This window comes from Rhipicephalus microplus, unplaced genomic scaffold (assembly GCF_043290135.1).
Source record: "Rhipicephalus microplus isolate Deutch F79 unplaced genomic scaffold, USDA_Rmic scaffold_82, whole genome shotgun sequence".
NCBI lineage: Eukaryota > Metazoa > Arthropoda > Arachnida > Ixodida > Ixodidae > Rhipicephalus > Rhipicephalus microplus.
Window position 1 is genome coordinate 1,067,774 of NW_027464654.1, and position 72,089 is coordinate 1,139,862.

The following is a 72,089-nucleotide window of genomic DNA, read 5'->3' on the forward strand; positions in this document are numbered from 1 at the left end:
ACAATCATCAATAAAACATAAAATTATTTGAATACTGAAATACAAAAACGTATTGAAATGTTTCTCGATACCGAAATACATATACTCAAAAGTATCTCTAATATAGTGTCGCGACACTCATCTATCATGATACTGCCCAACCCTGGACATGAGGGACACCAATCAGATACTCCTTCGGTGCCAACCTTGTGTTATTGCATTTGCCCTCGCCAAAAGCTTGTCCAGTTAGACCTGGTTACAGGGTTGCTATGAACCACTGGCATCTGAAACGGTCTCTAAGCTTGTTGCTTCAGACCAAGATAACGACTTTCGCTGCATTGCTAGAGGATGCGTTGGTGCCAGAGCGGAACAGGCACATCGCGTGTTTCCCTTGGAAAGGGATAGTCAAACTGATAACACTTTACTAACACAACGAGTGCTTGCAACACGCACTCATACGGTGGTCAGGCCGAACAAATCCTAAAGGATACCACGATTGTCCACATTGTAACGGGGCGCTCACCTCTGAGCCACCAAGCAGCAGTTTGATGGAAAACTGCGGCTCGTGCTCTGTGATGCTTCCAAATTCAAAGCTATGCTAGCATCTGGCAAGCCGCCTAACTACGAGTACGACATCTTGCTAACTTGAATGAACGTAACGCACGTAGACAAGCACAAGCACCTGGTATCCTGATTTCTAGTGACTTACGTTGTGGTATTACTGAACTTGTAAATGAAAATAGCCTATATAAATAATATGTAGACTTTTTAACCACCTTTATTCCTCATTAAAGCTATCTGGCTACCATCGCTCGCGCGAAGGTCACTTCACTCGCAGCTACGACCACTTTTTCTGATGAACCATAATGTAATTGAGAGAGAGAGCCCTACTTCATATATAACACTTTAATTCGTTGCGATAGCATTTACAGCTTCGCCCTTGCGGCGAAACTGACTTTTTTCTTAAAAATTCATAGTGGCACTTTGGTGTCCTTTAAAGCGGTGGTGCCGTCGTTGTGACAAAATCCGCCAACTCGACGAAAACCATGTGCGTCCGCACTGCTGTAGCACAATCGTAGCTTCACTATATTTTCCAGTCTCGTCACGCAAACGTGCGAACAGCGAGAAATAGAGGCGTCTTCAACGGTCAAGTTGCCTTCTTGGCGAGGAACGTGAGCGACATCTCAGAAACTCGGTCGACCGTTATTCCGACTCCACTTTCTCATCTCGCGCGCGTCTGGCCACCACAGCTGTAGGCTCTAAGAGCTAGCTTACGGCTTATAGAAGAGACAGCCGGCGCTCCGCATGCGCAGAAATGTTCCCGACTTGTTAGTGTTTGGCCTCCTCGAGTGCAGCAAACAATGGGCGACGGGATGCAGTGCCGTGGAAAGCGAAATGAGCAGCTTCATTCATTCACTCGTGAAGGGAAGGGCACATCCTCTTCTGCCCATCTCTTCACGCCGGACGGGAGGGAGCTCATTGTGCGAAATCTGTGGGGCGATTAGCACTAATTCCCGGTCCTGTGAGACGACGCAGAAGCAAGGTTGAGGAAGAAAGAGAAATGGTAGAGAACAATAGAGGACCGAGCAAAAAGAGAGCAGTCAAAATAAACGAAGAATGAGGACGGCAACAAAAATAAAGGCGATGAACGCTTGTTTTTTTGTTCTTCTCAACCTTCTTCCGCTCTCATCGCAGGCAAGTTCTCGTGCAACGACAAAAAAGAAAAAAAAACGTAGAGGGCAAGCAAACTATAGGGAGTTAACGACGATGGCGATGACGCCATTGTAATTCCCGTGAGTCCTCCCCGGCTTCGCAAGAGTTCGCTAGGATAGAAAGAGGAGAGCAAGAGAAGCTCTAGGCTCTAGCGTACTTTTCCGGTTGCACAAGGCATGTGTGCAGAATGCTTTTTTTTGTCAGGTGGAAGCATAGAATGTGCGAAACTTGCATAAGCAAAAAACAGTTTTTACTTTCCTTCCCACAATCCCTTTCAGTGCATTGTGATGGCAATTCATGAACGCAAGATCTTCTTTTTCTTTTTATTATTGCACCTATTCTCGCTCTAACATGACTTTTGCAACCTCATTCACTATACTACTGTTTTCAAGAAGGTCACATTACTTGCAGACCCTGTGCCCGAATGGGTATTTGTTGAGTGAGGCTTCTTTGTACTTTCTTCTAGTAGGTTACCCCACCTCTCCTGTATTTATTATGTGTCCGAATGCTTTAGTGTCTCGGTAATTACACAGCGGATAGCAATAATTGGCACCATGTACCATTTTCTTAGTTCTCTATTCAAGTCCCTCGCAACGAAATCGCTCTGCTTAACTCTCTGTATTGAAGGAGGCACAATCAAAAGAAAAGCAAGAAGGGGAAGATGGAAGCCTGCGATGAGAAATTTTATAACAGGAGGTAGATGACGGAGCCAATTTTTCTTTGAGGGAACTTGTCTTTCTGAAGGCTGCAACTCAGGTTACAGCTAGCCTTGAAACAAATGCGCTTAGCCCTTCCTCTAGATTCATCTAGGTCTGCATTATCTTCGGGGACACTCCATCGTCGTCAGCGGCTTTACCAGAAATCTTTTCTGGGGAAGGGGGGGGGGACGTTTAGCCAGACTTTATGTTCGTCTATGCGTGCGTGCGTGCGTGCGTGCGCGTGTGTGTGTGCGTGTGTGTGTGTGTGTGTGTGTGCGTGTGTGTGTGTGTGTGTGTGTGTGTGTGTGTGTGTGTGTGTGTGTGTGTGTGTGTGTGTGTGTGTGTGTGTGTGTGTGTGTGTGTGGACACACATGCAAAGCTGAAAAATTTCGGAAGGAAGGATTCGACCCTTCCATCTTACTGGCTATGCACAGGACCACCGTCACAGTCCTAGCAACACGAATGCCTCTGTGAAGCGTAGTTCACAGCTTCCTCTTTCTAAATGAGTCACTTCCGAGCGGACCTCCAAGGGAAAAAATGCACGACAGCACGTGGATGATGACCCGCTTCGCAGCCAGAGGTGCGACCAAAAGGCGCGAATAAAGCCACAGAGACTACATAGCTGCAGAAGACATAGGCCGAGTCAACCAGAGCCTTGATTTTCCGCAACTTGGCCGAGAACGAAGGAGACATTGTAGGGATGGTTGTCTCTTTTATGTACATTAAACCCACATGGTCTGAAAATTCCGGCCACCTGACATACTCTCCAACTGTTGAATGTTTTTGATCCAGTGCTGCAACTCTTCGGCAATGCTCGTCCGAGACCTAGGGCCCGAAGCGCACGCATGCACGCACACACACGCACACACACACACACGCACACACAGACAGAACACACACACGCACACACACACGCACACACACACACGCACACACACAACACACACACACGCGCACACACACGCACACACACACACGCACACACACACACACACGCACACACACACACGCACACACAACAAACACACACGCAGACACACGCACACACACACACACACACACACGCCCACACACACATACACACGCACACGCACACACACACACACAACACACGCGCGCGCGCGACGACGACAAAGAAAGAAAAGAGGCTTGACGCGCACAAGCTCCGCTGTTTTGCCCAAAAGGTCGGCTATTTTCTCTTCCGGCTCTCTGAACTTATTCAGGGCGGCTTTCGAACAACTTGGGATTCCGTTGCACACGGACTCGAGGCTCTCTCAGTGGCCATTTTGCCGCAATTACCAGTCGTATCTTAGGCCGCCGGCTACCGGTTCCAACATGGCTGGCTCGTACCCGCTCGGGTATGTCTGAGCCACAGGCAGTTTTTGTACAGCCTTCAATGGCAGGCGGTCACCCTGGTCGGGGGGATTCTCCTAGATCGGATAGTTCGGCGTTTTCACCGCAAGGCGACAGGGCGCTGCTCGATGTAGATTTGCAGGATGTGCCAGTTACTTCCGTTCCGGCAATCCCTGACATTCCTGACATTCAGTTGCCTGCTGCAGCGGGTATGGCGCAAAATGCAAGGCTGGCTGCGGTAAGTGATCAAATGGCACAAGCTTTTTTTCACCGCGTGGTCGCACATCAGAAACAGATCCACGATATTTTATTGGGTGCCTCATGTAGGGTAAATAATACCCATAGAACTCAGACCATTGGTTTGCTCTGACGAATCGTACACGAGTGTGCTGGTATCCGAGCACTTATAGAAAACCGAGGCGGCTGAATGGACGAACTTCGTCACCAGTTGTCCCTATCGAGACATTCCGCCTCTCTCGGTGCGGTACTCTCGGCTCCTCAGGCTGCCCAGATGGTTGGGATTTTCAGCGGCAGCCGCAAGGAGCACGGCGCGTCCTACCGCGGTCCCACCCGTTTGGCCGGAGACTTGTTCTCACCCTGTACTGCCATCGCATTGGTGGAAAATTGCTGACCAACCCACAACATACACCACCAGGCAAGAGCATGAGCTTATTATGTTTCTAATACCACTCACTCCGTCTGCCAATCCTGCCAATGAGGTCACGAAGATTATTAAGTCAAACATTGATTACATAAAGGAAAACATTGGCGAACTGACTATCAGAAAGACACGTCATGAATTAACAATATTGACTAACGACCATAACTCTACTACTAGGTTAAAGGATGCACTTGAAAAGAACGCACTCACAAGCATGACATTATCAGTCCGCTTTCCCTAAAATAGAAAACCTCGCGTCAGACTCACCGGTGTTGGCTCCGATTTTCCAGCCGTCAACATCATCTATGAGCTAGACATGCGCAACCCGAACCTACATTTAGACCCGACCACATGCTGAGTCACGGTATCGAACAAGAAGCGATCGGGAAACTTCACACATGTGCTTGAAGTGGATCCTTCCACCTGTCGCTCACTGCTTGCTCAGGGACGAGTTCTTCTCGGTTGGACTGCGTGTAGCATGAGTGAGGACTTTCATGTGCCATTGTGCACATACTGTGCGACATATGGCCATACAAGTACGTCTTGTCCTGTCACCGTCGAACCTGACAAAGTGGTGTGTATGAAGTGCACGGGGACACATCTTGGCGAAGCATAGAATGAACGACCCAGGAATTGTTTGCAATGAATGCCAAAAGGTCGCACGACCTATTTCCCGTCCAACTGGACACGAAAGGTGTCCTCTATTACGAGAACGTGTCGCCCGCATCAGGGCCAGAACAGACTGTGGATTGTCTAAGAGGCGTGTACATCTAAGAGGGACGCAGCGGGCTTTATAACGTGCATTGTTATTCACGGTTTCTTACATTAGTGCCGCATCCTTTTCGACTCATTTCTATGGACCACATAGAGGACGCTGCTATTGCTGCTATTCTTCTAATCATGGCTTATTCATACACAAAATTACACCAGATGGCACACACTTACACGTAACTAGACATTCCACAACAGCACACAATATTTCGTTCCTCAAGATATTTGCTGGTGGCGCGGGTCACACTGAAATAAGTGAAAAAAGCTTTTTACAGCTTTTCACATTTTTGTTCAAGGGAAGGCGTCGCACTTTTTATTTAAAATTGATCAGAACTATCATGACTCACAGCAATAACTTAATATTCTTACAGGCTAATCTGGACCATACACGTGATGCTACAAAATTATTGGTAGAATACATGACGGAACAACCTTTCAACTTCGCCTTCCGGTGTGACCCGCAGATCCGCGCCGGCGCTGTTCAAGGCATACCACACACCGTAACAAAGTTCCACGCACCAAACAATCATCGCGTCATGCTTCTAGTATGCAACACTAATTTTGACTTATTCCCATTACACGTAACAGATTAGGTTGTTGCAGCAAAGTGTGAAAGCCGTGACCAAACATTAATACTGATAGCTGTGTATGCCCCGTTGCAATGACCTATTGATCCAGTTCTGGATGAGATGCAATGTGACGTTTCATTAGTCGCAGGTTGTACTGTCATCATAGCGGCAGATTTCAGTTCTAAGCATAGAACGGGAAGTCCGGCTATAAGGATATTTGTGGCTCTCAAGTAGTCCAGTTGGTGACGGTGAATGACTTAGTCATATTGAACAACCCCACCTCCCCTCCAACTTTCACAACTCAGTATGCAGATTCATGGATGGATTTAACTATGGTTTTGCATGACCTCATTCGCGATACTTACCATTGGAAGGAGGAAGCAACAAAAGGGAGAAGGCAGGGAGGTTAACCAGAAAAACATCCGGTTGGCTACCCTACATTGGGGGATTAGGGAAGGGGACAAGAAAGATGAGAAAGAGGGAAGAGAGGAGAAGGGGGGGGGGAGACTGACCGTAATTTCACTGCAGCGTGTATAGCTCTACCGCATGTCAGAGGCGTTCACACAAGCCTGTCTTTCTATAGAAACACAGCAGGGCTTTCACTGACTTGTGAGCTGTCGAAGCATGTGGATGTTGCAGTAATAGCACCTGCACAGAAAGAGGCCTATCCAGTCACAGCATTGCGTTAGGAAGTACTTGTCTATCTGAGGCAAATCGGTTCTCCAAATTCCTACCCTCTCGGACCACAACTACATTGAATTCTCGTTCTCGCAAGCACATACCAGCAGTGCTAAACGGTTAACTAATCTAGGAAGAGCAAAAATCCTTAACAAATTGAAGGATGATACTTGGTCCATAAAGACACTCGGCTGTAACGTAGGGCCACCTGAAGCCTTAAACATGGTTATAGACAAGTTTTATGCCACATACTCCTCTTTAAGCCAACATTGCTCACGATGCATAACATCGCGTAGTAAATTAGGTAATGGTTGGTGGACACCAGAATTGACGATCGAGTGTAAGCGTGTTCGGGCTATGCGACGACGATATCAGCGAACAGCCGACCCCCTCCTTCGAGACATGTATCGCAAATTGTACGTTGACGCATTGTCCACCTACAAGGATAAAATCAGGAAAGCAAAATCATCGTTTGATAACGACATTTGTGACTTTCATACTAATAAATGTTTATATGGTGATGTTTTCAAAACAGCGTTTCCGAAACACCAACAAGTAACTTTTCTTCCTCCTCTGGATTTACCTAACGGCACTCACACAATTTTTGTAATGGAGTCCGCCCGGCTCCCACTCGACACATTGGATGCAGTGGACAGCTGTTCTGAAGACAACACGCACCACACTATCGTGCGTGACATTGTGGCCAGTCCTTACCTGTGGCACACTTCTGACCCCTTTTTTTACAATATCTGAGATAGAGTGTGCGAAGAAACAGGGCAATTCCCACACTGTTCCTGGACACGACGGATTAACCTACCCGTTCATTAAAGGAATATTTGAATACCATCCCAAATTTTTCTATCTTATATTCAATACCGCCTTAAGAATCGGACACTTCCCACAGGCTTGAAGAAGAGGAAAAGTAATATTCATGCCGAAGCCAGGTCATCCGCTCAACTCGTCTAAGGCATATAGACCAATAGTAGTGAACTCTGTCTTCAGTAAAGTATTAAAAAGACTCCTAAATGTTCGTCTGTATTATTTTCTGCACATTAACTATCGTCTTTACAATAATCAATACGGTTTTACGCATAATAAAAGTGCTATTTTGGCACTGTACACATTCCGAAGCAAATTAGCGGCGTACAAGGCATCCAAACTACCTACCATACTCATACTTCTTGATTTTGTATGAGCATTCGATAGCGTTTTGAATCCTGCTGTCTTAAACTTTTTACGCAAGCACAGCTGTCCATAAAACTTGTAATGCCTACTGAAATTCTTTTTATCGAACCACACTGTAAGTTTTTCAACCAACGTCGCACAAGAGACAGTTCATACAACCATTAGCAGCCCGCAGGGATCCTTTATCAGTGCGCTACTGTGGAGCATAGTAATACACAGTTTACTCAATCTTCCCGTGTCACCCAGCGTACACATGCAGGCGTACGCGGACGATACCATCATTGTCATCACAGATACGCCAAGGCTTCGGTTACAAGCAAAGGCTGAGCAAGTCTTGGCTTTAGTATCGGGTTAAGCACGAGAACAAAAAGTTACGGTAAGCGCCGAGAAGTCCCTCTTCGTGTTCTTTAACGACGAACACATGGGTACATCAAAACGCCGCCATTCTATCCGCATGGATGGCGTTTTTCTTCAACACAACAAAGAAATTAAGATTCTAGGCGTAATAATGAACCACTCTTTAAATTTTCGTGCCGCATTGATTGCATTAAAAGAAAAGCTGAAGTGTCCACGTACCGCTTCCTCGCATTCGTTAAATCACACCGTTCACTAAACAGTACACTCATGAGACGTATCTACCATCAAGTGATACTACCCTCTCTCACATATTCATCTCCAGTATGGTGGCCTACGTTCCCATCCAAATTCATTAGGGCGCGAGTTTCATCAGTTCAGCGAACCATCTTAATTTCTTTACCAGGTGAATTTTACACCACACGTACGTCATCCCTACAGGTTCTCTCTAACGTGCCTCCGTTACCACTACAGTTGGACAGACTATTTGCAGAATTTTTCTCATTCATACTCCGGAACGTAACTTGCTATGGTGTAAAAACATTCAAACTGGCTGACATACTATATACATGCAGTCCATGGGCTCATCACCCCAGTAAAAAATATAAGTTTACTTTCACTAAACTCTCACCATCACAACAAGTGGTTATTTTCAGAACAAAAGCCATTCGCGTATACACTGACGGCTCATACTCGTCATACGTGGCGGGAACGGCATATATTGCTTTGACAAAAGATAAAAAAATCATAATTGTCAGGAAATTTCAGATTCGCAACGCTTCAAGCGCATAAGACACGGAATTAATTGCATTCTAAGAAGCACTCCGTTTCGTTTTTTTTACAAATAACTTCAACACGCCAGCCCACATTTACAGACTGTCTAACGCTTCTAATAAAACTTTCAAGTGTCAGTGATAACGACGAAAGAACTTGGAACATCAAGCTGCTTCTTAAGCATATAATCTCGTCAGGCAAAATTATCGAACTGTATTATGTACCTGGCCATATGAGAATTTCGGGAAATGAATTAGCTGACGTAGTAGCTCCATCAGGAGGGAGAGCAGGCTTCGTGGGTTACGCCAAAAATATCAATTCAGTTAATACGGACTCAGTTTCATGAAATCTTGAATTCACATTGGCACACCCATTGGCAGACTGAGGGACCTGAGACAACGCTATCTCATTGGATCACAAGTCCGTACAAAATTCCTCAATGGTTCCCCCCTCCTAAAAGCCTAACACACTTATTGTCTGGTCACGGACACTTCCAATATTATCTTTATCGATTTAATGTAACTGCATCGTACAGGTGTATGTGTGGTGCACCTTGCTTGAGCGAACAGCACTACTTTAATGAACGCCCAAACACGCAACACATTGTGACCCATTTACGTGTGTACCACAGTGATACAACACAACCCGCGCATTATAATGGGCTATTGACAGATAAAAAATCTCGCGCGTATCTACTTCAATTAGTGACTGTCATGCGCAACTCTGTCTCTATGACATCCACATGACACGCATTAGCTACCAACACTTTATCAGGACGTCGCTTCATACTCCGAATCACCTCCCTTACTATCTTAGTCTATGATAACTTTTGCGTGAATGCTCTCGAATATAGTCGCAGTTATGCCAACAAAGGTGGGGGAAAACCTCTGCGACTGATAACCATAGCATCGCTGCTCCATTTTTCCTAAGTACACGAACCATAGCATCCGCATCGTTTGCGCGAGTACCTGTCCCTGGCTCTATTTTTTTTTAAACGTGTCGCAATTTCAAATGACGCCTTGTCAATGTTCCTAGCGGCAAACAGGCTGCTCAAGGTTTCCTGTTGTATCGCTGGTTGGAAAGACAGCCCGACGTGCCTGGCGTCACGGTTCCTGGTGAAAAAATTGGCTCCGACACCAGAGAGGCCACTGCTGACATCCTCGTCAACGTTTAGCCCATCCTCAAGACCACTGGCTCGCATCCCACTTCGTCATTTTGTTTGGACTTTCCCGCATTCAACGGCAACGCATTTTAAATAAACACACACACACACACACACACACACACACACACACACACACACACACACACACACGCGCGCGCGCGCGCGCGCGCGTAAAAGAAACCAGCTGCAGCTTTGAAGAAGACAAGTTGCACACTGTGTTTATAAATTTTCTTATCTTCAAGCTTCTCCTGAACTCCTATCTTATTAGGATTTGTATATTCTTATAAAAGCTGTCTTTTTTTTCGATTTTTCGTGATACCTACAAGTAATCGACAACTGTTTTTGTGCATATATGTATATTTATAGAGATATCATTGTGCGAAAGTCGGCCTAAATATGCCAAAGTGGCAGATGTTCGCCATTTAGCGGCTGTGTAATCGTATAGTCAGAATCGAAAAAGATAATTTAGTAGATTTCATTTCTCGACTATTCGTTCGGGTTCCGTGGGAAACCTGATGGTCGAATATGCGTTGCCTGTTCAGGCACCTTTTTTAAAACATAACAGAGCAGCACAGTAGTTAACGCGTAATCCTTGTATATATATTTTCACACGCGTCTCGTATACTCATTAGCGCAAAATATTACTTTAATGTATATAATATCGCCTCTATAGCGTGTTGCAAGAAAAAACATGGAGAGGGCAGAAGTGAACCCGAGTGAAGCCGTGCCAGTGCCCCATTTTATGACGACTAAGTAATAACAGCGGAAGAACCGTGTACATGGGCGGTTGCCTCGGCGCCCACTCGGAGAGATTTCTTTTGTGAGCGCAGTTTGAGCTATTCACGAGAATATCGCCGGCACAAGAAGGAACCTCTATCACCTCTGGCGGCAGGGAGACGCCGCCAGGGACGCGAGAAGGCGACTACAAAGCAAAAAGAGGCCACTTGTGACAGCCCGAGCGGCGCCACTCGAAAGCCAATGGACTCGGCGGAGGATCTTTCCTCTGCAAAGTTCTCCTTTATCTACGAGGGCTCTTTCGGCGGAAAAATCCCTTAAAGGCGACGCTCTCGAAAATGCTGCCACAGCCTCTAGTTCCTCGCCGCGCCCTTTCTCATAAAAGAAGGATTAGCGCGCGGCTCTCGGATTAATCTAAAAGGCGTGTATCCATCATCCTTCCAAATCACTCTTGCAAAGCCGTCGCAAGCACAAGTGCACCCAAGAGCGGAAAACAGCTCAGCCTTTCAAACCTATAGTTACTTTCTTAACGACATCACGTCTGAAGTGCTCTGCAAAGTTATTCATGCTTTCTAGTGCGCTTTTTACTTTGTGTGTGTGAATGACCTGTCAGGGCTTTAGCAGCCTTTATACTTTGTGTCCTGATTTTACACGTCGTATCTATGTTGGAGCGGATTTAGTTCGCCGTTGCTCCAACATGTTTGCCGATCCTGCAGAGAAGCGCCAAGGGGATTTAGTAGCCCGAAGAATAAAAGCTGCGCAAAGGATTTTGGCCGTGACCCCTCCCTTTTAAATGACCCACAGCTAAGAGCAATCGTTTCCGCAATAAAGTGGCTAAACAAAACGCGTCGTGGGCTGAAAGCGAGGGTAGAAGTAGCATTAAACAAAAAAGTATTTTGATTCATCCAAATGCTGAATGCGTGGCTTGTGTCTCGAAGTCAATAGATGAGTTTTCATTTGCGTTCTTCAGTTTAGATTCATTATTTACTCTAAGGATCGTACAACCGTCACGTAGGCTAATGATATACAACAGAATAACTTGTTCTGTTTTTGCAACCATACGTTGATGGTATGGAAGTGAGATTGTTTCCAGCATTCGCTTAGTTTGGTAATCAGTGTCGAAATCACAGGTCGTGCCACCACAGCTTTCATTCGATAGCAATTCGTCAGTGAGGCATGGCAAGTATGCGTAACATATTACGGAACGACTATGTACCTTGATTACGTCGTTCCGTCTACGCTGAGAAGTTTCAGACATCAGGTTCCATGCAAGGTACGAGAACAAACCTGAATCAGTATTCTAGCTCACAATATGAACTATACTGGCTCGGCAATCTATGACCAGGCAAGGAAACTGTGCTTGAAATCTTTTTTTTTAGTTGTCATATGACTGTTCTTGCGCCGTTTCGTCAGGTAATGTGGTGTGGCTGCGACAAGTAAGAAAAGCCACGCACTAATTCTTACGTTGCACGAATCTGTCAGTCTGGGTAGAATGCTCTCCTGCTTCACTGCTCTCGTGCTCTCGCCCACCATTACGGAGCTCCAGCGGGTAGCACATCTGAAAGCAGTTAATTGACAAACAATTTGGAATGCTTCCATCTTTTACGTACGACCAGAACCTAAATCTACCCACACCAGTCGGCTGTTTGTAAATTGGATACAATTTCAAGAAACTACACGTGAAAGAGGCCAATACTTTTTCTTAAATGGCATATTATTTAAACAGAAGTATTGTGGGCCTCTCTTTCACGTTTGGAACTAAGGTTGCAAAGTGCTTTGAACGGTTTAAAACTTTCGGGTGACGCATTAGGTAACAATATAAACAAGTAATGCAGTGAATGAAAAAGTCGACACAACATTTTTTGCAATACCCTGTCTGAAAGAAAAGCGCAATTTTCAGTGGCACCACAAAAAAAGAACATTCGCGAACAGCTACCCACTACTGTTGATAGACGGCTACCGAAAACGTCTAAGGACAGATGGGAACGTTGAGAAAAGTGTTTTGTTTTAGGACCACAAAGTGGACAGCGTCAGGCCCACTTTTTCTGCATATTTTACTTTCGTGCAGAGGTACTTCTTCCCTCTCCACTTTCTGCCTTTCTGTCCGCCCGGCGATTGAAAGTGCAGGGCCATATCCAATTTGCATTTGAACGAAGACGAAGTGAGCCGGGTGGTAGAGTATTGTAAATTGATTTCTAGCCCCCACGATGCAGACGCAGAAGTGCAGGCGGTTAGGTCTTTTCAAGTGAGACAGCAGGGAGCCCATGGGCGGCGTCGATGGAGAGACTCTACGCAAGGAAAGAGCAAAGCAAAATCGAAGTTGTGCAGCGAGTGCACTTCCATATGAGGAAACGACGGCGCTGTTTGTCGGAGCGAGCAGCGCCACCGTGTGGTGGAGCCAATCTACTCGGGAGTTCGGCCATATGCGCCGATAATGTACGAGGGAGAGTTAGTGCCGAAGAAGCCATTCCGTTCCCCTGAACTCGAGCTGCCTCGTAAAGCCTAGAACGGTGCGTTATCAAATCACGCGCGCAGTTCATGGAAATTCGGCCCGCTGCCGTATAGCTTACATATCGCTGTATTGAGAGACGCTCTTTCAAGGGCTAATTATTAGCAGTTCTGGGGCTAAACTTCCGGAGGTAATTTACCAATTAATTTTGGTGTATAATTAACAACCGTGTTTACAGATAGAAATGTTGGTAAGTTCAGCAAGCTTACGATATTTACCACTGATAATACTTTGCTCATCACTCGACAGAAGGCGTGTACGAAGTTGTGGCGCAGGTACACATATCTGTTCTTACGTTCAAAGTTAAAATAACTCCCAGCAAAAAAAAAAAATAGCTCAGCCGGTGGGTCACCCACTATTATTGGCTGCTGCGGTTGTCTTGTGGCACAGTCTAAACAGCTCTTCTCTATTGTACTTATTTCTCAACGCACGCTTTTTTCTTCGTCTGTTGGTAAACGGACTTTGTCAAATTGTGCTTCTTTTTGGTCCCTTCTTAAAGCTAGTCATATCGGCTGATGATGTCCAAGTCATTGCCACTATGGTCATAATCTGTTGTTATTTCTTCATCGACAACGCGAAAAGGAGGGCAAGCGAAGCTTGGAGTGTGCGTGCCTGGACAATTATTTTAATATCTATCTATCTATCTATCTATCTATCTATCTATCTATCTATCTATCTATCTATCTATCTATCTATCTATCTATCTGTCTATCTGTCTATCCGTCTATCCGTCTATCCGCCTGCCTGCCTGCCTGCCTGCCTGCCTGCCTGCCTGCCTGCCTGCCTGCCTGTCTGTCTGTCTGTCTGTCTGTCTGTCTGTCTGTCTGTCTGTCTGTCTGTCTGTCTGTCTAAACCACCTACGACGTTTTGCCCTCATGGCCACTGCATTAAGTGGATCTATATCGAAATCTGTATGACATCACGTGACTCTATGACGAACATAATTGGCAGGTCATAACAAGCAAAATATTCATAAACAAGGGCTGTGGACTGGAGCCAACGTTTCGACATCTGGACTTGTCTTCTTACACCGCAACTAAACAGAGGGAGAGGGCAGCTATGGGGGCGGGAAGGTTGAGAAGCAGTCGTGTCGAATAGTGTGAGTAAAAAGGAAGAGATGTTCTGCCAATAAAAAACAGGAAAAAAAAAGAAGTGGGAGGGTGGCGAGTTAGATGTTTGGATTTATTAGGGTTGTCAGAGAAATTATCACTCAACAGTAGTAGGTTTTGAAATTTCTAAAAGGACGGCTTAACTCTGATTGGGTTTTGTTGTGTATGTACCGTACCGAATGAATTGAACAGCTCCCTTAGAAATGCTTATACCTGCTGGCTGGAGTGTATTGAAATAGTGAATAAGGATGACGTTGTACATTTTCTGTCTCTTGGGTACCGGAAGTTTACTGAAGTATGTTGAAAGTGCGATCATCAAAGTTGTGACTTGCTGCATGAAAATGCTGTGCCACTGTTTCTCGTAATTTATTTGCCGTGTCCGCACGATGCTCGTTTAATTGAACATCGCACGCAATAGAGTGTGCGTACAGTCACGCAGCGCGTGACATGAGTCTGTACTTGAGTCTGTGACATGAGTCTGACGCTGTCTGTACTTAACATGGCAACTCCCCTGTGTGTTGTCTGAACCAAAATAAGGTTAACTGAACAGGAACAATAAGTAACTCTACTTTAGTTGCGCCTTTTGCGTCGCGACTGCATGAGCATCGTTTGTAGCTTGCACAGGAGATCCAGCACAGCATCTGAAATCTCATCATATGAAAAATGCTGCTGTTTGGTTGTTTTACATCTCTACTAAACTTAGTTTTGTTCGATGTTGCAACATAATGTGATCACTCTTGGCCCACTTCTGCGTGGAGCGAAAATAAATGCGGGCCTGCCAGTTCGAATCAACTGTCGTGGATACCGACCTGTTCAAATTATCGGGAGTTTTCCCCCATAGAAATACACAGGGCTGCGTAAAGAACGGGGCTTCAGTTTAAATTAGGAGTTTAATAACCTGTAAGTTTGAATGAACTGAGTTCGAATTAACGAGCTTTTACTGCATTTGCAGTATAGCTGCCTTACTCTAGACGCTGTGCCATCGTCCTCGTTGTACTAGTAGCCGAAGTTGTAGGCGTTACGGAGGTCAGGTGAAATAAGTTTTAATGAAAATGAACTGAGTTTTATTGGCGAATCGGAGTTCGAATCTGGGCACACGCTATTTCAAGGCAAGTGTCGTAACTACGAGGCTAAGCACCCCCGCACGCAGATTCATGAGTAAACGCGTGCATTTCGATTGAGGCTGCAGAATTTCGACACCACGTGGTCTCCCTCACAAATCTCACACGCTCGCTCGCTTGCAAATAGCTGTGCGACAAGTTTCATGACATCCAACTCGTTGAGTTTTTGTATTTCGTTGCCAAATATTTTCATTATTGACTGAAAGTATGAACGCATAGTTGTAGACCACCTTCAGAAACCACCTAATCAACTGTTGCTTATGCGATGCGTCTCACGTTTGGTTTGTTTTGTTTTCGAGTAGAAAAGTACGTCCGCGAGATATGTGTGCAAGCAGCAATTTGATGAAGCGTTCTTTTTTTTTAGGTGTGAGGCGCCTTGTTGTGTCGATTTGTTGGCGTTTTATGTCGTCACGACGTGAAGTGTAGTCGCGCTTCATAATGAATGGGTAGACGCCACAAGATTGAATAAGCCTCGTTACTCGCCAGCTGTCTACTAAAAATGAAGCCGGCAACAATTAGCCCAACATGATGTTAGTGCACCTCAAACACAATTCGCTGCATGCAATAGGAAACTGAAACAGGGCGTGCAAGACAGAAGAAGCACCACCTTAGGGCATGCCCCATTCGGACGCAGTTTTCTGCTTTCTGATGGAGTTAGCAAAGCGGAATCACCCATTCATACATTCTCCACCCTTCTTTTGAGAGCAGCGCAGTAGCTGTGCGTTATAAGGCAATCTTACGTGTTTTCTTGTTTTTTGTATTTTACTATTCCGCAATCTTTTTTGTGACGTAAAAAAAGGACTTAACTCGAAGTGTAATAATAATTGTTAGCGTTATGGCGATTGGCGTTATATTAACAATATGACTGAGGCCATAGTAGAGGGCTACGCAGATTTGGACCACCTGAAGTTAGTTGACGGGCACCTGCATCAGTGTTAACGGACGTCAGGAGTTTTCACCTCCGTCGAAAATACGGCGGTCGCGGCTGGAATTTCTTCACACGACTTATACGGGTCAGCAATCGAGCACCAAATGTAACCACTAGCCCGCCGTGACCCGTCGCAAGATGTAATGTACAGGACATAATTCACTAAGTGCTTTCTAAAGGTGCTCTACAAGTATGCGTACATACTGAAAGCGCTCGGACAGAAATTAAAAAGCTGGGTAGTTTACTATAAAACTCAATTAACAGACGAGAAAATCTAAAAGAGTGAAAACATAAATAAGCTGCTAATTAAAGCACACGAAAAATTGGCACATCCCTCACACAGTGAGAATCGATGATATGCGAAGCACAAATTAGGAAGGATTATATGTCACTTTAAAATCAGCACAATGTTGGGGGGTGGACGTAAATTATGATGTACATGACTTCCATGTCGTCATTATCATGTTTGGACGTGTCATTTACCTTCGACATCTATTCAGGTCACGTCATACCAAATTTGGTATATGTGAAGCTAGCGAAACGGCCGCGAGCGTGCTATCAGCGTAGCAAGTAGTCATGTTTTACATTGCACGCATATCATGATTATCACGTTTGGACGTATCATTTGCCTTCGTCTATTCACGTCACGTAATACCCATTTAGGTACAAGTCAAGCAAGCGAAATGGCCGTGAGCGCATAATGAATGTGGTATGTTGTCATGTTCTTATACAAGGCACGCAAGTCACGATTATCGTGTTTGCACCAGTCATATAGTTCCGTCATCCTATGACGTCACGTAATACCCATTTTGGTACACGTAAAGCTAGCGAAACAGCCACCAGCGCATAATGAGTGTGGTATGTTGTCATGTTCTTACGTAACACGCATGTCATAATTATCGTGTTTGCACCAGTCATATACTTTCGTCATCCTATGATGTCCCGTAACACCGAATTCGGTATATGTGAAGCAAGCGCAACAATCCGCGAACGCACGATGAGCGTACCACGTAGTCATGTTTTACATGACACGCATGTCATGATTATCAAGTTTGGACGTGCCATACAACTCTGTCATACATTCACCTCTCGTAATTCCAAATTTCGTATAACTGAAGTTAGCGAAACGACCACAAGGGCACTGTGAGCGTGGCGTAATGATTTACGTGACATGCATGTCATGATTTCCACGTTAGGGTCTGTCACTTGAGTTCGCTATGCAATCATGCCATATCATACCACTTTTGCAACATGTCATGTGAACGAAACTACCGCAAGAGCTGCAAGACCATGAAATGTAAATTATGATATTCATAACATACACGATATGATTTTCATGTTATGACTGATCACTGTAAGGTATCGCGTCACAGGTCAGGGGAGCGAGTCTCCTTTGTCACAGAAGGGTGCGCTTCCCAAAGAGCCGATTCTCGGGAGACGATAATCCCGGCGTAAGGACGTCCTTTCTGGTAAGAATATCGTGGTCTGTCACCGCTTTTGACAACCAGCTAGGTGGTTCCCGGCCAGCGAAGTGCCGATTGGCGACGTTTCTGGACTTCTTAGCATGCATTCCGTGCACTGAAAACGTATTGGAAGAGCTGAGTCATTGGAGCCTGTTGGAGTACTTTCGTACTTAGAACATAAGCCAAAATAATGCTACGACATTTTTTAAATTTTATTTTGGCTGTGCAGAGGGCGGAGCGTATTCTAGATCAGCCGCCATTGGCAAATCCAGAGCTTTTATTTACATTAGCGGACAAATTACAAATGATGTGCCTGTTTAGTTTAAAGCGCAAAATAGAATTGGTATTATTAATAACAATACCCATAACAGTAATAACAATACACGTAATAATATAGCCAAAATATGCAGTGGGTGCCAGCTACGTGCAAACTACTTCTACGAGTAGCCCAGCTTCTGGAGCTGATTTTCGTAGGTTCCACAACACTGCACGCGTACGCATACAGTCTGGAAGCGAATTGTAGGGGGTCGCTTAGTTGGAGCTGGCCGGCAACGAATCGATTTTGTGACGAAGAACAAAACGCGAGGCTCGAATAGGCATCGCCGGCCGAAGAATGAGTGTGGCGCACAAATCCTACCCGATTTATACGACAGGCCTGCTCTGCCACGAGCCTTGTTGGCATGGTCGGCTTGTTCTCGGTAAAACGCGAGTTCACCGACCTCTGCCTTTTCATTCTCTAATAAAGCTTCCCCTGTCAAGGGCCTCTTTAATGGCGATGCTGTTTAAGCTGTCAGAATCTTGCGGTCCGTCGCAGAAAACTATCATCATCATGAGCCCACTCCCACTCTCTTTATTCTTTCTACAGTGAAGCTGTTTGAGCTATGGGTAACGTGTGCTCCACCGTGCGAAACGCCTCAGGTGGCTACGTGCCACAGGACTAAGGCCAGCAGCACCTTAGAGTTTCCTATGTATACACTAGAGGGAACTCTGGCGCTAATGTCTATGGTGGTTGCAACGAATGGTGCATCAGCGAACATAGGAATTATCGGTATTATATGAATTTGCCTAGTCTTCGTACTTTACGTTCGTTTTGGCTTCGCATGGCTTGAAGCTGCTTTGCCACGAAACAACAATTTGCAAATGTTCGGTAGTTACGCTTCATGAACTTAGTGTTTTAGGCTTACCACTTGAAAATCGGGGGACGAAGTGGAAAACGGTTTGTTCTTTCCTTCGAAACAAAACCAAAAACAGCAATAAACGAAGCCACAAGTTCGTTCACCGCCCGCAAGAACGAATACTGGAGAAATCGATATCATACCCATAATTCCCGTGGTCCCTGAACAATCGCAGCGCCAGTGTCCCCTCTGGGTAATTTTAAGAAACTCTATGAGCCGCAAAACCATGCACTGCAAGTGCCAGAGTCAAATGTAAATGAACGCGTGAAAGAGAGAGAAAGACATAAAAATAAAGAGGAAAGAATAAAGACTTAACAAAAATAGAAATGCATTGAAAATAGAGAAAGATACAGAGAAAAACAGACACTAAAGATAGGGAGCAATACAGAAAGCAAGACAGATAGAGAAATAAATAGACAAATAGAAACAAAGAAAGAGGGAGAGAGAAGCAGAATGAGATACGAAAAATAGGAACAGCGAGAAATCAAGGCGGAAATAGTAAGAAAGAAGATGAAATAGAAAGAAATCGAAAGGAGAAAATAGGAATAAAAGTAGAAATAAATAGAAATGAAGAAAGAAAGTCTGAAAGAGAGAACAAGAAAGAAATAGAGGAGGAAAGAAAGTGAAAACCGGAGACAATGAAAGAAGGCTGCCCAGCTTTTGCACTTCCTTCAGGCTTTTCACCCCTAGGGCAAAGCTGTTTTACTTTTTTTTTCCGACGACGGTACCAAAATGGCCATCCGACCAAAGTATTATGCAGCATTAACATGTCTCAAAAATTATAAAAAATTGCGTAGCTGGTACTGGAGGTATTATGCTAAAGTGACAGCCATGTGGATGTGTTGGCATGTAGTACTGATTTTTGCTGTTTCGCTACCTCTTGCAATTATAAAGACGACAGTTTGGGGGGGGGATACTTGAACGTAGAAATTTTGGTCTGTCTGTCTGTCTGTCTGTCTGTCTGTCTGTCTGTCTGTCTGTCTGTCTGTCTGTCTGTCTGTCTGTCACGTGGTTCAGCCACTTGCCTAAGGTTTAAGCACTTGCTGAACGCCCAGTCATCTTCAACTCGTGGCGGCGTTCATACTTATGAACATTATCGATCAAAAGGCAATTATTAAGCGTATCAGAGGGCCGAAATCAATACGGAGGTGTTAGGTGAATTTTTATTTTACGATAAAATACATAGTTACGTAGTTCTAAAAACCTTAGTGTTTCTGAGGATGCGCTGAAAATGCAATGCTATGCACAAAAAAAAGACCTCTCCCAATGATACGGTGCCGCCACCCAGCAGCGGCCTTGGGTTCTGCACAAGCTTGTGTTTTCTCATGGCACTGCCAGATGGCGTCTATATCTCACGTGGCGCCTCCTCCAATTTGTTAATACCAGCCATATTTAGCCTACTCCACATGCAGATGGCGCTGTCTAAGGCAAGGCTGCGGATGAGACCAGGACTCATGTATTACGACCATGCTCCGGCATAATTACCAGTGGCCACCTTTCAAAAATATTGATGTGGCTGTACAATATTCGCAGGAAGAACTCGAATTCGTCCATATTACTCTACCACTTATTTTGCACTGTTTAAAAGTTAATTGTTATATTTGATTTATTAGCTGCTGTAAAATTGTTTGTGCACATCTGAAGATACCTTATGCGACAATAAAAGGAACGCCACATGTAGCATGCAGGTGCTCCTGTTTCTAATTTTTCAATAATATTGCGCACATTTCTTGAAACGCCCTGTAAAACCTCTGCACAGAATTCTCCTGCCGAATCCTGTGACATTTTGTGAATAACCGATTGACCCACTGAACAACCGACTAAACAACTACATACACTTTATTTTGTTGTTATTAGAGTGCTAATTTTTTGCTATCGTAGACATATGATGAAATACACGCTGCTGCAAATGGGTTTCGTTTCGATACGGTGGTTAAAATGATAAAAGAGTCTCGGAGGAAAAGTTACCGCGCGATGGAAACTTCCATCGCACAGTAGAATCCATGCGGGAGGCAAGAGTGGAGCTCGCAAGCATTGACGGACTGCCAGACAATTCGAGGTAATGTACCACCAAAACTCAGTTGATTTAGGGTGACAGCAATATACGTAGCCGATATCACAGAGTCATACGTGGTTGAGCACATAGTTCATGAAGACAAAAGATTTGTCAGCCGCCGAAGGAGGCTGTGCAACCGATGTCGCCACCCCATCTATTCTCATGAACAAATACCGTCTCGGTCTTTTTCTATGAGACGTCATTGTTGCTTCCACCAGCTGCCCCTTATGGGCGTAGCCAAACATGGTTGGGGGGGGGGGGGGGGTTCCAAACCTTCCCTAGAAAATTTTCAATTTCGCTTGTGTGTATGTGCACGCATACATAAAACCGCATTAATGAACATAAGTATTTAGGTATGGTTGAACCCCCCTTCCACCGAGAAACATTTTCGACTGCGCTACTGCTGTCGTTACAATCTTTCCTGCAGAACGGGAAGAATACTCCCCAAGCTCGAAGGTTAGAAGTGGAAGGAATTCAATGGCAAGCTGTTATTGTAACTCGCCAAAGCATCCGTTCAACCAAAGTGCACACGTAAACATTGATGAATGAAAAGAAATACGTATTTCCCTTTTGCACCACATTTGAAACTAATAATATGCGAGATGAGACGACCAAATGACCTCGACATGGCAATATGTTTAGTGACCGTAATAATGGCTTGATATCTTAATTTTTGCGACGTAGCGCCGAAATGTGTTAACTCCTACAGCCATACAAGCTGGCCGCTGGCATGTGCCTCACCTGCTATTGGCGAGGCTTACGGCAAACAAATAGCGTCTTCAGGCCCTCGAAGGTGGAATAAATATTGAAGGAGGGGATGGATCTTGGCTGCCATAGAGCGTGTGGATTCATTTCTCATGCTGGGTCACAGGAGATAGTTGCTTTTGCTGCATAGCTCAGCAGCACCTTCGGTATGGCAAAGGTCATTTCTCGATGGCTTCCCTGTGTCGCGACGTTTGGGCACAGTGGAAAGTGCGGAGCTCAAATCGCGGTTTAACGCGGTGACCTCGGTGGCCAAACAAATCGATCACCTCCCGCCGGCCTTCGCTTGCTCTCTCCAGCCCGAATCAGCCCCTGGAAAGTTACTGGCGAAGATGGAGAGCCATTGCAATAAGAGAAGAAAAAAAAAAGAAAAGTGAAATAATAGGTGTCAAACTTTTTTTAACACAAAGAGCGATGAAACAATAATTATTGGTGCGTTTAGAGTCAAGCCATTGTCGACTTCTGGTGACACAATGGGTATGAGGCCAGTTTAGCGTGACGTCTTCAAGCTGACCTAGGCACTTCCCTAATGCGTGGCGTCCGTACTGCTCAGGAACACTTCCATGAAAAGGTTGACGGAGTGGACGCGATAAGGCTTCAGATTCAGTAGCTTTGATTCTAAATGACAATCAAGACGATATGATATTTGTTCGTTTGCTAGTCGAAGGGTCCTCAAAACTAGCGCCATAGCTAATGCGCATTTTCCTTTGTGCTTCAGTATCCACAGCTTGCATTTATACATAACCAAGGGAAACTCCACGGCGCTAAGAATACAAATTTTAATTTCACCTCAAGTCTCTTTTCGGCAATCGTTTAACATCTTTGTTCTTCTTTGTACTATTATTTGGTCTATTCTCTTTAATAAAACAACCCCCTTTGTGCATTCTGGACCAGAGGTAATTATCTACTGCATCGTGAATTGTATGAATGCTTCGTTCTTCAACTACTGCAATATATTTACACTTTTTCTATCTCAAGAAAAGTACTAGCCTCCTGTTGATACCTTCGTAGTCAAACTTGGCTGGAACCACATTACAATATGAGTGGTGTAACGAGCAATCTTAAAAATATAACTCATTAATTTCCCAGTAACTTTATAGTAAAATACTGCCTTTCCGCGTACCTTACGAATTAAAAAAAATATATTCTGATTGTGCTCTATTCCCACAAGCCTTGTTTTATATTCAGGTTTGCAGGGACACGTGCAAGCTTTCTCTTGCTTGTACTGGCGAGATGTTTTGTGTGGCCTTTACAGAACATTGTTAAAGCAATATCATGCGATCTAACACTTCAGAAAGGCAGTACAAAAATTAACAGAGGCAAGAAAGAACGCTGACTTTTAACTGAATTTATTAAAGGTGCTGTTGTCGTTACTTCGGATGACTTCCATTATAGCACGCCGTTTTGTTGGAAACAATGGCTAAAAAAAACGAGATGAAAAAAGTTCTTTTCAGTCCTTGTTCTGACTATGCACGTATTATAATAGTGAATATCAAACAACATGTCCAAACATGCACTTTTTCAAAGGCTTCGGGTTCAGTCATTATTCGCCTCAGAAATAACCAATCACGAACCGAAAAAAACAACACTGACGCGTTGTGGAGAAGTTAATTAGAATGTCAAAGCGTGGACGTGAGAATGTCGCAGGCCTACAATAGAGCCAAAAAAAAAACGAACACTGAGGAGGGGGGAAGCATGCGTAGCTTTGAGAGACGTTTTTTTGGCCATCGCCCTGCATGACTGGTTTCAGTTCAATATACGGCAAGTAAGGAAGAGTGTTTCGGCTACACTAACGTCGTTGGTATTTTGTTGGGCTAACTGTCGCTTCATTCATCTTTATTTGACTGGTAGCGAGTCGTGGGATTTAGCCATTGTGGTGCACACCCATTTCTATGTCTAGCCGTGGCTGCATGACACGCCGTAGCAACAAGAGATACCCACAAGCTTATAGAACACAAGCCTAATACGCAGTGGCCTATAATATCGACACTGCTTGAGAGTGAAGTACAGCGCACCCTACGTAAACCCAGCTATGACTGACTGGATTTTGATGGATTGCAACGAGCGCTGGTGTAGCGTGCTTTTGACCCCGAAATCGTGGTACACGATCGAAGGAATCCGAACCTATACAGCCAGCCGACGAGCCCCATTCCACGAAAAAAGAACTGTATGCGTACATCTTGGTGTGTGTTGTCTCAATATGCGCTGATGTGTAGTCATTGCTTCAACATCACTGTAGCGCGGCAAAGGACATGCAGCGCTGACATGTGATAGTATGTTCGTTTCCTTTTGCAATACGTATTTACGACATACGAGTGACAATTGTAGGTACTGGAACCGATACCCAGCACCTCCACAAGATGTCATGGGTTGTGAAGTGAACGAAGAGAGCAGACTGCAGGTCTAAACTGTTTATTTCGACCGAACTTATGCCCACGTAAACGGAAAGGCAGATTACAGCAAGATACTGGCACTGATAGTGGCGAGGAGAGCGTCGGCCGTCGATCAACTGACGAGGGGCGATGCGTGTCGTTATTTACGCCCTTGCTATCGAATAATCTAGCGTTATCGCTAGCGGTGCCGTAGGTTACAGAATAATCTGTAATGTTCACGCAGTGGCGTAATCTTAAAAAAAAATGATCCACTGCACTCCCGAAGCTTTTCGGACAGTGTAGGCGCGGATTGCGCTGAGAATGACAGACAGAGATAACGGTGCAATAACAAAACTCTACGGGAGGGAATGTGACAGTGTATTAATGAGAACTGACAGACAGTTACGCGTTGCCAGAATTATCTGTCAGTTTATGTGATTTTTTATGGCACGTGTGAATTTTATTGCAAAACAGAAAAAACAAAAGAAAAGATAAACAGGTGCATTAGAGTTCCAATGAATTACTATTTTATATGCGTACACAAATACACAATGGCACAGACGATACAGGAAAAAAAAAAGCAGGCTTACAACTCCCCCCCCCCCCCTCCCCTGGAGAGGCGGAACGTTTGTCGCCTCGTTTGGCAGAGAAGACATGCAGGAAAGGTAGATATAAGTAGAGAAGGAGAGAGAAAGAGAGAGATAAAACAAAGCCTTGGACAACAATAATACACGGGCTCCGATTTCTGATCTTGCGTTTTGCTTGCGTGTTTCAGATTTCTGTTCATAGGAAAGACTTCCATCTCTTTCTTCTCGATTGCTTGTGTATACGTTTACAAGCTGCTTCGTTTCGCACATGCGTGGTACCCTCTTTGTCGCTGTTGAAGCGGTAGAAGTGTCGTCCGCGTTGCTTTTTTACTAACGAAATCGAATAGTGTCGCTCAAAAAAGAAAATGTGTGCAACCTGAAAACACGATTGGGGCACTGCCTGCTTGTTAGCCCGTGGCATCCGAGCATAGAGGAATGCGCACTCGGCGTTTGTCGTTACGCGCAAGTTTTCCTCATCGTTCGAATCTTGGTGAGCCTCGTTTTGCACAAGTTGGGCACTCGTAATTGTGGCGGCCTTCAAGAGGCGAATGTTTCTTGTTTTTTTTTTCACCTAGGTGAATTTTTATTGGTTTAATTCTTTCTCTCGGAGTGTGTGGTGTGCAACGCCACGTTTTTAGCGGCTGTGCAATAGCGTTATCGTCGCGAATGATCAAAAAGGCAACAGTGGCGTGCAAGCTTTCCCTGTGCAGGTCTTTTTAGCCCATTTCATTGGCAGCGTCTTGCAACGCTATATTAGTGAGTCGGATGTCGTTGTGTGGCCCCTCAAAGAACGACTTTCGTATTGGCGTCTTTTTTTTTCTTGTATTTCGAATTTTCTGGGCCGAATAACTCCGGACTGCGTGCCCCTATCGTTGCCGTTCCTCTTGCAGTAATCTTTCCACCTTGCGCTTTAAGCGGTTAAAAAGGCGCGTTTAAACACTATGGAAAGTCTCTTTCGGGGGCACATCTGTTCTTTTTTTTCTTCTTTTTTTACCTGCAGGGGTATGCCTAGTAGGTAAATATTCGGGAGATGCAGATATTATGTACATTTCTCTGGTAAGCAGGAAAAGTCACAATGGTCTTTTCCTCTTTTTTTCTTTTTAATTTTTTTTACTCACTGGTCCTTTCACAGTACCTTTATTGAGGAGACTGATAATTGAAATCGTAGACCCGAGAAGCGCCAAAATGCACTACAGCGTGAGTTCGCATTTCTTTTAAGTTCTTTCGTGGCCACACCCGCTTTCTACAAGTTATCATTTGCCTTGGTACCTGGAATACATGGGTTCGAGGCACATTTTACTGACCCCGGCCCAGTTGAGTGCAGCGTTGAAATAAAGTAGGGTGCTGAGGTACATCAAACAACAGGCTTTAGTCGTAAGGCACCAGATACAGAGCAACACAGCGATCCCTAATTCATCAATTTTCACGTACTCATAAGGTGCGTCAGTAATCGCGTGCTCAATGCTTGCTATAAAACCGACAAAATCACTTTGCGCGCGCAATGCTTGCCTGATTATCAGACTTGTATTCATGTTATAACCTGAACCTGTTATCTAAAGGAGCTGATTGCGTATATGTTCCTAGCTATGTTCTGTGTCTACATAACTGACAAGTGAACTTGCTCGGCCGTTTGTTCAGGACAGCCGCATCTTGTAAGAGAGATCGATGAACACGACAGAAATTCAAGCATGGGAAGAATACTGACGGACTCCCACTTTGGTAAATTTTTGTTGCGTCCACATAGTTTATTGGTTTGGCTACGTTCAGTTGAACCTACATATCGTCAGTCATTCGAATGTATGAATGTAGCGTGAGTGCAGCATTTCAGCAACCTCTATGCTAATGATTAAAGTACATACTTCATTGCAACAGCGCGTACATGGACCTTCTCAGTGCGTTGTTGCCGTAACCGTCATCTCCATGCTGTGCATATGTATCAATGTATAAATAAAAATCAAAAAGAAAAATAAATCAAAATAAGGCAACACCGAAACGTGCCACGAAGATTCAAACTTGCGACCTCTCGCTTCGCAGCCTGCCACGTTCGCGGCCACGTTTCACCAGTGCCGTAGAATGCTAATGACGAGCTCTGTATATGTACAATCTACCGCTGGTGCTATGCAGAACTCTGAGCTTCTTCAGCCTGTACAGTGTATGTCACCTGCGAGATTGCCTGAAGGGCACGCTTTTGAGGAATGCCCGTAGATGTTGTTTCTCTTTGGAAACTGCGCCTGAGACGCGCACTGAAAAGTAGTCTACTTATCCACCGCCCCCGCTTTTTATTTAGCGGCCGTGTGTCTACCCACTTGCGATGTGGAACGCCGGGTAAACAAGGCGTCGAACGACAGCTTGCGAGAGAAGTCAGAAATATCACTCCAGGAGTTTCAGTTTTCAAGAGAAAAAAAAAATCTATGAGCGTTGGGCTACAGTGCGCTGCTTCAACAACCAGCAACAACTGTGGCAGTTGTTAGTTCACGCTCGAATACCTGGGCATTCTTTTAGAGCGTCCATGTTTGCGAGCAGCAAGCTGCAGGTGTCGAGGTGGGGCCACTATAAGTTTGTTGTCATGTGCGTGTTCTTTTTGCGAGTCATTTGCACTTCAGCTGCGTACTGCAATTATCGAGAAGCTTGCCGTCCTTCCCGTTATATTATCCTTTGTTGTTATTCCATTCCCTGCTGCGCTCTTACGGCGAAACTGTCACTTTCTCGCTCGCCCTTGTAGACGGCCTTACTTGCCTGGTGCTTAGAATTACGCGATACGATATTCTTGAGAGAAAAGAACACCTACAAATGTAGGAATTAGAGTGAACCCTTTATTGAATGTTTCGAAAAATGTTTGGTCAGAAATTGGCCCAGTTTTCAACACAAAAGTGTTAGAACCGCTGATAGGACCCCCCAATACTCTATCATCGCATTTTCGTTACGGATATTGCATTGTAAAAAATGCACACTGACAGATGACCAAGAAAAAAAAAATCTCAGGCCTACGTGGAAAACGCAGCGCATGCAATTACAGCGAAATCTGAAAGAGTGGCATCTCTAGAACCACTTGTAAACCAACTTGGAGCTACTAATACAATACGCTTGTAAATGTGCTCACTACACCATAGATTATAAATTTTGACAATTTGGGCAGCACCCACTACGCCATTATTCATGATTCTGGGGAGAAGCAAGGTATACCACTTCGCACCTTCAAGACATTATGTGCACTTAGTTTATCGGCTGGCTGACGACGACGAATAATTTTGGCGTAGCCCTTGTAATAGCTTAAAAGCATCAAATGACCAACTCTTAGGCAATTCTCATTGCGTGACGCTTCGTTGTTACTTTACGCCTCTACAGGATCTTTTTGCAACAGAGTTTCGAGCACTGGCATGACTGTGTGTTAGAACACTATGTTACCACGGAAAAGACCAGGGGTCTAAACGCATCCCGCCCTGGAAATTATTATTATTATTATTATTATTATTATTATTATTATTATTATTATTATTATTATTATTATTATTATTATTATTATTATTATTATTTCAAGCGAGAGCGGGCACAGGCAGTGGTGTTGTGGCGGAGCAAAACTACGACACCGAAAACGGGCCTTGTTGAGACCTCATAACAGCTTTCGCTGTAAAAATAGAAGGAAATGCTCCATCGCCGATAGTCGAACCCACGATCACACGCTGTTCCAACGCACTACCTGACGCATGGCACTGAACTTGTACCATAAAACGCAAGTTTTTTAGCCCACTAACGGCAAGCTTTTCACACTGAGCTCGGTAGCACTTCAGCGTGTTCTGCTGCAGGCTGTGGAGGCACTCCGGCGCTTCTTGCGTTCAACCGGCCCGTCCAAACTACTGTGATTGGAACTCCCTGGATGTGTGCGCTTGTGAACTTTTTATAATTTATTTTATAGATCTCTATCTCTATCCTCTTTCCGACCTTTTTCCCCACCCCCGTACAGGGTAGCAGACCAGTTCTTCTAGGTTAACCTCTCTGTCACTTCCTTTTATTTATTTCTCTCTCTCTCTCTCTCTCGTTAGCACTAAGATGGCGCGAAGGTCGTGGTTTATTGTTCGTCCTACGGCTTTTTTTTATAGGTCGTGTTTTAACAATAATAGTCTTTCAACAATGCTTACGAAGCGACGTCGGCTTCTGGCTCAAGGTTCCTTGATTGTCGTCAAAGAGAGCTAAAATCATTTAATCTTATAGGCTGAAAGGAATCGGCCAAGTCGCAAGTTTTAAAAATTACAAGTCTGCTAAGGCTACCGTGCAACATTCGCAATGAACAATTTACTCATCACTGGAGCGAAGCGAAACCTACAAAACATTTTTCGTCAGATGCACAGCTCTATTACTTGCCTGTAAATTTGACTTGTGCTAAACCACCTGAACAAAGGCGAAAAAAATATGTCTGGCATTGCTGGCGGATGGGATCTTTATTACTGCGGCAAGTCGATGATAATCGATTTTTATCGCAGTGTAATTAATATCTTTGCGTATACCGGGCCACTAAAATCTGGGTCCACGACTTGTGGTGCGTTTATGCTAGTTCAGTTCTTCGGAAATAATTATCGAATCTCATCTGCGTGAACTGTATCTCATCCGCAGGAGAAATGTCCAAGTGCAGTAGTTGCCGTCCAAGCTCTACCTGGTTACTACGACTCAACCCGGCTACCATCGTCACAAATTCTATGATGATAAAGTAGTAAAAAAGTCTTCCGAGTTGTTCGTTCCCTGATTTTTTATAGGTGCAACAGTAAAAAGAATAAGCTGGCCACTGCGCTGACCAATTTTATTTTCCTTAGACTGATACGTGACGCCATTATTTTTCTTATGCTCGCATGAACCGTCGCTTTCTGCATTCCGCACAACATTCCCCCGCTCCATCGTGAACGAAACGAAACGAAACATTGCGTTTGCGTACTCTAAGACAACGGGGACGCAGAACAGCACAACTCGCGCAGACCATACGCTTCTTCTTCTTCTTTCGTCTTCGCAGCATCGGGCCCATGCGAGCAGACGCTTTTCGTTATTTCTCATGAAAATGCATGAATGCGAGGCAGTGCCCGTTTGCCTTCGCTTCGCCTACCTTTTTTCGGTAGCAAGAGACACAAACATTTGAATAAAAAAGCTTTAAATCTGAATGAAAATGAGGAAGATAAATGGATTACAGTACACCAAAGAGCCAAAATAGGGAATAAACATGAGCACAGGCAGAGAGGTGCTACGCATATTTTTGGCCCTTACACATTTTTGTCAGTCCTTTTGTTTTATCACTGTCTCGGCTGCACCTATATGAACTCACTTTGTTTCTGAATTCTCGGTGTCGCTTTTTCTTAAGCTTGCATTGTTGTTTTTTTCTACTCTGCGTACACAGACGTGGGTACTCGCCGCGTTTGCAAGCACCTTCTTGCATTCTATCAAACAGTGTGAGGCCAGCAGATGTTCTGCCGATGTTCGGTACTCTTGCGAAACAGGAAAAAAAAAAAGACGTCGCCGTACGTTTTTCTGAAGACCTTGATGCTAAAATGCTAGAGATTTCAAATACTTGTCATTGAGTGTAGATTAGCAGCGCGTCTAATGTGACCGCTAGTTAGACTCTTCTCAACTAAAGTAGGTCCGAGAAACGAGCTAGTTGGTGCATGCACTCAACCGCGAAGGAACAAAGAGCGAAGGAATGACCCTGTCACAGTTCGCGCTCTAACTTTGTTGATATCCTCAACTAAACACAGCTGTTATACCAACACAAATTCTGGGACTGCGACCGAAAAGTGTGCTTTCAGGATTAAGCAGCTACGCCGCGAAACAGGGCTTCCTGGTGTGATTCTATTGAGCTCAATTGCAATTTCCATAGAGTTCTCGCCATTCAAATATTCTTACGGCCGGCTCGAGAATTCCTTCCGTAAACAACATTCACAGCAGCTGAGTAAAGCTGTCCCGAGATATTTATAATGTCTTGCAAGTAACAAAGACGGCATGACCAATACAAGAATAACTGTGAGTATAATCACGCTACAAGTTCCAAGATAGCGAAACTTCAGGTTCATTTTAAGAATGGAGACTAAACTTCAGTGGTATGAAAGGGTAGAGCCGTAAGGTAACCTAGAAACAATGGTTTATAATGATGCTGTAAAAACAAGGCTCCGCGTGGATTCAAGCCAAACTTTCTTCTTGGCAAGCAAGTGTTCAACCACAAAGCTATCCCTACTTCACACTTTGTCGCAGGAAGAACCTAAACAAGCGTCACGCATGACCACAAAATGCGTCATTTCAGATATTTCGTAGCGTGAGTGTACAGTCGCTCCAGGCGTCACAGAAGACGAAATGCGTAAGAAATGGGTGTTTTAGAACTTCCCTCGCATTACAATGTACTTGTCCATTATTAATCACCATTTACCTACGCAACAACAAAGTGTGTTGGTACGTAGGAAAACATAAGGCCTTAAAACCTCGTACTAGGTGCTTCACCACTGCGCAAAATGTGATGATTTATGGCGTAGTGTGTACATCGCAACTGTACTTACAGTAGGCTTCCTAAGAGAGCTTACAATGACCTATATCAAGACTGCTTCAGCCTATCAGCTGTAACTGTGCTGAGTGGACTGTGCAGTCTCGTTTTCTTTTTTTTTTAGAAACTACTCATAGTACACTTTATGCTTGCTGCGGTGGACAACTGCAGACGCGGAAGCGTGCGTGGAACTCGCGACCTTTGGGTCGTCAGCCGAACCCCGTATTGCTAAACCTCCACGGTGGACTCCTCCCTGATATCGGGACGTTTTAACTGCGTCGTCCCCAAATCACTCTATCAGCTCTCATTAAGTGTCGTGAGACAGCACTTCACCCCTCACAGACGATGACACTATACCTCGCCCCACCTTGCACCGCCAACACAGAGCACCATACGAGAATGCGGGCGCGTTATAAGGCACGTTTGCGGAGCCTCATGCATGTGCTGTAAGTATTGACATAGGCAACATATGAAGAAAAAGAAAGCGTCCGTAGCGTAGTTGGCTGAGCGCCGGGCGCCTATCGTCGCGTACCAAGAGATCGTGTGTTCAATTCTCGGCAGCGGAACTTTTTCTTCTAGTTTATTGCTTTCTCATCTGTTTGCGTGCAGTTTCTTTTTCTTTTTTTCATGGCAAAGAGGAAATTTGCACACTATTCCGGTGCATGCAGTAGTGCAATTTTAGAGGAATCAGAACAAATATCACAAAAGTACTGATGAAATACTGTTCGTGTTATTGTTAACCGGAATGCTTGGCTACAACATTGTTGTGTTTTTTTTTGTTTTAGCAGAGAATTGTTTCGAAAAGCATAATTGGGGCTGTCACACCTGTCCCGTTTATTAGGGAGGCGATCGCCGGGCTAATTCCAAGAGCCGAAGTATCGGCCCCCCGAACCGCACCACGAAAGCGTGGACAATTTAGAAGTGGTCCTTATTGGTGCGCCAGCGGACGCCGGCTGTGGCCCAAAGAACAAGACAGAGCCGAGAGTTGATAAACAAACAAAATTATATTATCAAGAAGAGCAGATCAAAATCAATGCACAAGTATGCACACTCCACAATAGTTGAGTACAATATGTCACCAATCAAACAACGTACTACACAGTACAATTAGACACACTCGAAACAACGGACACAGACAACAATACGCACTACAATGCAGTCGCATGCATTGAACAACCGAGACACTTAAAGACTAAAGTGTCAGAAAACTTATTCAGTCCAAAGTCCTTGGAACAAAAGTCTGAATGATACTCTTCCGAGAATCACTCACTCAAAGTCCAGCGTTGTTGTCGTTCCGCAGCTCTCGAAGTTCTCTTCCAGGAAACCTCCCGTCTTCAATTGGCCACTCTTCCAACTTCAACTTCTTCGCCGGAACACGTCGGCTTCACACTCGCAGCGGTTGCCACGGGTCTTCGCTCGATAGCGGTAAACACACACTCTTGCCTGTAGCTCGAGCCGTCCCTACGGACCACAAACTTCGCCGACTACACGGCGGACTCTCTACGCACTCTGGCGCTCACTTCCGTCCCCTCCTGTTCTGTCACTACGGGCGGAACCTTCGCCGACTCCACGGCGGAATTCCTACGCGCTCTGGCGTTAACTTCCGTCACCTCCTGATTTCTCGTCTCGGCTGCTCGGTTAAATACCTTGCGCGCGACTTTCCAGATGTTTCTCGTCATTTCGTAGGCGCGATACGCAGCGAAGGCTGGGGAGAGGCACGAGACGGTTCGACTGCCCTCTCCCGAGGATGATTCACTCGGTCTGACCCCGCCTCCTTCGTTCTAGAAAAATCGCGGTCTTGCTGGGCCGCCGATGTGGGGTGAGGGGGATCGTCTGCGAAGCCGTGCTTCTGCGGGGAGAGCGCGCGCCCGGGAGCCCTGGATGTTTGATTTCTTTTTTTTTTCTTTTTACCTCGCGGCGTTTCTGCCGCCCGTTGTCGCAAGGATTTGGCGGCGCGCTCTTGTTTAGCGCTCGTTCTGTGACAGGGGCAGTTACTGCGCGACATTTAAGAGACAATTCCCAAGGGACATTTTCAGCTATATGACAACATTTTAGTGAAAGTCCACGTTCTTGATTAGAAATTTCATTTGCGTCAATAAGAGTGTTTTGTAAACGTTAGTGTTCAGTGGACATTCCTTTGAGCTGGTGCACCTGGACTGAGTGCGTCAGTGTTTTACTTGGTGCATTTGTATAGCTTTGTGTTTGTTTTGTATTTCGCGATGACAACTATTGTGCAAGAGAAGAGTAGCAGCAGATGCCACGCATCGCCACCCAGCTCTTCTTATATACATTTAATATTTACTAACGTCATATCCGCGACAAAATACGTCAGTGAAGTCCTGATTTACCCCGGAATAAAACACTTTTATGTTAAAAATAGAAGTAATGCAAAACGATATGCAAGTAATATCGTCGTCCTGCCCACAAAGGCTGCTCTGCGCCTCTTGTTTTCTCGCGTGCCAAGAAAGCTTCCAGTGACGCCGCAAAGCCATGACTTCAAATGACGCAAAACGAGAACGATGAATAGACAGAAAAAAAAGGGCGACGCTTGGTGCGGCAACTCTCCTTGTCAGAAGTGGCACGAGCGCTAATGTAGGTTATTCTAAGCTAGGAATCTAGTCGCGAAAAGGAGACATGCATACTCGCTTGCATAATGAAAGAGGCTAACACCTCGTTGAGTCCAGTGTCTAGCTAGGCTTTGTTTTCGTCATTACAACGAACTTGGCACGCATGTGGGAAATGTCATCTTATATATCCTCGGACCTTAGTCCACTTATCCTGAATCTCATTAAACAATAAAACGAAACGAGGGGCAATCATGGTAATTGTGGTGGCGGTCGTGAAGGTGGATAGTGGTGGTAATGAAGATGGTAATGCAGTTAAGGCCAGCGGGTCAAGTAGAGACACAAGGAGATCAAAATTACCGACGTTGCCTCAAAAGGTTCTCGTAGCGCCCCGTTTCGTGTGTTTCTGCTCGTCGGTGTACCACGTAGCAAAGCGTACAAGACGCGCCAATAAGGGGCAATGGCCCTTATATCTCTGAATGGGAGATCAAGTGAGCATGGTGTGGGCGTGGCTGACCTGCTTTCTCTTCCTATCCCTAGCATTTGGCAATACCCCCATCATAATGCTTTCTTTTTTTTTTCATGCAAGAAATTGAACTTACACTCATATGCCTGGTCGATTGGAAGCCGATCGAGCCATCTAGGCACCGTCCTGCAACTACAGTGTTTGTGGAACTGAGCACGACTTCTACGCACATCGTACGACTCGCCCTCAAGAGCGTCAGCTATTTTAAGCTAACGACTGCTCGAAAGCAACAAAGCGTTAATCCCTAAAAGCAGCACAGGTAGCAAAAGCCCTCTCAAGCATTGCCATTACTTAATGAATATAATAATTATTGTTGTTTACCGTCGCAAAACCACTGCTTGATTAAGAGAGACGCCGTATAGTGAAGGGCTCCAGAAATTTCGACCACCTGGTTGTTTTTTTTTAACGTGCACCTAAATCTAAGCACACCAGCCGTAGGCATTTCCGCCTCCACCGAAAATGCGGCCGCCACGACCGGGATCCGATCCCGGGATCTGCGGGTAAGCAGCTGAGTGCCTTAGTCACTATAGACCACAGTGACGGGTGCATCGCCATTATTTACTCCTACTTTTGTTTCCGTAGTTTCACAGATTTTCATCGATTGCAAAAGGGCACAGTTCACTAAGACGCGAAAATTATTCCAATACAATGTTACTTTAATATACCTACAAATAAGCATTGCCGCGTGTGTTTCTTGCTTCAGTATTGGTGTATTCTGTTTGAGCGCACCAAAAGTGTCAGCATTGCTCGGCGCAGACCATACCTCAGAGTTGAAGAAGTTTCGCGAGAGTAGTAAATGGTTTTGCGATATGATTGCGCACGGCACGCGAACCAGAGCTTATCCCAGAGCTTGTGCGACCACGATAGATAAGACTGGAAAATTTGATGCGTGAGGCATATAAAAAACGGCACGTCCCAACGACGATCAGTTTATCGACGGCCGACTCTCTGTTCAGCGATATCAATATACATATATATAGTTTGTAGTCTGAATTTCCATATCCGGCCACAATACAGTTTCGTCTTAAACACTCTGACTGCCGCGTTCGTTTACACATCACGACCCCGTGACAATATTTATTGGGAACTCGGCATTCATCACTGCTTTTATTTTATCACTGCTGTTATCGCTGTTATTGTGTAATATGCTGTTGAAGAAGAAAAGTCTTTAGTTCGATGATTTACTCTTTGTAACATTTTGTTTTGTTACAATGTTTTTCAGTCTACCGTCTATGCTATAAAATTTCTACCCAATGAGTGCATGTTGGTCTGTGCGGTCTTGGCTCTGTCGTGCAGGGCTTGGCTGGGCTGTATATCCTTTCAGTGATCGGTACGACGAATTAAATTGGGGGCATGCACCATGGTAATCACGCACGAATCCTGTTATCTCCGGTGCTGTGGAGCACCGATGCTTAGCACCTAAGCACAGCGAAACTACCCAGCTTAAACCGCGTCTTCGCGCGATGTATAACAAAGTATAGTTTAGATTGCATGGTTGCAAAATGATACAATGTAACTGAAGAAACAAAACATCTGTAATGATTTGAATAAAAACATACTTCAGTTCTGTAGGAGGCATAATCACCAATATTATATAGAGGCGGGAGTGTTCAATAGGTAATAATACACAGCCATAAAATTAGGGACCCAAATTGGGACAAATTTGTACCACGCTTATTAGCCTCTTAGCTCGAAGCTCTTATTTTATAGTTCAGCAGAAATGTTGGCTGCTCAGTTCACAGAAACTCTTGGAGCATTTCAGTGGCATGAATTAGGTTGGTAAGATGGACATGTCAATAGATATGACATAGGGAGCTTTAAGATACCTCAAAATAGAATGCGTGGCCTGACAGTCCCGAAAGAGTTCTGTGAGCAGCGCCGTCAGCACAACAGTATAACAAGATGCAACGCAGCATCTGCGTCTTCTATACGTTTTGGGTAACGCAGCAGCTATACAGAAAGTCTACCAGAAAGAATAACGATTGAATAACGCACTGCATACCTACGCACTTAGTTTTCTAAACATTCGGAGTATGAACGATTCAACTCAATTGTTTGCCTTGAATTCCATCTGACCAGCTTTTTTGGCTTCAACGAAGGCAATGCGCAAACTCTATTTCGCGCGTCAGTAGATTCGTCAGAAGAGTCGGTAGTACCTGGTTTTCTTTCGTGCGTTTCCTTACGTGAAGTTCACTTCAGATTTGTGCACCTGTGATCATGCTGAAACTGGGTTCATCTCGGGCAGGTGTTCGCTTTCAAAAAAGTGCTGCCTCCTTGGAAACGATCATTTGAAAAAATAGTAATCCGAAATACGTCGACCTATGCTATGAAAAGGCTACCTCCACCTCATGCTTTTGTTTCGTCAGAGGGAAACTTTGAGACGACATGCAGCATTTTTGTAGCCGAAAAACTTTTAACTGTAGCGGCCTGCGAGACCGCCGGTCGATAACACAAACCAGAAATGTTTTATCAATACTTAATTTTTGTTTGTCCGCAGACTCTTATCGTTTCTCGGGTTGTAGGAAAAGTTGTGACACTTAATCATGCAGAACACAATCAAAGATAGAAGAAACTAATATTTTGGTGACTCACGCGATCTGCTTAATTGCGGCTGTGAGACACTACCAGTTAAGTTAATGCGAAGTCGTTAAAAAGCTCGTACTGCACAAAATCTGGTGTCGGCGTCGTTGACTATGAGTGAAAATAAAAAGAAACATGTAAACAAAATTAACAAAAAAAACTTCAATTGGGGATCAAAGCCATGCCACCTGCGTGGCAAGCAGGTGGTCTACCACGGAGCTACGAGGTTTGCCAAAAACTGCTTTGGACAAAAGCACTGTATAAATGTGATGTAGAAGAAGAAGCCTCCTCAACGCACCGCATATTTCGTAGCAAGAGCGTAGAATCGTTTTTTTTATTAAGGTAAACAGCGTGAAACACGAAGACAGAGAAAAAGGAAGACTGCGCTTGTCCCGTGTCTTCCTACTTCTCTGTCTTCTTTTTTTGCGCTGTTTACCTTAAAAAATTAATTGTTGCTAACTTGCCCGATTTTCAATACTACTCAGTGTAGAACCATGCGTAGCGTCAAAATATGTGAATTGAGCAACCACTGGGTGTTTTAAAGGCCCACCATTTACAAAGCGCTCGGACATATTTAATAATCGGCAGCAGCAGAACCAGTGAGAAAGTGAGCGACAACGTGAAATTCGCGTGTTGCCCTACGGACGCGTACTTGGCCAATACCCCAGCGTGGGTATGCGACACATCATCAAGGATCTTGACTTGAGTGAGAACCTTGCTGATTCCCAAAAGAAATATTTATGGCGTAGCGGGCCCTTAACAACTCTGCTTGCAACAGGCCTTGAACGATACTTTCAAACAGCCAATCTTACGGTCGTTCGTTTTCCCGGCATGCACCGAAAGTTGAAACAGGTTAGCAGTTCGGAAGTGAATGCGCACGAGGCCCAATTACGCTATCACGAACTACTCTTGAAGGCGAAGTTCAAGCGTCCTGTGATTTTTATTAGTAACTTACAGTACATTCGGTTTCATTTTGGCGAAAATACTTGGGGCATGTTCACACTTGGCCTTGAAGGAAGCGAAAGCGGCAAAACTCGCTTGTAATCACCGCCTAAGCGGCCGGAAAACCACGCCACATGGCAGATGCAAAAAAAAAATGGTCCCCGGAAAACAATGCCACATGGCCGATGCAAAAAAAAAAAAATGGTCCCAGGCCATGGTGCAGGAATACTTTAGGTGAGCAAACGCCGCGACTATCCGCTGCCCGATAATGTTTTGCTTCGCAAGGAACCCGAGCGATGGCGCTACGAACTTTGCCTCGGCTTCCTCCCTATTTCTCGGTTTAGAAAAACCCTGTGACGTTGGAAAGTAACGGCACTCATTTATCGTCGCCACAAGCACTGTGTATGTGTTATGCGTCATCTTCTCTGTCCAATCCTGCAGTCCTGGATGCGCTATACCTCAGATACAATACCCTCGCCGCGCCGTCAACCTCCTTCTTTATCGCCCTCCCTTTCGCCGCACCGCTCTATGCGTGTCGCGTGGTTGATATCATGTGATAACATGGCTTTCTCAGACTTGGGAATCGTCGCCCATATGCCGGATGTGCTTTACGGAATTTGCCAGCAGCCCGCCACAGTCCTCATACTCACCAGCCATCTATCGGCATGTCACAAACGAGAACATAATCGGTCCCTCCCCGCCCAGCGCTTGCTACGCGGCGTTCGCTCCCCTAAAGTATTCTTGCACCGTGTTCCAGACCGATTTTTGTGCCACGCGTCAGCGCATCGCCATTCCACTTCACGGCATTGGCTGCACCAGCTCAAACCACGTGATGTATAGTATACATGTACAGCGGGCCTCATATTCAACGTAGCGGCAAAAGCGTCGGTGGTGGCTCGCATCGGCGCAAACGCAAACTGTACCCGTGCAACACGACAAAGCCGCTACAAGGACGCTTTCATCGAGAGCCTGGTTTCGATTACGATGACCGAGAATACTGGAAGAAGGTGCAGTAGCATTGACTCGGCATGCCCCAACGTGCCTCGCTTTCGCGCAGCCGGCCGAATTCACTGTGTGTCCGATCGTGTCGTTTCTGCCTGGTGTATCTCCCGGCGGAACGTTTGAAAAGGTGCAAACTGTTTAATTCTTTTCTGTGCTTTGCATGCATAACTAGACTTCGGTATGAAATTCAATGCTCAGTAACTGGGCAAAATGAAGTGAAATCTCAAAGTAGTGAAAGCAGTGGCGGCATGTAGGCCTACACTACAAGGGCAGAATGAATGTGAATGTTTTGGCTTCGCTTCTCAAATGTGAATGCACCGTTACGGGACTGGTGGTTCTCGCAAGAGTATTGAAGTTGGATGAAACGCCACAGTATGTTGCCACCAGCTCTGCCAGCACCGTCAGTGGTTTTGGTAATCTGTAAAAATGTGAGCAATTAGAATTTAACTCATATAAACTAAATACTTAATTTTTGTCATTTATTCTAGATGACATATAGTCTTTCAGAGCTTACGAATGCTCGATATTAGGATTCTAGTTGATAGCGAACTAAAGAAGAAACCAATAATTCATGTCAAATACTGTATGCAAATATTCTACGGCATGTGTTAGGTAGGCCTAGCACGTGTGTGTCTGAAATTCCGTGATCGAAGCAAACCTCAAATGCCTTTGCGTATCACGCACGTGCAATAACGTCGAACCGCTTCTTACAGGCTCAATTTACGGTGCCCTGATTATTGTAACGCTGTTTAGCCTCACTTAAATTTTGAGACTCCCAGTCGTGGATCTTGGCTCAAGTAGTTGTACGAGTTCTAGCACCGGCAAATTGGAGGTTGAATGAACAAACATGCAAATAAAGGAGCTACGAGTGCCTAAGTCACACGTCATGAACCAGCAAGATTTTTTTTTAATTCAGAAAGAAGGAAGTATTACACGTGACTAATTAGAAAAGCGGTGACTGCGTTTAATTGGTCCAGGTCAAGCCTTTACCATGCACTGATACAGATAGCCACGACAAATACGAATGAATGGCCCAGATGTTAACGCGACAAAGCGCAGCTTCTAACTCTCTTATCTCATGTGTTTTTCACGCATATATTTCATGCGGTCGTGGGGTTGACAAAGACAGCATTAGGTGGGTTAAAGACGAAACATTTCACTTTGGTGAATTGTCCCCGGTGCCCGGCAAGTCAGAGACGCTGCAGTAAATTGATATCAGTGAAAAGAACGTCAGCCATCGATAATCCGATTTGGGGTGAGTGTCTTCAGCATTTATAAGTGTGGCAATGAATATTCCAGCCTTTTGTCTGTTGCTTGCGCAAGCTCTGGAATAAACTCGACTATTCGCTTCTTGCGCGTAATCCTGACAGAATCATATTGCACAGTCGCGGAGTTTCTCAACGATTGCGGCGTGGTCTGCACCGAGCATGGCTAACAGCAGTCTTTGTGGCTGAAACCTGAATACACGAAAAGAAAATACACGAACGCGAGTGCCAGTATTGAGTTCAAAGCACTTTACAGCGCGGAAAAAAATGTACTGTCGCTAATGCAACATCCGCCGTTTGCGTTTCAGCCACTAAATCAACTTTTGCAGAAAATAAATGTACAGACGCACTTGTCAACCAGAGAAGCGACGAAAGCTGCTTCACGAACTAATCTTACACACATAAGCTTTTGGTGACTGTTATAAAAATATCTGATATTTTACATCCCGAAATTAAGATATGGTTATGAGAGACACCATATAGTAGAGGGCTCCATAAATTTTGACCATCTGGTGTTCTCTAACGTGTACTTACACGGCACAGAAGACGGACCTCTATTATTTGACTTTCATCGAAGCGCAATCGCCGCGGACGACTAACCTAATCTCGAACTAAACTAATCAATCATAAAAGAGGCTGAATGCTTTTAACTGCTTAAAAATATTAGTTTGCGATAGTGTATCATGACCTTGTTTCAAAAAGCATTCTTGTGCCATCGCAACGGGAAAACTGTCTGTTGTTCTGCCACGAGAGGAATCGTTATATGAAAAAAAAAATAATCGTATAAAATGAAACAAGTTTATTTGCTTATGCTGTGTTTTGGACATGGGACCGACCCGCTCCGAAGCCGAGTGTCTTACCCACGTGAATAAGCACCCTCTCGTGCAGAATGTAAGCGTATATGAACCATACAAATGTATTCCGCGAGCCGTACATAACAAACGTAATAGGTGCACACTTTCTACGACTGCCTCGTTTAAATATTATGTTGTGGTAAAATACGATCCATCTACCGATGCTCTCGGTCTATAATTTTTTTGGCCTCTCAGCTTGGATATTCGTCTACCAGATAAAAAAATAATTTTTTCTCTCTCTACGTGCTTATGCAGACGTTTCCGCTATAGCTCATTAGAATGCCGAATGACGTCTACAGGATTAGTGGCGTAGCCAGGAGTGGCACACTGGGCCCGCACCCCCCTCCGCCGACGTTTTTTTTTTCTACATGGCATGCTGAGCCCAAATGACACTCGATCACGTATGCCGGCACGTCTCCCGCTTCAGATCAAAGCTTAATCAGCCCCCCCCCCCCCCCCCCCAAAAAAAAAAAATTTTTTTTCTTGGCTAGACCTCTGCGCAGGATGGTCCAACGCAGCTGCGCCCGCGCAGAAGACTTCGCCACTGCGGTGGCGGTGTCCTCGTTTCCTCCATATATCGCACGTTCATGGCAAAATCGCTGAACTAAAGCCCACTGACCAGGCTAGTACATTGTAACGCAGAGAGGCAGCTTTCTGTATGGTGGAAGAGAGAGTGGTGTGCCACCTCGTGTGTCACGTGGCCACGAATGGCGAGGGAGCGGTAGTCATCTAGCGCGGCTCTTCGTGATGTATCCGTTCTTCCCTTCAAGACCGCGCAGTGAAACGAAGCGAAACTCGCTCGACTAGGTCAATGAAGCCTTCGCTTTAAAATTAACCCAGCTTAATAGACTTAACGCCGCAAAGACTCATGAAATAGCGAAGCGCTCTCGGTCACATCGCTTGTCTCGTTTCAAACTCGAGGCCCAATGCAAGCCGTACACGTCCAACTGTACCTTCTCTCAGTAGAGGCTCTAGGTCTTCTACCCTCCACTTCAGCTTGGCTTCGTCATCTCTAGCGTGGGTGCCGTCACCGTTGCATTTTACGCACCACTTCCCGTTGCCGCTCACAGACGGCCGGTTTTTTTGTGGAGAGCGCAGAATTTTACCCATCGCTGAGCAGTCGAGGAAAGCCGGCAGGCGGCTTCTAGATTAGACACGTTTGTTTCCGGCGAGCAAAAGAATGATCATTTCGCCCAAATTCCAAAGTGCGTGTTCCGTTAGAAGTTCAGGTCAGGTAAACTTGATATCTTCATTTTTAGAGGACAGCAGGTGCGTTGTCTCCAGTGCCATTCATGTAGCTGGTGCCAAATTGAAGGTCCCAGCCACTTTGCTCCAATAGTCTCGGGAAAGCATCGGCGATATAAACCGTCAATGTTAAAATTGTCCCTACGAAAATTTTGCGCCAGAAATGCATTACTGTGATCAATGGATATGCATACCATATAGTCGTTCCAGCGATAACCAACGCTAAAAAGAGTATAAAAGAGTTCATGCTGAAGCCAGCCTACAGCAATGCTACAGGCAAGGTTGTAACGATAGTTTCCTTCAATCAAATTTTTCACTAACGCTTCATGTGTACAAAGATGAAAGAAAATTTTGCACGGAATTCCCTTTTGTCTCAGCAGGTTCAATTTCGCAAGAAGCGCAGCGCATCGTGTTTACCGTTGTCGATTTGTTCCTTTCTATTTTGCGCTGTTATCAGGCATTCCAGGTGCAGGATTATGTCTATGACGCGTTACCTGTTTTCCTCGTTGGAATAGCTGGCGATACTGCTAGAGACAAGTGCGGCTTCGAGGAGGCGATCTCTGACAATCGCAATCACAACGGGGCAATAAGGGCGATCTCGGTTGTCCTCCTTGTCCGGGGCCACTGGCTGACGTCTGGAGACCACCATCGAGGACTTTGGGTGCCCTGCCGTGTTAATACGGATTGTCCGGCAGGCAGTTACATAACATTGCGTGTGCGCTTTTTTCTCTGTTCTTTACTCCTTCGGTCAGTTTAGTTACTTTAGCGCAAGACAGTCATAAGAACACCTCCTCATTTCGCTCGTCCGTTTTCCGCAGTATCAAGGCGAAACACAAAGCGAATGCTCCGGCTACGAAACGAATACAACACGTAACAAGAAAATTGCACAAACACAGGCGGTGTGAGAGCGTGGAATCTTTATCGAGCAAGCAAAACTGCGCCAAGTCCTGCAGGAAACCTTGCGCACAAGCAAAAGCCAAGATTGAGGCAATGCAGGAGCTAGGAGTAAGCGATAGAGATTAAAGGTGTCATTTCAACATGGCAGGCACTGCTTTCAAACGGCCACGACTCGAGGAAAAAAAAAAGAAAGATTCTGACAGGCATTCCTGTGAGCCTCGCTCGCCGCGCGCTATTCGCATCCGCGTGGATTCCGCTCAGATATCAGCCCCGGTGACGGTGTACTATTGCGCGCTAGGAGGAGCCGCTTTCTTGGCAGCAAGCTCGGACGTCTCCGCACCCCGGAGTCTAACACACTCTCGTACTTCTTTCTATATCTTTGTCTTTACAGCACAAGCTGCAGTTTCATCATCGGTGATCGCGAGTCTTTTCTTTTATTGACTTTCTCAGGAAGCGGACCAACGTGTCCCACCTGTCACGTGTTTTGTGACAGCTCGAGTAGACGCACTTGCAGAGAAACCAATTCGATGCTCCTTCCTGGTTGCTTTGTAAGCGTCCTACCGGAGTCAGCAGGACTGCCTGTTGCATTATAGCATAGCCAGGCGAGCGGTTTGGGGCCTTAAACTCCCCTCTGTATGATGTTTTTTTTTGCATTTTGTACATGTGTTTGTATTTGTGTGTGTTTGAGTGTGGGTTTGCTTCTTGCACGCGCCATCTCCTCCACATTTTTTTTTTGGCTCACTTCTCAGTCGATTGTATTGATTAGGTTGGTCTCCAACATCTTGTGACGTCATTACAGTTTGCATGCTTCATGTTGACACCACCAATGCCGACGGTCACCTTTAGCGCTTGACAAGACATCTATGGCCTGCGCCTTAATAATAGACGCACAAGTACTTCAAGATTGATCAGGAAGTTACCACATCTTTGATAATTATGTATATTAGTTTATTAAAAGCCGCTGACAATACTGCGTGCCTCATATCATATGTGTTCCTGCCAGCGGCATCGCCACCATGATTTCGCCACCTAAGATCTTCAATATTGTCTTTCAGTGTCTGAAGATAACAGTATTATTATAACGCTTCCATTCGTCAACCAGCTGATCATATTTTCATACACTGAGAGTACATTTTAGGAAAAAAGTGATGTCAAGTTTAAGGAAACTTAGTACACAGCTTTCCCAGCATGTGCAGCATCAGTTGGCATATAATTCTTTTATTAATAAACTTTATTTGGCCTTCATAGTTCGTTACATAGCTCTTGAAACACTGACGTGATTATCAGAAGGCAAAATGACTGATCTTGAAAGCCTTTTCAAGCGAAGTGGAACTGTAGGTTATTTATTTATCTATTCAATTATTTATTTATTTATTTATTTATTCATTTATTTTACTATATTGCTAGCTCTTGTCAGGTCCATGCACGAGTATATACAACACGGACCATACAATGAACTGAATTCGAGAGACGCTTTTAGTAATAATATCTATGTTTTCGCTTCCCAAAGCCACCATATTGCTACATATCATCAGTGAACACGCTGTAGGGGAGGGCTCCGCAAATTTCAATTACTCAGTGCTCTTGAACATGCGCACAAAGCTTACATAGTATGTTTAAAGGAGTATCTGTAGAATTAGGCTTTTTCAAAGAGGCTGCACATAAAGTAAAGACAACGCCAATTACTTTCTTACTTCATTAGCAATCTGATTCTGCGTTCCGATTTGTGTAATAGAGAACAAGCGGAGCAGTTCACAGCACCAAGGTGGCATTTTTCAATGGGAAATGAAGTGTGGGGGGGGGGGGGGTGAAAAAAGAAAACTGCACTTGCGGGGCAAGGCTGGAACTAACAGCGAAGCTAGTGTCCCACCGAGCTTCTCCTGAGCTTTTAACACTGAAACTGTTGAAGCATTTGATGCAAAGCTGATTCTATAAATCCCGAGAGTATGCTGATCGCACTACGTATGGCGAGTCTTGGCTATGCTTCTCCGGTTTCGGTTGCTTCTCCGCACTATACAACCGTGTTGCGTTGTTTTTGGCGGGAACACGTTGGTTATTAGCTGTTGCGTAGTGTTATTTTACATCTGTGCTTAGATGCTACACGGGTTTACATGGTTTTCAGTCCAGTGAGTCGTAACTAGTCGGTATGTGATGTTGCGCTACTTTTGTTTGCAGGACTAGTTGTTACACGGTGTTCATAATTTTGAGTATTGTTACATGCTGCTACGTGATTTTCCGTCAGGTGTCTTGTTTTACGTGATGTTGCGTGATTTAGTCACGTGACTATATGCGTTACGTGATGGTGTAGGGTTTCAGTCAGGTGACCAGTTTTTACGACAATTCGCACGTTTCTAGTGACGTAACTATACTTACGTATTATTGCTTGATATTTGGTCGCGACAGACCCACCCATCATGGATTCGACGCCGGAAAAATAAGCACACGTTCTGTCAGAGCAAAGCAGAATATAAGGAAGAAGACTAAATGACCGCGTGCCAGGTCATGATGGGGATCATATTTTTCCACTGCCCGGTGCAAAGAAAAGATTATTCAGTTCTGCTCCTAAAAGGAGTATATGAATGTTATGGTGGCAGTGACGTGTTGACGCGCAATATCATTCGTTTGGTTTGAATACCAGAATGCGTGTTACTTGACGTGTTAGAAAAGGGGCTTCAATTATGAAAATCTAGTCTAGAAACCACAGTGAAGACGCGCTGGCTCGTATTGTCTGCTTGACGTGGAAATAAAAACTAAATTAATCGAAATGCGAGCTTCTGTATGGGTTCTAGTTTTTTTATACTTATGGAATGTCTTTTACATTATGTAAGCTTACTCTAGAGTTGGTCTTACCAGCGTTCTCTTCACATTTCATTCGACACTATTAAGTGGGTGATTCAGCGTGGTGGCTCAGCAGGTACGTTTTCGTACTGCTAAGCTCATCGGCACTGCTTCAGTTCACAATAAGGGCGAAATTGAAACAAAGCTAATGTGCTTAAATTTGGAGTACGTTACAAAAAACTCAGAATGGTGGAAAATAAGTCACAGTACCTCGCCATGGCATCTCTCACAATCATATCGGGCTTTGTGACGTAAGTCTCAGCTGGCTGGTGTGTTTCCGATGTTGTTCTCGAAAAATGCTGTTCTGTTGTGTTCTGTTTTAACTGTTTTGCTGTGGAGAAGTTGAGGTGCCTATTGCCTCGGCTACTCCATATCACAAAGTTCTGCAGCGAAAAATAAAATGATAATACAGAACGGTACCCAAAAATTAACAATACGGAAAAGAAAAAAAAACACATAATAGCACACTGAAACCAGTTCAAATAACATGCCAATACACAGTTTTCTTCACGCAGTTCACACAGTCATAAACTACTTACACGCACACCTTACTAATATAATGTCAGTATATACATGACCACATTTTACATAATACTCATCTCTGGCTGTCAGTCATAGGCGCTTGTCCAGTCCGGTCTCCACTAAAAAGTCTGTCAGGAAGATTATTGCCTTTTTCTGGAGATGCATCTCAGGGCCTGGTCCAAGTAGTTTATTTATTGTGAGGGGCCGTCCGTCCAAACTTGCTAATTTGTTCTTTAATTTTTCTCTTTCATTCGCGTACTTAACGCACTCCAAAAGAATATGGCGAACATTTTCTTCTGCATGGCCACAAAGGCATTCCAGTGAGTTGGATCAATGTATCTTGTGCAGGAAGCTGTTTGTGTATGCTACTTCCAATCTAAGTCGGTGGATCAATGTCTCTAGGTGTCGTGGGAGGTCTGTCGCTATGGAAAATTTTCTGTGTCAATCAACTTCATAAAGTACCGTTTCCTTTGATTTAGGACTCTCAAACCACTTCTCCATCGAACAATGAAAAATGCTCTTTACCAAAAACCTTGTCACAGACCTGCCGTGGTGTTCTAGTGGCTAAGGCACTCGCCTGCTTACCCGCAGGTCGCGGGATCCAATTCCAGCTTTGGCGGCTTTGTTTTGGATAGAGGCGGAAATACTGTAGGCCCTTGTGCTCTGATTTGGGTGCACGTTAAACAACCTCCAGCAGTAGAATTTTCCGGAGCCCTCCACTACGACGTCTCGCATATACATATAGTAATTTTGGGACGTTAAATACCATGTAGTAATAGAACCTTACCTCCTCGAGGCTCCTATCGATTGCGTTGTAAGAGTGATACCGAAATATTTGAAGCCATCGCACTTCTACAGCGGGATAGTTTACTCTGTGCGTATACTGAAACACCTTTTGCTTACGTGTAAGGAAGATAAAAGCCGGAAGTCCTTGCATCTATGACAATCCACCTTTAGACCACAACATCCCAATTGCAGGCTAGTTTTTTTCGGCTCACAAAGAAAGTTCGCTATATTATCACGCGATTACATTTCTCAAGAAGCTAGTGTTTCATCACTGTCTGAGCCTATTTGATTCCTGGGGTCATGCTTGCTTACATACATCGCATGACAAGATTTTAATTAATTTGTAATATTTACAAGACCTAATTATCATCCCTATGCGTCGCGTTTTTTTTTTTGCTTATTTGGTCAAGGACGCACAATGCACTTGTTCATGTACATCTGATTTTTCAGGCGAAACACAGCTGCACAGTTAACAAACAACTCATGTTAAATGCAGTAGCATTCGAAGCGGGTAACTACCTATCTTCAAGGACGCCGGGCGTTCTTGGTACTTTAGTCTGCGCTGAAAAAAAAAGACTTACAGTAAATTGCCAGTCCCTGGTAAACGAACATTTCTTGATGTTTTAAGAAATACTCGGAATCGACGTATAACTTCCACGCAAACGTTTTTTGCGGTAAATGAATTTATCAATAGGGAATATTTCAGCTGAGCGAACTTGTTCAGGGGCAGGACGCCCATTTCGAAATGAAGTTCACCGAAGCTTTGAGCTTTGCAGCGCAGACGGAGGCCAATCCTGTAGCTTTATCCGTAGCTGCATGATGCGTTGGAAGGTAGCGAGACTTGACCTCGGCAACCAGTTGGGCCGCAGGAAATGCACAAAAAACACTATAAACAGCATAGTTTGCTTCACAGGCACTCTTGATGTGGATTGTTTCAGACCTTTTGGAAAAGAGATAGGCAAAACGCGACTATTATGTACTACATAATTATCGATGTACATAACTGCATACATTGCAGTTCACGCTTCGACTAGATGCCTGCTGTGTACTCCTACTTAGTGACTATTGAGTTTAGCAAAATTTCACATAAACGAAATATTTTCTTTGATCCATACCCAACTCATGAGCGAGTTCACTGTATATCATCGACGGAAAAAAGGAATTAAAAAAACTTAAATTCTGCTTCTTTAAGTTCCAGTGTCACTGTTATTCCCACATCAGAGGATTTATTCTGCCATTGAAGATGTGGGATCGTAATGCACTATCTTCGGATAATTTGTTATATTTAGGATTTTAAGCCAATTGTTCTTAGTTTTGTTACCCTGTATATATATATATATATATATATATATATATATATATATATATATATATATATATATATATATATTCTTGTACAAATACCACCTAATATGGGCTTTAAAGCCGAGTCGGACTTTGGACGACTCGGCTTCTTCAACCTCCACTTAAAGATTGCTTGACGTGCACCTTGATCTAGGTGTACGGGTGTTTTTGCGGCCTGGCAACGGTAGTCGCATCGAATAGAACCAAACGCGCGTCCTCGAATTTTGCAGGGACACACCTCGGCCGCCGAGCGACTACGACGGATAAGAAGAGGGCGAAGATTATAGTCAGCCTAACCAGGATTCCTTTCCCGCAAGCAGCTCTGCGACGAGAAAGGATCGTGCGACATGAAAAAGCTCTCGGGTAATTAGGACGTGACGTTGTCGGGTCAGCAGATGGTCGCGGGAAGTGCTCAGTGACGCCTCCACTGAGCTTCGCGACTGCGTTGGAGCGGCTTGGGGCATGCGTGCCCGGCCTACCATACTTCTTTTGTTTTTTCCCAGTCCCACTTAGCAATGCTCCATCCTGACAGTTTCCTTCCTCGACGCCGAAAATTGGACCTTAACCCGAGCGTTTAGCAACGCAACACTTCTCTCGCTGTCGGCATCAACGATGGTTGTGCTGAAGCAACGAAAAGCAGCAATGAAATGAAACATGGAAAAGCGGCATTTTCAAGGTACAAGTGACCTCGGCCAAATATCGCGTTTACATCTCCGAGACGACTGATCACTGAAGAAATTAGGGGACCCTAATGCTTCGCTTTCAAGAGTTGAACGCGATAGCGATGTCTTGTTCCTATAGTGTGTACTTCAAACACTTAGTGCATGAAACCTTTACGGACTTGTTATGCTACGCGGCCTTAACACCTACTACGCGGCCTTAACAGAATAGGCCCAGTAACTTGTGTGCCTTTTGTAGTGTGTGACCGGCTTTAAACAACGAATATCATTATGATAACCACATGTTCTGACGCCTGATGGCAATGTACGCGTGTACCCCGCATTATTGCCGCAGTATTTCATGTTGCATTGTGAAGCTTGTATGCAAGACCAATGAGGCATATCTCAGATACCCTTGGGAATCGATGTAATGCGAAGCAGTCGGTGATAATCTGCATACTACCACGTTGTTTCACTTCCGAATAAGTCAAGCCTTCCACGTAAATACACGCCGTTCACTGTGACATGCTTCTCAGGTATGAATGCATGTGCACTCTTGTGTACCGTATGTAATCGTCCAAGAGAAGCACCCGTGTAAACGCCACGGCGAAAGCTCTGTTGAAGTTTCCCCCAAAAAGTATGTTCAAAAGTTACCGGCATATGAACCGTGGCCTTCATTTCTGAGAAGGTTAGCGGTGTTATCTGTTGTATATTGTGAAAATTCCAACGCTTTTTTTTTGTTGTTGTTAACGAAACACTCAACTGGCTAGTCGGAATTCATAAATCGATGAATTGCCTGTGCGACGAAGGTATTCTTTAAAAGGTCCACTGAGAAAGAAAAATGAGCGGAGCTGCCCTTTCCGAGCAAGCAAGCAAGCAAGCGTCTATAGCTGGAGATGGAATACTCACTTCTGCGCTACGTAACAAGGATGCTCAGCGATGGCTCCACTATCTCGAAGGACATGCTCAGCGTGAAAGAACTCTGTATTGCACGAGACAGAGGCATTAGGGTTAGAACATTCAAAGCCAGCTACGGATGGATCCGGCACCTCATGAATTGAAAAAGAAAAGCTTGCTCGGAGCCTTTGATCAAAAACGACGTGTCAAATCTGCCACGCAGAGGGACAGAACAAAAACGTTTTTTTTTTATTTTCTCACAGTAAACATCTAGCTTCTCCAAGCAAATATTTACGAAAACTAAACGTTTCTACAAGCTCTTCGCGAAAGATGCCGCAGCCACCCTCACCGAATTGTAAAACTGGTAGCAAAGTCACTTTAAAAAGTAAGGCATGCAAAAACAGACATGACCGAACAGCACTACGCAACACGACCGTATTTTGTGATGATCCCCGGTTCGCCTTTTTCTTTTGTTGTTTTTCCCACCTTATGGTAAGCGGCTTTCGAAAGGAGACGCCCCATAACAGGACAAGATCGAGGTCGAAACAAAGCTGCATCGCTGGAAGAGATGGAAGTTAGAAGAGGCCGAAAATTCATGCAACGCGGGCTGTCGTCACTGGAGCTTCCTTCCTTCCGGGCTGCAATAGTCTGCCATGGCGCGTACACGTGTGTGCTTCGTGTTCCTACACGCACTAATGAGAGCGAAGGCCGGGGCGGGGGATATAACAGGAAGTAAAGTACATGTTCTTTCACACGATGCGCCAACAGTGGTTGTAGAAAGTGAACTTTTGCCAACCATGATTCAGTGAAATACGCACCTCCTTCTACACTTCGGACGCGGATGCGTCGCTTCCCCCCCCCCCTTCCTTGTCCTTCTCGCCTTTGTTGTTAACTGTAGTTTTACTCTTTTGCGAACAAAAAATACTACACATTTAGCGATCAAAAAAAATTGGCAGCATATCCACGGAGTAAATGATGGAGAGTGGGGTGAAGCATTCGTCCGTCCATTCGTTCTTGCTTCCGTCTCTCCATGCATCCGTCTGTGTGACCGTCCATGCGTCCATCCACCCGTCCGTGCATGCGTCTGTTCGTGCGTCCGTCCCTTCATTCGTCCATGCATCCGCCCCTGCGTTCGTTTATGCGTCCATCCATGCATCTGCCTGTGTGTCCGTTCGTCCATCTATTCAACACTCCAAGTACCACCATCTCGCATCTTTTTATCATATAATCCTCATATAGAAGCACCGCCATCCAGTGGACATTCCAAGGACTAAACGAGAAGTCGCACACGCACACTTTCTTACGGCTTGCGTTTCGGGTCTACTTCCCACCTTTAACCACCTCGAGTTGATGGTATATACTAGTTCACTGTATTCATGGCACTGCGGCTCAACGCTCACTAAACCTTTCTAAAACTGAGGAGGTTATGCCCAGCGAGTATAACGTAGCAACCCTTTCTTGTCAGATAGTGCTCAATGTACATGCCAATGGCTGCTAAGGGGGATCGCAGCGTGCGCGTCAACTAAAAGACGAATGCTCCTGTCTCTGATTCCCCATTAGCCGCCATTGGGATGTACACTGAGCTCTATTTTCTATTGTTCAACAACGCACAAAAGAAATCTCTCACCGGCACCACCTTGGCGGTCAAAATGTTATACTTGTTACACACTACAACGGCTACGAGGGACGAACGGGTGTCGCTATAAGAAGTTTCGCCCCTAAAAAACACGTATCACTTTGCAGACGTCGTCGAAATCTATGACGTCCCGGTGTTTGGTGTGAGAATATCACAATGACGTTCCCCCAGCATTTTATTTTTGCCTGTTTTCTAGCTTCCCAAGCATCGTTTAGAGCTGTAAGAGAGTAAGAATGGTGTGTTTCGGAATTGTGATATCGTAATTTACTAAGTAGTGAGAAATAGTCTTCTTTATTGTCTCTTTAGGATGGGTTACATTTGTAAAACATGTGATCATCAAATGATCACGGCGTATTCTTAACTGACTGACGATGCGCTCAGGTGTCGAAGTAAGCCGGTGGAATGCCGGTGGAATGCTGGTTACGAGTATTGCAGCGATTTCTTAGTGAATAAATTCTTTCGTTTGTGCACAGTCTGCGCCTATTGCGAAACAATGTTCCCGCCAGTTTTACGTTAACATTTGTTCGCATTCCGAATTTCTATGAAGCGAAACACTCGTCTCAGATTTCTGTATAGTAACGGTACGTTGCTCAAAGGCTGATTTAAATAAAACTACAGTATGATATTGTTTGCAGGGGTTTTACAGGACTGCAAAAAACGTCAGACTGAAGCAAATTCTGAATTATCAAAATTATCTAGAAAGCTAATCGAGTGCCTATTACGTAAATACTAGGCATGTGCGAACAGTGAGCTTGAAAACCAGTTTGAATGAGTATTGGTTAGCGACGACACCAAAGCGAACGCGCAATATAATCAGGTATTATTCGAAGAGTTTTCCAATAGTAAGGGAACTAATTCCACGACAACCATGCTTTTTCAGAGCAATTTATTTTAAACATACATTCGCCAACTTTAACAAAGGTACAATACCACTGCTCTTAACTCACAAAAAAACGTCACAAATGTGTGAACTGAGCTAAAATATAATGCAGGAGGAGATTCCAGCTTTCGAGGTAACTTATAAGTTTACTACAGGAGTTATTTGAGTATTGAAGGTGGTAATGTGGCATCAGATATCTTAAATGAAATTGCATTTATGAAAGAAATAAACTTTCTTAGTGCACAGGGTAACGTTTTAGGAAGACGTCAGATAGGACAGAGCGCACACTTACAACAATTTATTGCGCAGATGTCAGGAATATATACACAGAGTAAAGAAGGCGAGAAAATGACACACATAAGAGAAAGCAAAATGATGGCGCATGGGCCAGAACTTGTTCCTTAAATCTTGAAATGGCAATTCAACTGAAAAGATACTTGTATTCGAAGCCCAACAGATTGACGAACGGGGCACTTACACACTCAGTTTCTGCTTTGCGAATAGAAAACGCTTGATATATTTTACGTGCGCTCTTGTACTTATACCTTGCCATTACTTGGCATTCATCAAACATCGGGGTGCGCCCACAATTGACACAGTCACTTGACAGGTGGAAGAAAGTTTACTTCTTTCAAGTATGCAATACCAAACAGCCCAAGTAGCCACTCTTTTGCAATAAAACTGACGTAATCATGTATCATCATAATGAATATCATGATTATGATGATGACATATTAGACACTGCCATTGACGAAACTGGACCTATAATCAAGAACACCTTCATACGGTTCACAGTATAGCCACAATAGCCCCGCAAAAGATTGCGTTGCGTTCTTCTCACTATTTCAACAATTGAAACAACCAAAATAATTCCTCTCTGTTCCAACGTTTCCTGATTCTTATATTGTCGCTTTCCACCGGCACCGATTAATCATAAGCCATTCGAAAAATGCTTTTTTTGAATGGAAATGTGCACAATTTGAAGCGAGTACCGAATAAAATAGAACGCTATTTGATCTGATATTCCACGTTTTCAAATATTAGCGCACCGTGAGCTAATACACTTTTATTTGTCTTGATGGCGACGAAAATACTGCAGTTTGCTTAAGATTGGAGCGCAAGCCGCAAATTTGACCACTCGCGATTTTGTTCACAACGTGACCCCGACCCATGACCGCTCCGTCAACTAACCCGAAAAGGGCCGAGCGGACATAACCAGAAACGTTGTTACCATCGCTGCCGCGGGGTTCGCACTGTTGCCGACGGCGATGCAGACTGCGCTGCCTCATTCAGGTTGCCCGCGAACGCCCTTTTTACCTCTGTGCATATATAGCACGTTTTTGTGGAGCTTCGCGCTAGGCATGCTCTAAGAATCATCCAGATTTAACCAGTTTTCAGCCAAGTATGACGCAAATAATGAGGACTGGATGCCATTAAACAATGCGTATGCTTCCCGCGACCAGAGAATGCGTCTGAATTATTTCATTTCTCTAATTAACGGGTACAGAATAAACAAGCTTTTACTGTGAACAGTCTGCCCGTGTTTCTTGTTTCTATAATCGCGGATAGCTTCTCGCCACCTCATCGCTGCAGTTTACAGCCGCACTAGCATAAACGAGAGAGATATATATCGGGAGAAGAAAGACAGGGAGGTTAACCAATCTTGGCACGGTTAGCTACCCTACAATTGGGGTGGAGGAAAGGGGGAATAATAGAAAGGAAAGAGAGAGAGAAAAAATAAGGTGGCGCTATGGTCGGGTGCCTCGCCACTCGTGATGTGAAAAACATCAGCGCTGTTTGGCCTGTAAACTATGCAGTCAGTCCTAGATTTCTTTTGGTTGACCAAGACGACGTAGTAAAGGAGGCGAGTAGCACTCACACCGAAGGAGTTTTTGCTTTGTTGAGAGCCTTCATTATGTTTGGGTGATTGCATGAATTGACCATCATCACTTAAGTAATACCACCATTACATATTTACTTATTTATCTGTATATTTATTTAGTTATTTGTTTGTTCAAATCACCTCACAGGTTCCTACATTGGAGTATGGTGTCATGGAAGGAGGGGGGTTCATAAGTAGGGATAACGATCCCTGGAGCATGAGAACAGCTTTAAACAATGCTTATTGGCATAGTACAGCACACTAATGAAAGAAGGAAGAAAAAAGTACCTATAAACATCTTTATACATTAGGTAAACAGCATATCAATTAGAAAATATTCCTGTTACCCCGGTCCTAAATTTGGTTGCATTTCTGATATTGATTGATATGTGGGGTTTAACGTCCCAAAACCACCATATGATTATGAGAGACGCCGTAGTGGAGGGCTCCGGAAATTTCGACCACCTGGGGTTCTTTAACGTGCACCCAAATCTGAGCACACGGGCCTACAACATTTCCGCCTCCATCGGAAATGCAGCCGCCGCAGCCGGGATACGAACCCGCGACCTGCGGGTCAGTAGCCGAGTACCTTAGCCACTAGACCACCGCGGCGGGGCGGGTTGCATTTCTAATTATAACGATGTGATCAGGAACACCATTCCAACGAATAATTGCTTGTGGCAAGGCGGACGAATTAAACGTGATGGTTCATGGTTCTACCTGAAACGCGTTGATAGCTTAATGGGTTATTCAAACGATGTGAGGTGCGTAAAGGTTTTACGAATGGCAGCGATGGCTGATGGGCATCATACAAAATCTTATGAAATAAGCAAAGCAATGCAATGTTATTTGCTTATTCCCCTGTTTTCCCAGCGCAACAGTTTGCTTTTGCATGCCATAAGGACAAACTACGGTAAACTCACGACCCTATTTTTTTATAAAAGCATAGCTTTATGGAACTCATTGCCTTTCGAATTAATCTTATATCGCACAACATTCATGCTTTATCATCGCGAAGCAAAAAAGTTTTTGTTCGCAAATTTATCAACTCGTCCAAATTGTGCAATTCATTTTCAAGAAACTTTTAAGAACTTTTAACATTTCTGCGCTAATTTTATATTTAGCATTTATTTTTGTATAACTGATACCACTGATAACTAGTTGCGTAATTCATGTAGATGTGTTCAGTAATGTTGCTTTCTTGTTTCTGTTTTATCGATTGCTTTTATTATTTTCCTTAGATTTTTTTCAATAGTATTACCATTATGTTGTGTATTGATTGTACTGTTATTTTAATCAAACTCAATAATCACTGCTCGCACGTTCACATATATTGGTAAAATTTTTGTAGTTACCCCACTCATGTAGCCATTGGAGGACATTCTGTCAGTTTCTCTGAAACATTGAGACCTCCTGCGTAATATTCTAACCATCTAACGGAACTAAACAACTCAGTAAACTTGATTTTACATGACTTAATTCATTTATTATGTGGCGTGTTGAAAACGCTTACTACAATTCGGTGTTTTATTATAATATCGTGTCCTGTTTTTTCGAAGTCAATTTTTGGGCCTCCTCACACTGAAAAATTCGAGAACATAGCAAGTGACAAGTCTGATGCCTCCAGCGTTTGCAACTTCTTTTATTTATTCATAATCAGAAGGATCAAAAGGGGAAATATGATGCTGATTTGTGCAGTTTATTTGGCAGCGTACAACACTATGCACATCGCGGTGGCACACTTCAGTTGATTATACGCATAGCAACATGTTAACTAGGAATGAATATACTGCTGAATTCGAATAGCAGACTACAGTACACTGTCGTAAAAGCTGCTTTATGTTTGCGTTATTTTGATGAGTGCTATTAAACATCCTTAATATACTGCAGTCACTAAGAACAGCGAAAAGTGTTATAAAAAAATGAAGACTCCGATATTTCTTCTGCTAAATTCGTGACACTAGGGCATTAGTAAACAAACCTAAAACAGTTTTATATTCGCGTGTTGCTTCGGTGTGTGACATTTGACCCGTTCAAGCGTGTGGCTGCCAAGATTCCTCTGACTTCCACAGGAGTGGTAACAAGATTCTTTGGATAAGAGTCATTGCGCCCTCTCTAAGCGAGTAAGGGTGCTCTCCTAGAGCGCACCGGCTATGAGCCACAAAAATGAGTTAACGCATCTTTTCAAAGAGAGTCGGATACTTGGAAAGTCGGAATTCTCCGAAAACGAAAGAGTGAGACATACTCTTTTTTTTTTCTTCGAGTGTACCTTTCCTCCTTAACTCGCATCAATCATGCTCACTTTGGCTTCATTTGGTTGGAATGGTCACTGTTCTCGCTGTATCAAAGGAGTTTGGAATGAATCGTCGCGTTAGTTAGACGAATGTACTTTGTTTGGGGTGAAATATTATTAACAGCCCAATGTTATTAACAGCAATATTATTAACAGCAATAAAGAACAGAAAAAAAGGAAAAGCGGGTGTGGCTTAATTATAGAGCACTTGCTGAGAAAGGTTCGAACCCTGGTTGTTCTTCTTTTTTCTCTTTTTTTTAAATGTGCGCCGTACCTGCGACGGATAATGATGGCGCCACCAGTGGCAGCAGACAACCACGCCACTAATGTCGAGTTTTGTTTAATCTCGTGTCAATTTACGCTGTGAAAGAGCATAAACATCGCTCTGTATTTGACATGATTTGCTAATAGAATGTGCGTAGAGTTGATACAAACAATTTCAAGAAGAAAACATTTCAGGTTCGTTTAAGGCCTCGGTTGAGACACAACTTAATCACCTTACAAATGTGACGGACATGGGGTTGTTAATGAGCGTATCTTAAAGCACATGCTGCTTTTCCTTTGACCAGCATTTTTTTTTCAAGAACTGAAACAGTGTGAGAGAAATGCAGAAAATCGAGGCGATCACCTATCGCCTCAATTCCGTATGTTGTTCTGTAAGAGAGTTGGCCAATTCGATACCTCATGGGATCTAATCTACGGTTAACAAAACAACTTAATCAGACAGCGCTAACGTCGTGATAAATCACGGTAACATAAAAAGCGAGCTCAATTTTGGCACTGCTCGCAGCACTGGAGCCGAAAAAACGTGGCTCGTCGGTCGTGGAGAGTAACTGGATGCAAAAAAAAAGATATTTTGTAGAAGAGTTGAAACGGGAACAAGCAACGCAGATGGCACACAGCTCTAAAAGGCAATGGACAAGTTGAATGAAGACGGCCATTTGATAAAGAAACCCATTAGAGAAAAAACGCAGCCAGACAGTTAACTCAGGTGAGAGTAAAACAGCAATGCGTAAAGAGCTCAAATAAAAGGCGCGAGGAGCAGAAGGGTATTAATTCTTTATTTACAAGGCCCAACAGACTCAGGCTCCAGGCTGGGCTGAAAGCGTGACAGTCATTAAGTGGGCACATCCTCACCGCTATGGCCGGAGAGGTCCCGACCCAACTCCTACAAGGACCCACATACGTGACTTCCCAGCAAAGTGCCCATTGTCCTGCGCCTTTTTTTTTAATTCTTACCATCTGTGTAGTGGTCAACTGGATGCCTTGCTCTTTGGCACAGCTCATCTGATGCGTTGACCAAATGTAGAGGCACGCGGTAAGGGGCAGGCACGTTTTGCGTGATTGAAAATGTCCAGTCAACCAAAAATGAACGAAGATGTGAGCATCGCTACCCATTAATAGGTTGCCAAAAGGCGTTGATAACGCCTACGCCCTTGAGCGCAAACGAGCGCATACTTGAACACGCGTCATTGACACGTTTGAATGACTGACGCATATGTCACATGTCCACGTGGGTGTTCTAGTGTCTTAGCTCTCACCGTCACGCAGCGTGGACTCGCCATTTTATGCCACCACGTGCGCGCCACCACGTGGTGCCGTCACAAATGAACCGAGATACAATATCCTGCGTTTTATAGAAGGCGAACAAAGTCTATTCAGTCGATCAGTGAGAGTGTATGCAATGTGCTGAACAATAATAATTCGTGTAGGGTGAGTGGACAGGCCTGGCAAATAGGCAATTTAATGCATTATGAAGTGGCTAACCTGTCCCAGCCATTAAACACGCAGGCAGCAGTAATGTATAGACAATTCTCAAGTACGCTTTCTTCCGGGCGTGTAACCCCAAGCTACCCTGACTCACTGCTGCATCACATTGTTTTTGTGTTCCTGTAAAGCGTGCTTTGTTGCACGCTATATGCAACAAAGGAGAAGCAATATGTTGATTGAATGGAACGCTTGATCTGGCGTGAGTGAGTGAGTGAGTGAGTGAGTGAGTGAGTGAGTGAGTGAGTGAGTGAGTGAGTGAGTGAGTGACCAACTAACCGACTGGCCTACCAATTAATCAACAGGACAACTAAAAATAAGCAGACTATATCAACGGATAGAGGTAAGCTTCACGCGAAAAAATCAAGATAATGTTAATAATTGCTTGCAGTGACATGTGTATGAAGTCCCAATAATTCTAAATACCTTTTTTTGGTGCGATGGCAAAGGAGCGTTAGCTATGCCAAAAAATAAAATAAAAAGGTCATTCGTTCCCGCCCAAACCTACCCTCATGGTCTGGCTCAATCGAACGGAGAAACGATAGGTAGAAAGGCAAAATCCCCAAGGATGCCTTGCATGGCCAAGTCGCATTACGAGATGGAGGATGGTAAGTCCTGTGCGCAGGCGCATTGGCCCTTAGTGCACACGTCAGAGATTTGGCAACGCTGAAAGTGGATGCTTCGACCAGAATCACTCGCTCGACGCCCAATGTTAATCAGGTTGAAAGCATGCGAAGAGCCTCGTCTCGACGTGGCGTCTTCCAATTTCCGAGAGAAACAATGCTGAACGCATTATCTGAGACCAAGAAGGATAAGAACCAACGAACGTGAAAGGGCAGCACAATAACTAGATTGTCTGACAGAAAAAAAAATAAAATACATGAACGGCTTACCAATACACGTACGTCTGCTTGCGAAAAAGAAGGAATGACAGGCAGGTCAACCAAGTTTGCTTGCCAGCTCCGGGGGAGAGCGATTAAAGAATGAAAAAAGAAGTGGTGGGTATATGCAAAATATGTGTGGGGTCACACAACACTGCAGCGTTCCATGAACGCCGAAAAAAAACTAGAGAAAAGAGGAGCTCTTGACATCCGACTGGAGAGCTGACGTAAAAAGACAAATCAATGATCATGGCGCTTCAATAATCGTTACACGCACTTCGCGCACGCGTCGAAAACTTCGAACCACTGCACGCCCGTATCACCCAACAGGTATTGAACACGCCATGCCCAGTAGTTACATACTTTAAGGGAACTCCCGTGGCCGGTCCGATGCCGTCATTTAGTACTGATATCACACGCGTGTCACTTTCAATAGTGCAGTGTGATAAGCGTGAGCTCCTGAATAAAATATTCCGAATGTTTCAAAATGTGAACCAGTGAATATGTGATGTCAAGTTGTATTCGAGTAGAATTAAATAACTTTCCTTGGAATCGAATGCTCTAAAATTGAGCTCATACACTTGTTATTGGCAACTGTACCCATAGCAAAATTTTGACCACTTCTTCATTAGAAGCCATAATGAAAACAAATTTTCTTGCTCTTTTCCAGGAATCCAAAATACCCGTAACCTATATTCTTGGGTCTAATAATGCTGCCATTACATAACAAGAAAGCGCTTGCTAAACGACTCGACAATCTCGTCATCATGTGAGCCCTTGGAGTTTTTTTTTTGTAATGTAGGAGGTACTATTCTTCCGAACTTGATATATACAAATTTTTCTCTTAAAGCAAGCTCTGAAGTACTTCAAAATGTTTCATGCGAAATAGTTGCGTAATCGAACTCGAATATTCCAAGTTAACGTTTCGGGAAAATCACCAGTGAAGCCTCTGCAAAATACCAATGTTTCTATCAAAACACGTCCCAAAGCTTCTGTAAAGTTCATTCACGTTCAAAAGTTTTTTGCGAGTACTGTGTTTAACATTTGTATGTAGTTGACAATTTTATGCCCAGTGAAAGTTCATAAAAATAAATGGTGACTGTATCTGGGACACGATAATCGAAATTAATATACCGGTCCAAACAGCACACTACATAAACTACTGCCCATTATATGTGCGAAGTGTTGAAAACCCGTTCACAGCAAATAAGGTTTAACTAAATGAAAATCGAAATAGATGCAGGGAATAGTCTATTTCTCTAAAGACTGATGATCGTTTCTAAATGACCGGAGACTACTGCGCTGACGTTGTCTACATTACACATTCTATCTAGGAGGCTGACTTTCCCACCACTACAGGGGAGCTACCACAGAGAATACGTTCGAAACAGTATCCACTTGCGCACCTGTAGGACCTAATGAGTACTGTCATCTTTCAGCTCATTATTTTATATTCATCTGCGTAACCTAGACTGAATTTATATCCCTGTTTTCCCATGTCCAGCAGTTGGGCGAGGTTTCTCAGCTCACTTGTACGTTGGTTCATTGTTTCTGTTTACTTTTAATTGAAGAGCATGTCTTATTGAACCAAAGCCAGGTTGACCGCAACAGTCCGTGCCTTCGTTCATCTCTCCATCGACCTATTCATCGATCCATCTATATATTTAACCGCATACGTCATGATCATCTCCTTCACATAGTATACACCAACATTCACCTAGTGTATAGGAGGCGATTGTATGACGAACACCTTTCCCAAGTCGTGATATGAATCAGGTGACTTCCCTATGGCATACGTCAGGCAATCCTTTCCACCAGCCACTTGCGTCACGTGCCCCCACAACCGCGTCCCGTGGTTATCGGATACGCACCACAAGTGATTCGCACTCTTTACGAACTGAGGCTTTGGGAATTTCAAAGCAACAGCGTGAAGCAGCCCGTGTCGCAGAAAATGCGGCGTTGGTGTCGGTGGCGTTGTGCATGGGGAAAATATACCTATAGAAGAAGATGTTAAAATTAATGCAGCTGTGCACAGGTTGTGCAGAGCCCGAATAAAATGTGGAGTAGGGTGGCCTCTTTCGTTCCCCTTGAGCCTTCTCTTTATTTTTTTTTGTAATTCTTTCTTTTTCTCTTCTTTTCTATTTCATGCTCTTTCTATTGTTTTTTCTCTCTCTCTATTTTTCGCGTCCTTAATATCTTCCTTTTTTATTACTATTTATTTCTTTCTCTTTCTCTATCTCTCACTTTCTGCCTTGCTATTTTTATTTTTTTCCTTCTTCCTATGCTATGCTTTACTCTCCTCCGTCCTCATTTTACGCCTTCTCGCGCTCGCAGTTAAAAACTTGTGACCTCTAATCGTCGCGCAGATGAAGAAAAATGTACGACGGGTGATTTCACACTTCACCAGAGAAGTAACACGATGACAAAATGAAAGTAAGCCGGTTTCACACCTAGAAGCACGGCATGGTGTTTCGGTGCGAGCAGCCGCCCAGTACAGATACGCCGAAAGAGCGCCAGTTTATTTTGGTAACGTTGTTGCTAGTTTGTTTTTTTACGAGTAATTTAGGAGCATTACAACGAGTGCGCATGTTTAAGTAACGACCTGGTTTCAACGAACCTGGGTCGATCACTCACGCCGCCTAAGCTTGTTGCCACGAGAGGGGAAAAAGTGCCGCTATCATAACACTGTCCTGAATTATAATCGCAAAGTTTGCAAGGCGAAAAAAAAGTGCTCGCCACGAAATGCTACAGGCGCATACCTGCGCCAAAGAGGACTTATATTATGCGGTCCTTTTTGTTATAGTTTGGAAAGTGTTAATTGGAGATTCTCGAAATTACACGCTCTTGTAACGTTTCATTAGCCTAATGCTCTGTCACATAGAAATGAGGTACGTTGGTGTAATAAGAGAAACTCTTGATCGCGTATTTTGTTTTTGCTTATTATTTGTCAGTTTGGACACTGACTCTCTTTGATGGGGATGGTAAAGTGTACGAGCAGCGAAGCAGAATAACAAGCTGGTGTGATGACATTAACAAATGGCCACAAGTGCAGACACGGAATATACTATACTACTGCTCTTTAGAGAAGCAGTCGTGTGACCTAAGAAAAAGGAAGCCCTTTCGAAGCATCCTGAGCTTCGTATGTCACGGCTACCGCTCTTCTACAATTTGGATTGTTGTTGGTAAAGCGAAACGCGTCGCAGTAGCAGCCAGTTAACATGTTCTCATCCGACATTACGGCTGGCGGCAGCACAATGTGTCTGACGCACCCAAATGTCGAAACACATCGACCCATCATGCTCCAGACAATGCGAAAATCGGGGATCCTTAGGCTTCTTTTTTAAGAGCAAAACGCTACAGCGAAATACTGTCACTAGTCCTTGCTTCAAACACTTAGTGCATGAATTCTTTTCGATCTTGCTATGCAGCCACTACGTGGTCTTAAGGGAATAGGCGCAGCAATGTGTGTGCTTTTTTGTATTATGTGACCGGTTTTAGACCATGAATTCATCACCATAATCGCATGTTGTGACACCTGATGGCAATGTACACTTGTACCACTCATTATTGCTGCTATATTTCGTGTTGTATTGTGAATCATGTGTGTTTCTGAAACCCGAATTATTTTCACTGCATTTCCAAGCACATGGAGTTATTTTCGCTGCGTTCGCAAACAGACGCGTATCTGCGTAGTATAACAACAGCTTGCCACACAAATGACCCGTGTTTGATCCCCACTCGAACTCGGATTTTGTAATATTTATTTTATTGCATCTTCATCGATTTTTCAGTAACGCACAAGGTTATAATTTTTCGTTCACAATCAACGACGCTACTGACGTAAGGAATCTCTACGAAACGAGCTCAATAACGCTATCGCGTCAAAACGCGGTGATTCGCGCACACCAGCGGTAGTGACCGGACGACTGTACAGGCGGTAGAGAGCGTGATAGTGATACAAAGCGGTATGAGGCCAGGCGTCCTCTCTGCGTGAAAACAATCTATTACAAGCCCATTATACGTTTCGCATGCGTACCTGGACAGCCTGGTGATTACGATGATCATCTTCGGATTGGCGGTACGGGAGTTCGAATTCTGCCTCGCCAAGAAATAGCCTCTTTCTCTTTCTTTCGCTCTCTCTCTCTGCACTTCAGTAAGACGCCTTGGTGTTCTACTTGGTTCATTGTCGTTACACGTCTCTAAACCGCGCGAAATGACGAAAAGAAGTAAGAACACAAAGATAGCAACACGAGCGCAGTGCATTTCTTTGTATTGTCTTACTCGTGTTCCAGTCATTTCGCGCAGACTGAAAACGTCTGATATCTCTGTACTCGTTGCGCCCGCTACAGCCGTTTCGTACCTTACCGGCGGCTCTCTAGCAAAACCTCGACCTGTCTAGATTAAAACAGACAAGATGGCCGCGACCGAAATCAGCATGGAGGTCGCGTTAGCGAAGGAAGTTCGTGGGAATTTCGACGTAGCCATTGACTTGGCGCTTATGTAAGCCGTCTGAACACAATTGGTGAAGACGTTTAGCGGATTATAATGGCTGCTAAGCCGGAGTACAACGCACGACGTCCGCGCGTGGGCTATTTTGTCAGCGAATAATTCCCACAAAGAAACAATAACCCGATCAAGACGTGAAGCACCGTGACGGATTATGGATTGCGCGCAGGTCGTCGTACACATACTCCCTTGGAACAGTGGTCGTTCCTACGTGTGAGTAACGTAGCAACCTCCACACCGCAGATGGCTCAACGACCGCCTGCGAAAGCATGGTAAGATCACTTCAACTCTTTCATCCCTAGAACATGTACTGACTGGAACCACCTTCCCGCATCGATCGCTTCAATCACAGACGCCAACGCGTTCAAGTCGATCATTTCTGAAAGTGCATTATAATTTATTCTAATCCTGCTGTTTTGTTTTACTTCTTATTGATATTTGTTGTCCGACTCCTCTCTGTAATGCCCAGTGCCTTGGGAGTAAATAAATGAAATGAAATGAAATGAGATTAGAAACGAAAGGGGTAGTTCTAGCCGCGCATTCTTGTGCATGTGGATGCACGTTCGTCTTCCACCGAGCTAGGTTGTTCTTCTCGCAAAGGCACCATCCTCACGGGCACCCTCACCATTGCCGAGGCACCTGCCAAGGCACGTAAAAAATGCCCATGCGTGAGTAGGAAAACAAAGCTGGCATTCCTGAAAGACACCGGTGCCAACAATAGAGTTTTGCTCTATTTAGCTTGTACCAATCCTTGTTTGGTTTTTTATTATTATTGCTTTCTTCTTAGACAATGTCTGTAGAAAAAAACTAAACTTTCAGTTGGCAGCAAGCACTCGCTTTTGTCGTCACTGTGTTTTTCGGGCTGCTTCGCTCTGCACCACCTCAAGAAAAATCGAAGTTCAGCTAAGTCAAACAACCGAAACCACTACATGTCGTCGGAAAAGCTCCACTTGTCTGATTTCTTGACTACGTGTTGCGTCGGCCAATATTTATTAGTACAGCTTATTGCTTCGCCACTATAGATGGCGCCAAGCAACACTTGCAAATGCAAGCCGGTTGACGCCGAGGAACCGTAGACATTTTGAATTTTGGGCACGGTGAACTAATAATGCTGTAGGAGGCAGCCTCGGACGAAGAATACGCAGTTCGAGGTGTACAGCCTTGCGTACACTAAACTAAAATTACCTAATGACCATACAAGCGCCACTGCCAGAACAACTCCAGTTGTGGTTGTTGTGTTGGCTATCCCCTTTCAGAACAACATAAAAACCATCAATATGCACAGCTATAACTCTGCAAGCTGCAGTCTAGCGTTGCTCGAATACGTCGAGGACCGCTACTACTAACATGGTCATCATCGCACCGTAGCGTGCATTAAATGAAATAAGATGTACGTCTCCGGTTCGACGTGAGAGACAACGTTACGTGAAACTACCAGATACCCTTTACAACCAGTGTGCTTGTGCACGCATGTGCGCAAGCCATCATGGCCTGGGCACCCATGTTCAGAACTACTCAATTTGTACATGGACTCCACACAGCAGGTAACGCTTGGCTCGAACAAGCAAACAAAAAACATAGACTGCTACTAGTGGACTGCTTCGCATGAAATGATTCCTACAATCCATGGGACCTGCTGGGTTTTATGTGTCCAAAGTTAGGTTGATTCACTCCGAAATTCATGTTTTTTCATCTGCGCAATCTCATTTGCTTTCTACAGAGCCATGTTTGTTCTTCTTGAAAAGGTCCCACGTTTTCCCGTCATAAATGCAATTTTGCCACCAGAATTTGTGGAAGACACGCCAGAGAATGTAGCACACACACACACACACACATATATATATATATATATATATATAGCAACGGAAGTGTTTTTATTTCGACAGTTTCGGCCAGAGTCTGGCCTTGACATTTAAATTATTTTGTATGAAAAAAATGAAGAAAAGAACAAGCTTCTGCGACACGCGAGACCTTACATTAGGCCGCCACCATCTACACTAAAGCGACCGCCACCCAAATACACTGAACCCTATGCTTCTAAGAAAACAAACACTCACGACACCACTAGCATAGCGCAGTTTTGGAAATTTCTTCGCCCTGTACACTCTGCCCTCTCTCTTTCCCCCCACCTTTTTCTGTCTTCTCTCAGTCTTCGCCGTTGTTTCTTCTTTTCTCATATTTCAGCACAAGGTATAAATGTGAGAATGAAACACGTACCCTCATTTATATATATATATATATATATATATATATATATATATATATATATATATATATATATATATATATATATATATGTGTGTGTGTGTGTGTGTGTGTGTGTGTGTGTGTGTGTGTGTTTCCGGACAGATTTTTCTGTTCTATTTTTTTCTTTTACTCCCTTATTCCCAACGTGTAGTGTAGCAAACTGCACATAGGCTAGGTCACGTCCTTCACATTCCATTATTCTTTCTCTCTCTGTTTCTAGGTAAAAAACAACAAAAAAGCACGCAGTGTGTGCTATTATTACCAAAATCTTCTCGAATGTATCGCAATTGTGATTCACTTGAGTAATCACCGAAAGTCACCTCAATAACGTATATATCTCGATGGCTATGGCGTAACACAGATAAGTAGGCGTAACACGCAAGCAGCTGCGCACGTTTGTATGTCCCTTTCCAGCACGGCAGTACCACCAGATACAGTTTCTTATTTTTTAAAGACAACAGTCTTTCTTAGGGACCCTTGACGTAGAAAGTTTGGTCCATCTATCTATCTGTATATTTGTCTGTTTGTCCACCTTTAACGGTACCTTCAAAAACACCAAACGATATCCCAAACAGCGGGCCCCAGCCGCAGCACCCGCCAATGTTACTCAAGTTTTTGCATTCATACCTGTGTGGTTATCAATTGAATAATTGAAATTGTCAATGATTGCGCATATCTGAGGAACCATACCAACACGTCAATATTCTACATGTGCGCCTTTATACTAGAAAATGCATACATGAGTAATTCTAAAGACCGTAGAGTTTATCACGCTGCGCTGATAATGCAATGCTTGCACGAAAAGGCAAGTGCTTTCAACACTTTGCTAAGACGAGACGTTGGTGGCACCTACCCGTCGCCTTGCGTTCTGCACCTTATCGCCTCCAAGACGGGCGTGCACGACGCGCGCTTCGTTTTCCAAGATAACTGTGCGATAGCGCTCATGTCTCGCGTGTGACGTGACTCGATGCGCTCGTTCGCCTTCGCTGCCCGCTCGAGGCGCTCTGACGCAGCGCCTCCATAATACCATTCACCAATTTTCTTGCGTCCAACATCAAATAAACGTTTTGTTCACTCTCTTCAGACGCACGGCTATCGTCTTTCGACGACATTTGCAGTGTAACATGCAGATATGGGGCCAATTTTTTTTACAGACTAAATACTGTCATTAAAGTCTTGCTGACAGAACATTTTTGTTCTACTAGCAGCATTTCAACTAAATGCATGGTTTCCCAGTCTTTATTGATTTGTGGGGTTTAAGGTCCCCAAATCACCATAAATATATGAAAGACGCCGTAGTGGAGGGCTCCGGAAATTTTGACCACCTGAGGTTCTTCAACGTGCACCCAAATCTGAGCACACGGGCCTACAGCATTTCCACCTCCATCGGAAATGCAGCCGCCGCAGCCGGAATTCGATCCCACGACCTGCGGGTCAGCAGCCGAGTATCTTAGTCACTAGACCACCGTGGCGGGGCTGGTTGCCTGGTCTTTCGCACAGCTTATGTTGAGAGAAACTCATTCGAAAGGCTGTAGACTTGCGAGCCAGGAAGGATCGATAGAGCCAAGTTGCTTTACTTGACCAGGACCAGAGAGTGACAGAGGGGCCCTGCAGCTTCGCCACAAAGCCACAATGTTTCTATTCATTCTGCTTGATGCAATAGACTACTTGGTAGTGGTTTGGGGCGAAGACAGTCGATTATTTCTCGAACGGAGCACCACGGACCGTCGATGAGGGAGTGAAAAGAACAGAGCGCAAAATCCAGTGTGGAGGTGAGAAGCCATCTCTTCACCACCGCTGCGCGAATTCGTGCAAGCGATTGTTGAAATTTCGTGTCGCATGCGGCCAGACAACAGCACCCAGAGCGTCGAAAATCGGGCGAATAAAGGAAGCGCCAAAATGTCGCCGCGATGCGTCATTCCCTCACACGCAGGATTTCTTTTTATCTTTTTGTGAGGCTGGCAACATATACACAACACCTATATGTACAGTCCTGGTCAAAACGTAGCAGGCCAAGCTTCCACATATTCCAATGGGATAGTACACTGCGAACGTTTGCCCTCCACCCTTTGTACATCCATCATCTAGGGTTTCGCAAATACGTGCTTAAGAACGTTGGGAGTTGTGAATGGCAACATATCCTGCAGTGGAGGATACCTACGCGAAACAACAAAAAAAAAGCGCTGCCTTCATCATTGTATAGCGACAACCACTGCTCAGAAAGAACGTACCGTCACTCGTAAAGCTACTTTTGAGAATTTGGGACTTTCTTTCTTACTTCTTCAATTAATCCCACAGCTCGACAGGATTGCAGCTACGTCGGAAGCGTCGATAGCCTTCTGAAGGAAATAAAAACTTTTCCGGAGACTGCCCTCAGCCTTTTGTTTCGTTCAAAAAAAAAAGCGCAAACCCCATTTCTGGCTTCACGGCTCAGCCGGCCGATTTTCACGTCCGTTTTACAAAAAAATTTACAATTTTCCTGAGTTCTCTTGTTTTTTTCTTCTCTCCCACTCTTTTCTCTGTTTCCCGTCTTAGCAGAACGAAGCTGCAAGGTTGCGTGCAGAGACCATTTTCATGGCTGCTTCTCGCAAGACATCCTAGAATCAAACATCCAGATCGGGCTTCGAGCGAGTAGCTTCTTTTGTTCTTTTCTACGGTCGTGCATTTGTTGAGCCGTATCCCGCTCAACCGCGCCTGCTGTTCTGAACTTTTTCTTTATCCCCGTTTCATGGCGGCAGGCGTATTCGCTCTCGATCCCCTTTCTTAAAGGACGAAATCACCCGCAGGGAAGGCCGCGCCGTATATGCCCAATGCATTCCCCTCTGTACGCATGAACAGGCGCCATTCTTCTGCACTTTTTTCACTTATGTCTTTTTTTTCACGTTCTTTGCGATGAAATGCCTTTCGACGCTTCGTAAAACTTTATACCTTTCGTACGGCTAAGTGGCGGAGTACTCTTTTATCGCAATTCGAAATGCTTGTTCATTTCGGAAAGCACTCGTTACGAATGAGCAGTCGCTGAGCTTTTCACACGTACTTTGCACGCTCCGTTTGAGTGAAACAGTTATCGTCGAGGTTTAGCTGCTCTAACGTTGCTTACGGGCACGATGCGGGAGTTTGAAAGGGAGTGATAAGCTCTTCGGAGCACATATTCAGGTTCGCCGCGTGCAGATACTTCAAAGCAGGTCAGTGCGTGTGCGCAAAATAACGACTGGCGTGCCTTTGGCGGATCGTGTAAGGATGCTCCTCAGCCGCTCGACAGGGAGGGCAACTGTCGCAATTTTTGAGTCCCAAACTGCAATGGTTCTGAAGCCTCGTAACGTGCAATCTGAGTAATGTCACGGAATTACCACTACCAATAAACGCTATTGGATAATTGTAATCGGGATGTTCTCTTATCGGCTCTTTTTGGCGATCATTTGTGCCTGTCTGGACGTCATTGTCAACAGTAAGGCAAATTTAACAAATTTGTTGCTGGTACAGAATTTCGAGAAGAAAAATATCACTCTATTTCGTCCGCTTCGTCTTCCTTCTCGCGGTGTCCAGACACCTGAATTTTTCCTAAAAATCAGAAAAGCGTTTTAACAAACCACTTGCCGACTTTATTTTTAACAAACCAGTCTCAAACGGCAATGGTTGAATATACACGTCTCAAGTTCTCCATACATCAGTGCGCGAAGACCCACTGTACAACATACACAACTGGGTGATCTACGATCTCGTACACCAATTTTTTTTAATATACGCGTATTTTCGCTTCAATATAATGCACTCCAGCGATTCTCATCAGTTCGATTCGTGTCTGTTCTGTAAGTAGAAGGTTGCGGAATTCCTAGCTTACGGTTACGTTTTCATCTCATCTGCATTGCACGCAAGGGTGAGTGCCCTTATTTTTTGCATTTCTCGGTGTGCTCTAGCTCTATCTTAAGTAAAGAACTGCACTAGTTGAGCTATCATTGAAGCAGCGAAATTATTGTTTGCTTCATTGTGTTCACGCCTGTGTCCATCCTCGGAACACATCGATAACAGTTTCCCCACGCAGAGTAGCCCTTCCGCGATTAGTATACGCCGGCTAAATTACCTGCCTTTCGATCAAGAGTTTTCTCTTTCCGTAGCCTTAAATGCGGAAGACACTGCCTCCGTCCTTTCGGGCATGCAACCACACTTGCAAAGCACGGCTTTGTGAAGCATCAAACGACGATTAGTTTATCGCTCAGGCGTACAACCTGCGCTTCTTCCGTTCTGTTCCCGAGCCATTATACCGGCAGCTTCTAAAAAACTCCTCATCGTCGCCGAATAAAGACATCAAACGAGCTTCCGGACGGGAACGTCGTTGTAGAAGACAGCGTGCAGACACGCGAGCCATGACGTGAGCCATCAAATTCAAGCGATGGATAGAACATTATCCGGCCATTTTGAGCAGATAAGCATTGTCGATGTTTAGCTTTAATAATCCGTCAGTGCTGTCGCTCGTCAAGCTCGGATACTTGCAGGAAGGTGTCCATCCCATACTTGTCTCCGTCATTAAGGCTAAAGTGTTTGCTTGGGCGTATTGGTGCGACATATTGGAAGGGAACAGCGCGAAAGACGAGACATCAGGCAAAGATGGACACGTACAATCTATGCGTTCATCTTTGCTCAGTCTCTCGTCTTTCGCGCTGTTGCCCTCGAATACGTAATTAAAGGACGTCGCATAGAATAGTTGCTAGCATAAACCATCGTTTCGAGCTGAACGATTAGTTTTTGGTTCCTGCGTTTGCAATAGAACCTACGCAAACGTCCGAGGCTTCGTTGGGCTGGCGCAGCTGTCCTCGTGTACTGGTGACGCATACACAATTGACGTCTTGCAACTTTGTTCGTGTCGTAAGACAGTAACATTTCATTTCGCGCTGAATGTGCGCCTTCGCTTGGCGTGTGGTGGTACCGTCCTATTTGCAAGGTCCAACACTTCTCACCGTATATTCTGCATTGGACCAGCTAATGACACTCGAAACGACTGCGAGCACAATGTGCGTCTTTTTTTTTAGCAAAAACTTAATTCGTCGGAACTCATCATCACACATGTTGGATGACAGCTCTGTAGATCTTTCTGCACGCTTCCCGCAGTGTATGGTGGGAACTGGTTAGCGTCTGTTCCACGTTATAATTCAGAAGAATCGCTACGACCTACGAGAACGAAGCGGCTCAAGCGCCTGTAAAAACGCTGGGCTCCCGTAATTCATCTTTACAGAGGAGGTGAAAGAGAGGACCTATAACTTTGTAGATAATGTGACCCATCTATGCACATAGGACGACACGGCAGAATTACGCAACGGAGAGATCAGGTGCAAGTGCGAAACCGCAGTGAGTGGAACAACAAGAGTAAGTGACTCAAATGAAAGAAATACATAAGAGTGTGAGATTAACACTCGTGCTGACTATATTGATAGTACTTGAACAGTAGTATAACTTTATTGAAACAGAATTTGTGACTTGCCTGCATGGGCCAGCGCCACCCAGGAGGCAGCTTGGAGGACGTGTCCGCTTGTCACCCGCCATGGTGGTTGTGGAGTTTATGTGGCTGGAGTGCGGACCGGAGGTCACGGGATTTATTTCCCGCTGTGGCGGCTGCATTTCCATTGGGGGCACAAATGTTTGAGGTCCGCGCATTAAGGGGCACATTAAAGAGCACCAGGTGGTTTCGTTTCCAGAGTCCTCCACTAGACATCTCTCATAATCATACCGTTAATGTAGGGCATCAAATTCCAATTATTATTATTATTATTATTATTATTATTATTATTATTATTATTATTATTATTATTATTATTATTATTATTATTATTATTATTATTATTATTATTATTCCCTT